This window comes from Bos javanicus, chromosome 19 (assembly GCF_032452875.1).
Source record: "Bos javanicus breed banteng chromosome 19, ARS-OSU_banteng_1.0, whole genome shotgun sequence".
Taxonomy (NCBI): domain Eukaryota; kingdom Metazoa; phylum Chordata; class Mammalia; order Artiodactyla; family Bovidae; genus Bos; species Bos javanicus.
The window spans coordinates 31032430-31093377 of NC_083886.1; the positions used below are offsets into that span (position 1 = coordinate 31032430).

Genomic DNA, 60948 nt, shown 5'->3' on the forward strand with positions numbered 1-60948 from the left:
GAACGACTTCTCTCTGGCCTGATGACAGTTTTGCATCAAAGCCAGAATGGACCAAAGGACTCCTTGCCTTCCTAAATGTGGGTCCGTGCTGAGCAAGTCCCTTCAGCTCTCTGTCTAGGTGGTTCAGCTCACCATGCATTCAGTGAAATAAGAACAGGGCACTTACTTCCTTTTTGGAGGGACATTGTCCACATGAGTGAGATCTCATCTACCAAATGTTTGGAACTTTTGGAAGCTGCTCAATAAATTCAGACAATTCCTACAGCATGGCTCAGCCAGCAGGCAGCCAGAAGTCATTGTATGTGAGGTTTCACCCCACCAGCGTGGGAATCCACTGTGATGGCCCCTGCGCTCACCGCTGTAGGATTCCAAAGCCTCGCACCTCTGTTAAGCTTTTGGAATGTGGACAAAGCATTCCATCATGTTAGCGGGGCACTCGCTTCCATGGTGCTCGGCTTATTGTTGTGGTCATTCCAGGGCTTCTGTCTGGCCTTTGTCTTGCATTCTCTCATGGAGAAGCCTCTGCTACAATCACTCAGAGTAATCCCTAGTGCAGTGGTGCTTTTAGTGAATTGAGGAGGCCGTCCATTCACAGAAGCAGCTCTGCAGTAAAGTCAGTTTTCAGGAGCATCAGGTCTAATAAAGAATTATAATCAAGAGCTTTGTTAAATAATGAGCCTCCCTACTAATACCTTCCCTCTCAAACAACAGTAACAAGCGCAATAGTTAAAACTCCCGGCCTGCGTCAGCATTCGGGATAAGCATCAGGCATACAAACTACTTTAGACATCTTTGAAATGGCTAAGTGTAATTTATCCTTTTGGTGCTCTACTTTTCAGTATTGTTTCAGGGTTATAAAATAGTAGAAATAGTGGAAGTGGTGGTCACTTGTTCAGGTAGGGGAGTGGGTGAAGCACTTAGATGCTCTTTCTCCAGTGATACCAAGACATGCCAGTTCACCCCACCAAGGGGTCAAATGTTCTCTAAACAGCAAAAGGAAGTGCTGGTGGAGTGATAGTTTTTAGAAAGAATTCTCAGCGCATTCCTATTTGCAAAGCCGCCCTATTGCTATTACCACTGCCGTGGCAATCCAGACTTGAGTGCAAGTACAGAGACCATATAGGCACTGTCCTGTGGTTCGCGAGCTGAGCTAAACTTGTGGTTCAGCTTCGTTTTTGCGCAGCAACAAATGACCTGGGCCGTTTTTCAGCACACAGCCTAGCTGTTTTCACTATTCGACTTGAAATGTCAGGTCCAGCACTGACCTGGTGCAGTAGTCAGGGTCACACATTGCATGTATGCGGCTGGTGATGGTTTATTCACTAAGTCACGTCCAACTCTTGCAGCCCTGTGGATTGTAGCCTGCCAGGCTCCTCTGTCCACAGGATTTCCTGTACTAATGTATAACTGGTAAGGGTGGGAAGAAGAGACAGGATGCAACAGCAGGGTCCATGCCTCCTGGCCTAGCCTGCTTTACCATCTCCCGATTACTGTCTCAGAGGGCATTGCCTGAGATGCAGTTTGGGCTTAGACACGTGGTAGCACTGGATCTAATCATATGACCCTTTTTGCAAATTGAATTGGGGCATCAGTTTGGCAGCTGAATTCCCCCAGTGTTCCCTGGTGCACATGTCACAGCTCCAAAGCATTGGCCAGCCTCTAACATTAGAGGGCCTCTACCTCCCAGGACTCACAGTCCAGATGCTGCCAGGCAAGACCACCAGTGTGCCCAGGGTAACCATGCTCTGGGTCTATCTAAGTAGAGCTCAGTTTGGAATGAACTGGAAAGACTCTCTTAGCAGCAGGAGGGCACATCATGAAAGACTATTATTTGTCCCACAGTTATAATAAAACTTGTTTCTAGCTGGTTTCTATTTATTTCCAGAAGAAGCAATTTTCCCTCTTTCTCAAGAGGTCCCAGGAAGGAATGTTTGACTCTTAATAGTCAACAGATAAGGAAAGTCTCCTTGAATCCTTCTGGATGAAAATCTTCCTATTAGACCCTTATGCATCATCAAACAAACTCAGTTTTAAGGGCATGTTTTCCACCTGTTAGGACTAGTTTTCTAGTCCTAAATAAAATTCATGACTAGGAGACTGAGGGTTTACTCGATGGACTATTTTAGCTTTTGCCTTTAGTTCTTTTGGGATTTGCATCATGTTAATATGACTCTAAACCAAAAACTGTGAGCCTTAGAGCCTGCAACTGCAAACCAAACCCTAGGCTAACAATTCTCTCCAAAGTCCTAATTATATTTCCAATTAAATCCACTTTATGCCTTCACTCATACAAAATACTCTGAGCGTCCAATGTAATTAGGTACTATAGTACTAGTATTTATTCACCATAAAGATGAGTGAGATAAAGCAAGAGAGAACAACCATCGCCTCTGCTGAGTCTGGTGGGAAAGACAGACGTGGACACAAATGATAACGAGCAATATGCCAGGGGCTAGATTCATGGGTCTGACACAGTGCGGTGGGGAGAGGAAGAGTCATTCTTGCGGGACTAGGGGAGGTTTTGCTGAGACAAGGACAGAATTGGAATTTGTTCTTGGCCGGGGGCTTCGCCAGACAGACTCAAGAAAGCGCATTCCCATTGGGGAAACCACATGGGTGGGATCTGCAATGCTGGAGCTTCAGGAGAACTTGATGTGTCTGTGAGGCAGGAAGAAAACGCAGAAGTATCTGGAGACATACTAGAGACAAGGGACAAAGGGCCTTCACTTAGAACAGTTCTGGACACTGTGACACATAAGCAACTAAAGTCCAAAGGGCTCTACCATGCAGCCTTTTATTATTGTTATTTATGTAATTTTTTTGCCGCGCTGGGTCTTCAGCGCTTCACGACGGCTTTCTCTAGTTGCAGTAAGCGGGGGCTGCTCATCGCAGTGACGTCTCTTGTCGCAGAGCACGGGCTGTAGGACGTGGGGTCAGTAGTTTCAGCACATGGGCTTAGTTGCCCCACAGCATGTGGAATCTTCCTGGACCAGGGACCGAACCCAGGTCCCCTGCATTGGCAGGCAGATTCTCAACCTCTGGACCACTAGGGAAGTCCCTCCCACACAGTCTACCAATAATATTATTACATTATTTGTAAAATAGGGGTAAGAGTAGCTACCTTCTTAACTGGAAACATAAGGAGCAAGTAAGAGAATATATGTGATGTGGTCAATCAATGCTGATTGCTAACTATTTACAAATGTTGAATTTGCGTTAAACCAAGACTAATGCTAACATTTTGTGGGAAACCTATGATTGATGATATAGGCCAGGTCTCCTTGGTCAGGTCAGTGCAGAAGTCCGGAGTTGGGTAGATCAGTTGAGGTCAGGTAACCCCACCACTTGATTTCTGAGAACAGCCCCGATGGGATTTACAGCTTCGGCCCCATCCCTTGGCCAAGTTTGCAGTGTGGGGAGGACACTGAGAAGCTCAGTCTGTCCTCAGATTTCTTTCCATGTGGGGATCAAGGAGGGGAGCCCAAGCCTTGGATCATGAAGATGTCCTAGCCTCTCCTTATGTAAGATGATAATGTCAAGGGTGCCTGGCACCAGCAAGGGAACGTTTCCTCCCTCCAAGGCTCCTCGTCCCCACATGATGACTAGGTGCCTGCTGATATTAGACCTTGCAGACTGCCTTGAAAGCCCTTGTTCCTCTCCCCCTTTTTCTTTAATAGCTGTATTGTAGAGTGGGTTGTGTTTATGCCTCCTGGCAGTGATTATTACCTTAAGCAAATTTTTAGTAGACTTTTTTTTTCTTTTGATCTATCTTATGATCACAGCAAATTGGGCAGAAAGCACAGAGAACGCCCATTCACTTCTTCTCCCTGAAACACACAAGAGCCCCCCCTCCCCCGCATCAACATCCCCCATTGGAAGGCACAGTTGTGACCGTCAGTGGATCAACAATGACAAGTCATTATCATCCACATTCCATACTTTACTTTAGTCTTCACTCTTGGTGTTATACCGTCTGTAGGAATTGCTGACTTTATATGAGAAATTGTCCCCAGGAAAGCCTGTTCAAATAATTTAGTGTGAGGCTTGTGATGCTAACTTATTTTCAAATAACCTGATTTGAAGGAAAGCATTGAAGGTGGAGTAGAAGGAGAAAGAGAGAAAGATAGACATAATGGGAGGAAGGAAAGAAAGAAGAGCGAGGACATCCACTCACCCAGGCGGGTCCCACCCCCAATCTCAGAAGCTCATCACCAAGAGAGGTTAATGATTACTCTTGCCCAAAACGCCCATGCTTTACTCCTGTTTCCTAAGTCTTTTTCTGCCCTCTCACAGTGTCTCCGGGCCTTCCTCTTCCTGGAGGGAGAATTCTGCCTTTGAATCTTTCCTTGAAGCTTTTCACACACATCCTCCAGGCCTCTGAGATGAGGCCCCCAAAATGTGAAAGAGGAAAGTTTTATTTTGAAATAAAAGGCTCAGAAACAGATTGAGGCAGTTCTAGAGATTTTTTTTTCAGCACCTAAGATAGCTTATTTTAATTGCTCTTGGAAAGTTCTTCTGAGGAAAGCTAAGTCAGCCTCTTGGGCTGACAGATGAAACCTTCTGAGAAGTTGGCTGCCCCCAGAGCCCTGGGCAATGCTGAGACGTCCTTCCAAACAGGGACCCAAACAGCTGAAGGGCTCCAGTTACCCAAGACGTGAGTGACATGGACACTTGGGCAGTTGGAGAAAAGGAAGGAGTGGGCAAGGGAGCTGGAGGAGGAAAGGTCAGAGGAGAAAGAAGGGCAGTGACAAGAGGGAGGGGGCAGTGAGGAGGAGGAAGGCAGGGCTGGCTGAGCCATGGCTGTCCCTTAGTCTGAGGAGATCGAACTGCCCCTGACCACACCCCTACTGGACTTTGGGGACAGGGTGGTGCCCTGCTGTGAGCCTCAGGGTGTGATTGGCTGTTTACCAACCCTGCTCAGGCCAGAAGTAGAAACCCCTCTGGCCTTCATTATTAAAGTCCCCTCACACCAAACAACCACGGTACATGAAGCTGGCCGTCCTGGACCCAGCAAGCAGAGTTTGTGCTGAACCTTTGATTCAGGATTTAAAGATGTTATTGAGTTTTTTCCGAACAGTGCATTAAAGTGCACACCCATTTAAATGTGTTGATTTTACCCCATTTCTGCTCTTTTGCACTTTCTGTATTTTTCTACAATGATTGTGGATAGCACTGATAGTGATAAAGATAAATGATTGCCATTATAAACACTGAATTGGCTTGAAAAAATTCACAAAGTAATTTGTAAAATTTTATAGAGAAATCAAAAATTTAACCTTGGTTAATGTGTGAGATGGAATTGAAACAAGGGCTGGGAGTTGCCAACTTTTTAAACCGTGTCTATATTGTTTGACCTGGTAAAACAAGTGTGTATTAGTTTTATCATTTATTTTAAGGTAAACTCAAACACTTTTTTATTTTTGTCATTTGAAAAAAAATTTGTTGAACGGTATTTTCTTGGCTCTTTAGCAAATCCTTTCTGCCAATTTTGCATGCTTTGGACCACCTGACAAAAATTGAATTTGGCGTTTGTCCCCTATATGAGTCATAGAGGCCTTTCTGTCACAAGCAGATGTTCACTGTATGAATTCATATGTGTGCATTAATTCAGAGCTTCAATAACTTTATTTCAACTATGAAGTTTCAAGCTGACAGAATAGTCTGGAAAATAATTTAACAAATATTCCTGACCCACCATTTAGATTTAACAAATGTTATTTTTCCATGCTTGCTTCACATCCTTAAAAAAAAATTAATAAAATACTACAGTTATTTATCCTCTGCTTTCATCTCAGCAGCATCTGTTTCCCTGAAGTTGGTGTGTATCTTCCTCTCCAGTGTTTTACACTTTTATTTTATGTGTGTATTCTCAAACACTATGCACTGTTATTTCATATTTTAAAAGTGAAATTGCTCAGTCATGTTCGACTCTTTGTGACCCCATGGACTGTAAGTGCATAGAATTCTCCAGGCCAGAATAATGGAGTGGGTAGCCTTTCCCTTCTCCAGGGGATCTTCTCGACCCAGGAATCGAACCCAGGTCTCCCATATTGCAGGCAGATTCTTTACCAGCTGAGCCACCAGGGAAGCCCAAGAATACTGGAGTAGGTAACCTATCCCTTCTCCAGCAGATCTTCCCAACCCAGGAATCTAACTGGGGTCTCCTGCATTGCAGGCAGATTCTTTACCAGCTGAACTACCAGGGAAACCCTATTTTAAAACTAAACCCAAATATTTTGGTGAAAGTGAAAGTGAAGTCACTCAGTCGTGTCCGACTCTTTGCGACCCCATGGACTGTAGCCTACCAGGCTCCTCCGTCCATGGAATTTTCCAGGCAAGAATATTGGAGTGGGCTGCCATTTCCTTCTCCAGAGGATCTTCCCAACCCAGGAATTGAACCCGGGTCTCCTGCATTGCAGGCAGACGCTTTACCATCTGAGCCACCAGGGAAGCCCTAATATTTTGGTGCTGCTTACATAATTACTTTTTGCTGTTTTTCATCAACTTTTTTTTTGAGATTTGTCCAAGTAAATATATGTAGCTCTGGTTCATTCATTTTCATTGCTGAATAGCTATTCTATTGTAACTTATTTATCCATTCTCTTATTGATTCAAGACATTTCTGATTTTTCCCATTGTAAAAAATGCTGCATTGGACATCTTGTCTGTGTCTTCTTGTACACTTGAGTCAGAGTACATTCCTGGGTTGTCTGAGCAGTGGAACTGATGGGTCACTGAAACACCTTTCAAAATTTAAGAGGAAGAGAGAAATGTGCATGGTTTTAGGTTTTCTTCTGGAAGTTTGGTTTTAATAATAATTCTGGGTCATTTCATTTCATCTAAGGATAAATTCTTCACTTCCATTCTCTACTTTTTTCCCAAAGTTTAAAACTGGGAAACCTCTTAATCAAAGCCCAGATTATGAACAATCTATCATTCAGAACTCAAAGAACTGGAAATTCCCTGGTGGCCCAGTGGCTTTAGGACTCTGTGTTTTCACTGCCCAGGCCCAAGTATAATCCCTGGTCGGGGAACTAAGATCCCACAAAGCCACATGGTCAAAAAAAAGAGAATTAACTCAGCCTGAAGCTAAAGTGGAAACTGGCCAATAAGTTACTTTTTCTTTCTTTTCTCTCCAAATATTGCACAGCAATTTGAAACATTAAACAAGATGCCAAGATCAATGAGCTTATTCAAAAAAGAAAATAGGTTTTGGTAACTAGGATGATGGATTTAGAATCCCGAATGGTTCTGAACCAGGCTGAAGGACGGCCCCATGCTGTTCCCTGATGGGGGTCCCATAATGGCATTTTCCCCTCCTTCTAGATCAATTTCAGCATGTGGGCATCAGCAGATTCTGGGTGATGGATAGGCAGCTTCATTTTAATAGCCTGTTGGTTCCAAGTGACCTATGGCCTTTCCAGAAGAGGGAAGATAAACCCTGCTGCCACTGCCCTGTTCCCGCCTCACGCCAACCCTGGGATCCATCACGCCTCTCAGTCTGAGTGCCCCCAAAGCTGACAGGCCTCTGACAGGCCAGCGGCTGCCTGGTACCTGCGCTCACCTGAGCTTTCAGCCCCTCCCCGCGTGAGCACCTGCCCTGAGGTGTGCAGCACCTGTTCCCAACCTTCCTGAGACTTCTTGGTGCTGCAGGCACCTCAGCCCATGCGCCCCAAAGAGTGCCGCAGGCACTGGCTGTGACACAACGTGGCCTCTGGTGGCCTAGGGCTAAATCTGTTGCATTTTAGTAGTTACTAATTTCCAGGCATATTTCACAAGTTTTATTGCTGAAGACAAGGCTAAAAGGCTAAAATAAGCATTTAAGTTAAAAAAAAAAAGTTTTAAAGAAAAATATTAAGTACATAAAAGTGGGAGTGTCTGTGACACATGCTTTGAAGAGCACGTGCAGGTAACTAGATTTAGGAAACATCGCCTGAGCCAAAGCAGTCTGGGGTAAGGACTCCAAGTCACTGGATTTCCATGCACTTCACTCACGTGTGGATTGGTTTGGGCCTGTCGTTTTGATTCTCTGTTTGCTGCTGCTGCTGCTAAGTCGCTTCAGTCGTGTCCAACTCTGTGCGACCCCATAGACAGCAGCCCACTAGGCTCCCCCGTCCCTGGGATTCTCCAGGCAAGAACACTGGAGTGGGTTGCTATTGCCTTCTCCAATGCATGAAAGTGAAAAGTGAAAGTGAAGTCGCTCAGTCATGCCCAACTCTTAGCGACCCCATGGACTGCAACCATTTTCCGGGCAAGAGTACTGGAGCGGGTTGCCATTGCCTTCTCCGGATTCTCTGTTTACCAACCTGGAAAATATGGGGGTTGGACTAATCAGTGATTCTTAGCCCCGTCTTTACCTTTGAATCTCCTGGGCAGTGTTTGAGTACTGATCCACCCATCCTCTCCAGACCCACTCAGTTAACATCTCTAGCTCAGTGTGGTTTAGAAGCTTCTCCAGGTAGTTATAGGCAGGCGAGACTGAGACTCACTAGACACAGCTGCCCAAGCCTGGGGCGACGCTGAAGGCAGGGGCCACGTCCTTTCTCTTGGTTTCACCAGTTCCTAGGACAGCAGTTGATGTGGAGTAGTTAATAGATATTGGATGAAAGAATGATAAATTGAAGTTCAGGAACATAGGTTTATCGGGGCATCTAGGATTAATCATGTGATCAGAGGTGAATAGACAGATACACAGGAGAGGGTTTTTTTGTACCATGATTCCAGTTTATCAGTTTTTCAAGGGATCTTTCCTGGGTCCAAGAAGTGGAGCCAGTCTTTGTCCCCGGTGGTCTCTTCCTGGTGAACGGGATCAGAAGGATACTTGGTGACCACACAGAAAAGGTGGACCTTCTGTATATGCTATTTCTATACAGTTCTGGTGATCCCATAACCTGGCCTCCATTTCTTTAAGGCTGTTTTTACGTAAAGGGTCAAAAATCGACCAGCCAGAATCAGAGTCCCTGTTGGACTTCCTAGTGACACGATGATAGATTTTCCTCCTCCAGTTTCCCTTTGTGAATATTCACACAGACCCTCACCCCGCAATTTACACTTGTTACCACAACACCGCCTCCTGAGTGTCGGGTTGTTTTGGGTTGAGTTGGGCTGCTTGCTCACAGCATACTTGGGACAGGCGCTTTAATCTCCGCAGTAAGTCGCTCAGATCACCCTGCAAGATGGGTTACTTCTGGAAAGCCATCCTGGAGACAGCTAATCCTGTCCTTCTTGCAGGCTTGACTTACGGAGATGGCATCTGCTGATCTCGCTTTCTGAGAGCAGTCTTATTTTGAGTACTGCAGTGCTTCGTCCACCTTCTACAATTACTGCGACTAAAAATACTTCAGAGGGTGAAGAATCTTCAAGGGGACTTTGCAACCTGGCCTGTCCTCCTTGTATCTTGATGCCATATTTCAAGGCAGTATCCTTGTTGCTGTGCTAAGCTGCGTATTACCCGCTAGACCAATATTTCAGGTGATAGTTGATTGTAGGCCAGCCTTTATGCTGACCTTTCTGATCTTTTTGCCTTTTCCCTACAAACGCATCCAAGACTCATGTTGCTGTTATTCTCCTGAACCCAGTACAACCACCGTTTTGACTCAATGTGCAGAATTAGCCGCCTTCCCTGTGCCTCATGCCAAGGCTTCATTTTCTCACATAGATGTGAGTGTCCATCCATGGGTATCAGCCATGATAACCCTTCAGGCCCCTGCCCTCTCCCACCACCAATAGTATAATTTGGGATATTCCAGAGAAACCTAAGACCAGAAGAACAGAGATGTATTTGTGTTGCACAAGTGCTATGATATTCTAGAGAAAATTATGAAACATACTGCTACAAGTCCAAACTGAACTCTGGGTGCTCCACATTCCTGTTTGCCATTGATTCTGTTACTGAAGGGAAGGTGAATCTGCTCTCCCGATGTGTAGCAAAGCCAATCTACTGATACCAGTTTGTGCTGAAGGAAAGTACAGGGAGCCAAGCAAGGAGAATGGGCAGCTCATGCTCAAGAGATCTGAACTCCCTGATGGCTTTCAGGGAAGAGTTTTTAAAGACAGGGTGAGGGAGAGGGTCATGGGTGTGTGATCAGCTTCTCCATAATTCCCTGATTGGTTGATGATGAGATAACAGAAAGATGTTTTGGGAATCTCAGTTTTCTGGTTCCAGCTGGTCTGGGGTCTATATGCTGGTGGTCAGCATACAGCCAACTTCTACCTGGTGGGGTTTTAGTATCTGCAGAACAACTCAAGGATATGGCTCAGGGTATTATCTACAGCCCTTGAGGAGCAACTAAAGGTCCTTGGCTTTGTTTAATGACTAAACTATTACTAATTTTGTCCTGTTTGACTGTTCTCCTTTGTTTCTGCATTTTCTCACTTCTCTGATTAAATTTCTTCTTTGGAACTTGAAGAAGGTCTGGGAGGCTAAAGCTTTTCTATAGACAAGAGGTCGAGGACACAGGGGAGTCTCTCTTAGGGAAGGCCCTACAGGTCTTGCTTGGTTTCAATTTGACGAGCTCTGTGTCACTCAGAGTCCCTCACATGCCGGTCAGTTGCCAGTCCTGGATTTCAGTTGTATATTTGTTAGACTCCACTACCTTGCTGCCCCTGGTTTTCAGCATGATAAATAAAAGCAAGTGCTTCCACCATATAAAAATGGAGGAGTGACTTTGAGGACTTGCTCTTGTGTTAAGGAAAATCTTTCTTAAACTTAATTTCTATGTTTCTTCCTGTACCTGTGGTCTAATTGCACCATAGGGAGTGGCTGTGTCTGTAGGTCCTTGCATATGATTAAAACATTTAAAGGACATACAAAAAAGTGGAGACAGTGATTACTTTAGGGAAGAGTACTGATGAACTGGGTGGGGTGGGAAGAGACATTACTTTTTAATTTACTTTTAACTTTTGGTACTGCTTTAGACTTCTTCATTCATTAAGTAAGACATTATGTCTGAGATTATATGATCTTCTGAGTCCCTTCTCTACACATGTGCTCAGTCGCGTCCAACTCTTTGCAATCCCTTAGGCCGTAACCCACCAGGCTCCTCTGTCCATGGGATTTCCCAGGCAAGAATACTGGAGTGGGTTGCTATTTCCTACTCCAAGGAATTTTCCCAAACCAGAGATTGAACTCGTGTCTCCTACATTAGCAGGTGGATTCTTTACCACTGAGCCACCTGAGGAGCAGTCCCTTCTCTAAGAGTTTGTAATTCTCTTGCGTGAGGGTTTATTTTGTACTTTCTTTCTACAGTCTCTTTACTGAATTCAGTTTGGTTGGTTATATAGAAACACCTCGTTTTTCCAAGCATTACCTGAGAATGAAATTTTCCACACTGTGAATTCTCCAGGTTAAGGATTCTAATTCCTTTACATTGTTGAAGTTTGGAGTAATTACTAATGGAATACTTATAAGTTGTGTTACATCCCTTCCTACCCTCTTTTTATACAGCTTTATTGAGAAACAGTTCACCTACCATAACATTCACCTGTTGAAATTTGGGTGGTATTCAGCATATTCACAGAGATGGACAACCATCACCGCAGTCTAATGTTAGGGCATTTCAACACCCCGCAGAGAAACTCCATACCCAGTAAGTGTCAGCCCTGCTAATTGTAGTTCTGTCTCTATGGATTGGCCTATTCTAGACATTCCACATAAATGGAATCATATAGTATGTGGTCCTTTGTTTCTATCCTCTTAAACAGATCAGAGTTAACAGGATTTTGCCTTTTTCTGATAAATCTGGCTTGCTGTTGTTGACAGTATGCTTATGATGACTTCAAGAAATACCAAGGCAGGGAGGCCGTTTGACTTACATTCCCTGGTCCATTAAGATGTACATGACCCTCTCTCTTGCCCAAGTCATCAAATGACTTCAATGCCTTGTCCCATGACTTTTAACCCCTGTTTTAACCATCATTTCTTTTCTGGTTCCCCCAATTTTGCAAAGTTGGACCAATGGCTCCTAAATTAGATCAGACCCAAAGTCTCATGCCTTCTCTTGACCCAGGCTCATAATATAACTCAAATGTAAACCTCTTTGGTATCTCTCTTTCTCCTGGAGTGATGAAATGAACCGGCATCTTCCTCCTTTAATTGCTATCTTGAGCATCTCGTATCATCCTGCCAGCTAAATTCCACTTTAGCAATAAATCCCCCACAAGTATTTTATGATCTCTCTGGTTTAAGCGGTGTTAAACCCTTTGATTCCTTGTATCCTTCCTCTCCCCTTTCTTAAAATAGTCTGTAGCCCTATGTCGAGGACTTTCTCCACTTCCCTCTCTCTAAAATTGCCTAATTGTAAAGGAACAGTTTCTCTGAAGAACATGCATGAGCATAACATTTCTGAATGCAAACCTCCAGGCAGGGTGGGGCAGGGCAACCCCTAAGTCAGTGTGGCACACGTCTGCCAAGGCCAAGGGCATCTCAGTGTTTACAGGGAGAGAGGATACTTGACTGTCCTGGGCAGTAGCATCTCTGTAAGTATCTTCTTTATCTTTTGGTGGGCATGGTATGAAGAGGGCAAGTTTACTCTGGGGCACTGTTTCCAGTTTGGGTCAGACTCTTCCAGGGTTGTTGGAGGTCTGAGTCAGAATGGTAGGAAGGGAGTTGTCACCACTCTGAATTTGGTCAGAGGAACATGAGACGGTCGGACCAGGAGTATGTCACAGGAATTTGGGGTTTCATGGCTTCGTACGCTCATTGTCAGGATAAGCCCAGAAGTTTGAAAGGGCACCCTTGCCGGGAGGAGTTCTAAGACGTGGTAAATCTGGAGACCCAAGAAAATTGAGTCTGTGTCAGGGAAACCAAGTCTTCATTGGGCCTGATGTGGGCAGGGAAAGGATGACAAGAGAGCCTGGCATAGAGCAGACCCAGGAAGTATCTGCCCAGTGACTGAACCACAGGTGTTGAGTCCGAGCAGCTGGTGGCAACTTTCTGACATGAGATGCTGAGGAAAATTTTCAGGCTTGGCTCTGTGGGAAAAGCTGTAATTTAGGACGGACCTGCGGGGGTGCAGATGAGCAAGTAGAAGTCAGTGTGCGTGTGGGAGTCCTGGTGTGGGAAGTGAGAAAAGAACCTGGACTTGAAGTCACTTAAGTGGCCCTGAATTGAGGCTGGGCACCAGAGAACAGTCTGGGTGCATCCAGCTCTGGACAATCTGATAGCAGGGGAGCCTGCTGACCTCAGGCCTGGGCAAGGGACACCCCGGCTCAACCTGGGATCAGCAGAATCCAGACAGCCCCACAGCACCGTGCTCGGTGGGTTCACACTTGGTGGGCCAGGAAGCAGGCCTCCATAAGTGGCCCAGCACTGCCCCCTGGTGGTACACCCCATCAAACGCACACTGACTTAAAAGGATCCCTTCAGGAGCCTTCTTTATTTACAACTTGGTGGATGCTCTCAGCCTTTGAGCTTTGGGACTAATTATGCTAACCTACATGGGCCCAATCCTGCTGTGATGTGAGAATAATAATCAGGAAAAAAATGTACTTCGTGCCTCTGTTTCCACCAACTGTCTAATCCAGTTAGCCCTAAGAAATTCCCACTTGGTAGACGTTTGAGTGTGCATGCTCAGTCGTATCCAACTGTTTGCGATCCCATGGAGTGACCCACCAGGCTCCTCTCTCCATGGGATTCTCCAGGCAAGAATACTGGAGTGGGTTGCCATCCACTTCTCCAGGGGATCTTCCCAATCCAGGGGTTCTTCCCAATCCAGGGGTTGAACTCGTGTCTCCTGCATCTCCTGCACTGGTAGGCAATTCTTTACCCCTGAGCCACCTGGGAAGAGTAAATGCTTAGTATGTGTTCACAGGCATTGTGCTAGACCCTTTACAGGCATCAAACTAACTTGTAATTGCTAGGAGAGGTGCTCTAATCATTCACATGTGACAGATGCGTGAGCTGGTACTAAAAGGGAGGTCTCACTCTTGCTGCAAAGGGGTGACCTTCAGTTCTGAGTGCCACCAACCTGTTAGCAACAGAACCCCCCGGCCCCACCCATAACAGTGGGAGTGAGAGTGGAGAATGGAATGGGTGAGGGCACTTCTGTCTTATGTTTAATTAACATATTTTTATGATGAATATGTGTTATTTTTCTATATATTTTAAAATTGGGCTAAATTCTGGGTGTCCCATGATGAAGGGATGTGGCCCGTCTCACATATCCAGATGAAGACAGCCAGGAAGGAGGGGCAGGAAAAGGAAGCAGGCTCTTTCACCCTGAGAGGCAGGGATCCAGACGAGTTTGGTAGCTGAAGAGTTGGGGGGGTAGTTTATTCTGTGTGCATTTCCGGAGTGCAGACCTGGGGCCAGGGGAGCAGCGCTCTCAAGGCAGGGTTCAGCCACATGTCCAAGCATGTTACTAGCCAGAAAGGGCTGCCGCATGGGTGAAAATGGTGGCCTGTGGAGATGAGACATCTCTGGAAGACGCTGACTGGAGGTCACCGGGGAGTTTATACAGGAGACTTGTTGGTTGGGCAGGGGGAGACTCTTTAGAAGGTGGGCCCTCAGTTCCAAAGCCTCTGCTGTCTGTCTGTCCCCCGACCTGCCTTCTCCCCACTGGGCAGGAGTGTGTGTTCTCACCTGTAGGTGGCAGCCTTGACTCAGTAGGGGCCCAGCCTGCTCCATGCAGGGGTTCTTACCTTTGGCCCTGTATCTTCCCAAGGAGAAGGGGATGCCAGAGGATGAGATGGTTGGATGGCATCACCAACTCAATGGACATGGGTTTGGGTGGACTCTGGGAGTTGGTGATGGACAGGGAGGCCTGGCGTGCTGCAGTCCATGGGGTTGCAAAGAGTCGAACATGACTGAGCGACTGAACTGAACTGAACTGAACTGAACTCACCTGAGAGTGTTTACGAACTCCTAATGCCTGGAGAGTGAGAGGTGAAAGAGGGGGAGGACTGCACCCCAGAGTGTGATGAAGTTGGTTTGGGTGTGGCCTGGGCAGTCGTAGAGCTCCCCGGTGGTTCTAGAGGGAGTGACTGAGCTGTGACTCTGTCATTTCTGTGGGGTCCGTGGCCCGCTTTTTTCACCTTCTATGCTCTCAGTCTTCTGCAGGGGGTGCCTGGACACACAGGAGGAAACTGGGAGCATCAGGAGAGGTGTCACAAAAAGCTGGAAAGAATACAAACTCATTAGAAGGGAGAAAAGACTCCCCTGAAACATGGGTAGAGAGGAGACAGGAGCCCACACAGCACCCAGGAGGGAACAGCAGGCATTGCTTTCCCTCAGGAAATAAGTTCAGTCAGGCCATGCAGAGGGCAAGCAGTCCTCTAGAATCCTCCGGAGGACAGGACTAGGGAGGTTAGACTGATCTTCTGTAGCAGGGGCTTTGGCTTCTGGCCAAGTGGTGGCATTCCTGGGATTCAGGCCTCTTTGGGGACCTGGCAGAAGTGGATCCACAGGGAGGTTGAGGGTCTCCTGAGACAGAGATTAGCCTGAGGGAAATTGGGCTCCTGCTGTGACGGTGAACTGACCCAAGCGCCTGCCCTCAGCTCTGCTCCAGCCCAGCGTTGGTATCCACAGAGAAGGGGCCCTCCATTCATCACAGCACATACAGCTTTTTCTATAGCGCCCAGGTCACTGGGGAAAACCACGCTGCTCTGGCCAGGGTGGGACGAGGGTGAGGCAAGTCCATGTCAAACTTGAGGAGGCAACAAAAGACTCAATCATTAGTAAGACTGGTGAGATTTGACCAATATTTTCAAAATCAGAGTTGATGCAAAAGAATGCGTGATGGACAAAATATCAAGATTTTGAATTAAGATGGGATGGGATTAGTGGGTTTTCCTTTTGCCCTAATTCCATTGCGGCATGGCTCTGCTCTGGACTCTCCACCAAAGCGCAGGCAAAGGGCAGAGGGGTATCTTCTCCCACTTTCCACCTGCACTTTGCCTGAGTCACCCATCAGCTCTGGCACCTAGAGAACTTCAGATCTTTGGTCCTGCTGGGAACTGTGGCGGTGGGCAGAGCAGTGGTGCCACCTAGCGGGAGACTCAGGCAGAGCACCAGAGGGCTTGTTACACATGTGGAAGACGTGGCTTGTGGACTTGTGGCAGTGGAAGTGGGCAGCCAGGGGCTTGGGAACAGACAGACTAGGGGGTGTTGAGCAGTGTTGCTGAGATGCTGTTAGTTCTTAGGGTATGCTTCCCTGGTGACTCAGCTGGTAGAGAACCCGCCTGCAATGCGGGAGACCTGGGTTTGATCCCTGGGTTGGAAAGATCCCTGGAGAAGGGAAAGGCTACCCATTCCAGTATTCAGGCCTGGAGAATTCCATGGCCTGTATAGTCCACGGGGTCACAAAGAGTCGGACACAACTGAGCGACTTTCACTTCACTTCGCCTCTAGGGCAGTGTGTTCCCATCACATAGTACCAGGAATCTAGATCATTACAATCAACAGGGGAGCCTGAGATGTATACCCCCAAGCTCCAGCTCGGTTAGGAAGCTTGTGATTGCTCCAATGGCTCGTTTTCCAGGTAAGGACTCAAAACCTCGAGAATGAGCAGCCCATGATGGTGAAAGAAACTGGAAGCCACCTTAAGACTGGAATTTGAATTTTCTTACTCCTAGTTCTCATCCTAGTTCTTCTATTGACTAAACTCTCTGTTTGAAATAAAAAGATATTGAGGCAGGAACTGTGATTCAAAGATAAGGAAGACAGTAAGTCCCAGCTCCGTAGGAGAGTAGAAGAAATAAAAACGGGTCCCTGGAAATGTATGGTAAGTCTTAGGTTGTGACTGCTGGTGAGTGCAGAGGACCAAGGGGGCCTGAGATATGTTTGGATTTCAACACTTGGAGGTGGCCTTGCGGGAGGTGGCCAGGCAGAAGGAGCATGTCTGTGGGCATTTGGCGCATAGGTGAGCTGTTGTCGCAGGGGTATGTGCTCAGCTGGAGGCAGAGGGGACTGTTGATGGTGTCTGAGCAGAGTGGTGACAGATCAGAGTCATGTTTTGAATAAGATGACTTGAGAGGATGAAGCCGTCTCAGGTAATTTGTGTGGACTTGGCTATGCTTTTGGTTGCCTTGAACCCGATCCTCTTTTGGCCAGATAGCCTGAGAGGACCTCAGAGCCCACGTCCTCACATTACCAGCCTTCAGAGCCCAGGAGGGGTTTCTTTACAACCATGAAAGGCAGGAGGAAACCTGTCAAAATTGCCTCATGCTTTCACTGTGATGATTAATATTCAAACTGTCTTTTTATCTCAGGAGCCCGGGATGATTTAAAGCATGGAACTGCTATTAATATTTCCTTATGGAGACGGCTCAAGTGCAAAAGAAAAAGCCTGTGTTCATCGTCAAGCCCATATTTCAGACAGTAAAACAAAGGCAGTAGCAGACTGCTCAGGATTCAAGGCAGCACAGGTTGAGCAGGTGTGAGTCGAGTGTCGGCGCCCAGCCACGCAGGCAGGGGCCACGGTCCTGCGACCAGAGTTGGGAATTTAAATCCCTGCCTGTGGAGCTGTCTGGGGCTCCTCGTGGCCGACAGGACTGATTCTAGGTGTGGGCACAGCCCATTGGTGCTGCCGCTCTGACCCTCTCCAGGGGGACACAGAGGAAGGGGGAGAAGTGGCGGAAGACGCTATTTTAAGGCTCCCTGCGATCGCATCAGGACCAGCTGACCCTCCAGGGGCTTGGCCCCTTTCCGGCTGGGTCCCCAGGACCATGGGCTGCTCGCTCTTGGCCATGGGAGGTTGACTGTGGCCACATCACACTGACTCAATGTGTGTCTATGGGCCTCTCATGACACTACACAGGACCTTCTGTGGTCTGGATTCACTGTGGGACTGAAGGCAAGTCACTTAAACTGAGAAAAACTCATGTCCTTTAGTCTACTTCCAAAAAGGACCACCCCATCTTTGCTGGCTTGTAGGCTGGTGTAGGAATGACCTGCGAGTGCCCTTGAGAAAGAGCCTAAATGGTGTCTGGCCACCGCAGGCACGCTCCCCTCATCACCATGTTGGGCTCCCCAGTATGAGCAGTGGGGTGGGTGGTGCGAAGGGGCCGACTTGTCTCTGCCTCCCAGACTTACTCGGTGGGCGTCTCAAGCAAGCCTGGGAGTGGAAGGGAGACAGAAGGAGATGTTAGGTTTCTGGCCTAGGACCCTTATGCGAAAGGCTGACTCCGGTCCCTGGGCCTGAGGCCAGGAAGCCCCCAAAATAAACGCCCCTGTAAATGCCTTGCTCCCAGTCTCTGCACCTGTTGCCCAGGGGACAGAGACCCCAGGCCCCAAATAGGCACAGCTGCCACGGCTGCTAATCCTGCCCCGAGCTGAGGCTGCGCCATATTTGGGAATGTTTGTCCCTCCACCAGCTGGCCCTCCCCACTCGGCCCCGGGAGCTCAGAGCAAGGGGTCTCTCTCTACATGGTCCTGATCTGGCTTTCTTGGAGACTTCTGTTGGCCCATTTCCCGTTCCTGGGCATGGAGTAGGCAGTGGGTGAACACAGGTGGATGAGTCAGTGTGAGACCTCAGGCCTGAGACGGCAGCAGCGTTGGAGCCTGGGGAGGTGCCGCCTCTGCCCCGGGCGGTCTTCACACCTCGCTCCCCACCCACCCCCCCACACCCCCTTCCAGGGCCTCCTCGCTGATGCTTGACTCTCTACCCAGGTTTCTGAGCCAGTGTGAACTGCAAACAGCCGTGCCCACACCTGCTGTTTTGGGAAGCCAAGAAATTCATGTGCATGGTTAGGATTGTTGACAGATTTGTAAAGAACATCTTCTGGGATATTATTATGTCTTTACTAGTGATAGGAGAGGCAGAAAGTCAGAAGAACCAGTTCTCCCCAAGGGTACACTGAGTCCCCCCGTTTCCCCCTCTTACCAGGAGTTGAGTTCAGTCGTGCGTGGAGTGCCTGCTGCGTGCACAGCACTGTGCTCACCGCTAAAGGGACTGCCTCTCTGTTGGTTTCTGACTGTGAAACATGTCACCCTGTCACCTTCCTCGGCTCCCTGCTACCTCTGTGGTTTGCTTTGTTTCCCATCACCTTTGAGTACTCCTATTTCCTTGACTGTTCTTGAGGCTCTGACTCATTTACTCTGTATCTCTGGGTCACTGGGTAACCCTCTGCTGACGACAATGGTCCATTTTCTTTACCTGAGCTGCCCCTTCTCTCTGCAGGCTGGCGTCAGGGGTCTTGATGAAGGCAGCCTGAGGGTGTCTAGCACCCGCTCCCCTGCTCCTCCTTGGGGCTCTGAGGACCACCTCTTGTTTGATAAAACATGGAGAAGGCCCCCAGATGCCCAGGCTTCTTGCTCCTCACTGCCATGGAAAGCATGACACATCTTAGCTAAAAATAATTGGTACCATCCTGGGTCCCGGCTGCTGCACTGTGGGCTTGAGGGCCTCCGGAACGTCTAGGCCTTGCTCAGGGTAACCGGACCATGGCTGGGCCCCAGCAAGCAGCCTTGGGAGGGCTCAGCCTCAGCTGTTTTTAGCAGTGGGATTATTGGGAGGGGTAGAAATAGACCTCCACCTTCTGGGAGGCTTCCTCAGCCCACATTCCCAGGCACACTTTGCTTTATTAAAGCTTTCAGCTGTCGCAGGGACCAGGCGTGGAGAAAGGGTTGGAGGGGGAGGCGGCCTTCTCCAGCAGGAGGAGGAGGAGGCTGCAGAGCACTGCCAATTGTCCGCCTTCCCCTCCCACCCCTGCCATGAGGACATGTGGCTCTTATTAGAAGCCGAGTCCCTTACACGTTGTGAGGAAGGGGGCCCCCTGACCATCATAAATCAGGATCTCCTCACTTCCAAATAAAGCAGTCTGCCATCCTAGCCCACAGTCCCTTTAGAGCTGACAGATGTATTTTTTAAATCCTGTGTTGATCATGTATTTCTTGTGTAATTAAAAAATTATAAAAGGTAATAAAAAATAGAAATCTACTGCCAAGAGATTTGGCTCAGTAAAGACTTCAGAAAGTTTTCTGGATAGTGTAAGAATTACAGGGGGAGAATTAATAAATTCTATGTTCAAGTACCAGGAAAAAAATAATAAAAGGTGAGGCTATCTATGAAAAGGAAAAGTAACTTGAAATGGCTCTTAATCTGAAGGTGGTGGGATTCCACCCAGAGAACTTAGCCTGAAGGGGGGACCCTCACCATTTTTTGCCACTCTGTTTTGGGGCTCACGTGCAAAAGGACCAAGCGATATTGCAGATGAGCTAAAGGTCACCGAGTTCCTAGGGACTTGGCCTGTCTGAGGGGAGACTCTCTTAAGAAAGAGTGGGCCGGGCTGATGGGACAAGAAGAGTCAGAGTGGAGGCCTGGAGGAACTTAACAGAAATGGTAACAGTCAAAAGGAAAAAAACGTGTGTGCCATGTGTTTATCTGTCCAGCTATGACGGACTCTCACCCTCAAGCCCGCCGCCTCGAGGTCCTTGTCACGTTTGTTTCCCAGCTGCTCAGGGAGGGGTGTTTTGTAGTGCAGGGGAGTTTGGGCGCTAGGGAGAATCCCAGTTCTAGAGGCCAGCGTGACCTTGAGCTCATTACCCTGTGGTTCCGTTTCTTCCTCTGTGAAGCAGGGCCAACAGCCTCGATTTGTCCTCACTGGGTCAACCGGGGATGGAGTTCAGGGGACAGGCTCGAGTCCACCGTCCCCCTCTCTGCTCCCAGACTCAACTCCCCCTGCTCCCACGTGGGGCACGGCTGGGGCTTATTTGGAATGAGGTTCATGCTTTCCTTTCTGTCTGCAGTAATAGGGCTTATATTTTCTATAGTCATGGGCATCCTTTGCTTTGTGGAATAAACGAACACTGGCACAGTTGATCACAATATTAACAGAAAATGAATGTTACCATTTTGTTGTTGTTCGTTGCTCAGTTGTGTCCAACTCTTTGTGACCCCACGGACTGCAGCACGCCAGGCTTCCCCATCCTTCATCATCTCCCGGAATTTCCTCAAACTCATGTCCATTGAGTCAGTGATGCCATCCAACCATCTCTTCTTCTGTCATCCCCTTCTCCCCCGCCTTCAATCTTTACCAACATCAGGGTCTTTTCTAATGAGTCGGCTCTTTGCATCAAGTGGCCAATGTATCGGGGCTTCAGCTTCAGCATCAGTCCTTCCAATGAATATTCAGGACTGATTTCCTTTAGGATTGACTGGTTGTATCTCCTTGCAGTCCAGGGGACTCTGAAGAGTCTTCTCCAACACCATGGTTAAAAAGCATCAATTCTTCGGGACTCAGCTTTCTTTCCAATTGATTATTTTATTTTATTTATCTTTAAAGATAAATTTATTTCTTTTAATTGGAGGTTAATTACTTTACAATATTGTATTGGTTTTGCCATAGATCAACATGAATCCGCCACAGGTATACACGGGCTCAGCTTTCTTTATGGTCCAACTCTCACATCCATACATGACTACTGGAAAAACCACAGCTTTGACTATATGGGCCTTTGTTGGCAAAGTAATGTCCCTCACCAAATCAGAGCCTAACTGGAAAGTTACGGATTCCTTCCAGAACCCACCTGCTCACCTTCTTCGTGTGAAATGTTGCGCTGTCAGTGTGTGGGCGTGGCAGGTCCTACAGCCTCAGGGGTTTTCAGCTTTATGGCCCCGGTCTACATAAAATGCATCAGGTATCTCTCTCATCAATTCTTTGCTTAAAATTCTATAAAATGGGGGTACTCTTTCTACCCCCTTCTGATGCCTATGTCAGAAGCTTTCTCTATCTCCTTTATACTTTAATAAAACTTTATTACACAAAAGCTCTGAAAAAAAAAAAAAATTCTATAAAATGAGTTCACTTCAGAGGTGGTCTTGCTTGCCTGCCTGCCTCTTTTTTCTTTCTTCCTTTCTTATCTGTATTTTATTACATATTTTTAAAAGATAAGGACTATTTTAGAAAACATTATCATAGTATCACCTTGAAAATGAACAATAATCCCATATCATCATCAAATATCTAGTCAGTATTCACATTTTACCTGATGGGATATACACGTGTATCCTTACAACGTCCAAGCCAAGCAGTTGGTGGATAGGGCGGAGTCTCTTTTAATCTAGAATTCCTCCTTCCATTTCTTTCACGGATTTTTCCCCTTGTGATTCATTTATTGAAAAAATTAGATGTTGTGTTCAGTTGCATTCCCTGTATCCTAGAGTTTATTGGTTCTATCTTGGGTCTGTTTCTGCTTTCCTGTAAGTTGGTGGATGCGATTAGGGTCTGGATCAGACCCCAGTGTGACTGCTGGATGGGAATTTTTCCTGGGCAGTGATGTATATACTTCTTTCTGCAGGCATGCCATGTCTTGTCTTATTTTTGTGATACTAGTAGCCATAATTCGTCAGGGGTTCATAATTTGTATAAAAATGGTGACGTGCCAGACCTTTCATTCCTTCTTCATCTACCAGTATGAACACCTCTGTAACAAGCTTTGTCTGCTTTTTCCATCCCCTGCTTTCCCTGGAAGGTGGCCTATAGCCATCGGTGTGCAGCAGAGAGGCTCTGGGCAAACGCAACCTTTGGCCCAGCCTTGGTCTCACTGCTGGGATTCCTTTCAACAACAGACCCCCCAGGAGGACACCGCGCGTTCTAGTCACAGCGTTGCCAGAAAGGAGGAAAGCACGAGAGACAGATGTGGTCTTTGAGGTAAGGTGATCTGAAATCAATGACAGGCCACAGTGGCCCCCTTTCTGTGGATGACAAATCCCAGAAGGCGCTGAGCTCTCCTGGTGCTTTAACTCCTCCTGAGTAAGTCTGGGTCATCTAATCCCCCAGAATCAGATAAAGGAGGGCATTTGACAATATTTCTGATAATGACGAACAAATAATTCCAAGTTTGACAATTCTGTTTCTGTAGCAGTTCGCCCAGGTAGTATTCTGACTTCCTACTGTATTTTCTCATAAAGACAGGCTTATCCTGGGTAGGGGTGGGATTTTCTGCTGTGCGGCTTTGAAACCATGTAGACTGAGCCAAGAACTCAGTGGTAGATGTCGCCTGGGCTCCGGGGGAACTGGCGCTATTTCACTGATTTGTGTTTCCAGTAGTTAGTGCAGCGCTCACATGGAGTGCTGCCTAACAAACTTTTCCCATACTCCAGGGCAGTTCCCTGAGAGGGTGTAGGGGGACTCTAGCCCCTGCCTTATAATCCAGTTCAACTTGAGACAGGGCTTTCCTGAACCAAGCCTTCGTGCTTCCCTTATGTTGTACTGGGAGATGTCTCTTTAGACAAACTCCCCCTTCTCCTGCCAGAGCAGTGGTTAACCTAATCTCAAATGTAAACCAAAAGCAATCTCTCCCTGTCCCCACATACACACCCCAGAAAATATGCAGAATCGCTTTATCAGGCCATCTGCTGAGATTTCCACATTGGGCATAAGTATGACCAGCGAACCATTTCCACACTGGGAAGAGAAGACAAATACAGTGAAACAGCCCCAAACTGAAAACAAAGTTTATTGCATGTGAAAAGCAGTCACATGGAAAGTATCAGAGTCAGGAACCATGAAAATACACATTTTGCATATTTTCTGTCCTGTTGCAGAGGAGGGGCTCACTCTTCACTCTCGTGGACCACCATCTGGGGAAAATGGGCATTTCTAGTTCTAGTTCTGTCAGCAGAGCCTCACTTCCTGCTGCTCCCCCTCCCCGCAAGCATCCGGGGTGCATGCTTGTCTGTCTCAGAGGACACGGGGTACTCTTTGGATCGCAGGCAAATGGATACACGACTATCTACGTGGTGGCAGTCACCCCAGGCCTGAGAGCCTGGTCCTTAGAACAGCCCAGGGGAGGTCTTCCCTAGTATCTCAGGCGGTAAAGAATCCACCTGCAATGCAGGAGACCTGGGTTCGATCCCTGAGTTGGGAAGAGCCCCTGGAGAAGGGAATGGCTACCCACTCCAGTATTCTTGCCTGGAGAATCCCATGGACAGAGGAACCTGGTGCGCTACAGTCCACGGGTCACAAAGAGTCAGACAAGACTGAGCGACTTCCACTTAGGGACCTACACGCCATGAGTGCGGTGACGGAGGCCGGCGGCAGAGGGCGCCCGAGAGCTCCCTTCCCACGGAGGGATCGCTCCCTGCTCTTCAGGACAGTGTTTTATTGGGACTCACAGACCCGGGTTTAGCCGGGCTCTTCTCAGCTGTGTGGTTCTAAGCAAATCCCAGATGGACCAGTTCTAAAGTCGATGGTGCTCCAGGGTCCCGTCCATCTCAAAAATGTCTCCATCTCGGGGGCTTCCTCCCCGGGAGCCACACCTCCCCTCCTCGCCCTCCCCACCCAGTGCCTCAGGACCACCTACCCGGCTGGAGGTGAAGTCTCGGGTCTTTGCTCGCAGCTTATTGACTTGAGATTCGGCAATATCAGCCCGTTCTTCAGCCTCCTCCAGCTCATGCTGAGCTTTTCGGAACTTGGTGAGATGAGCATTGGCTTGTTCATCCTAAAAGCGAGTCAAGTGGGTATGAGCAGTGAGCCCCTCTCTGGAGCTCCCAGGCAAGCAGGGCGGGTGTCGCCCTGGGATCTTGCTGACTTACAGCCTCCTCCGCCTGCCTCTTGTAGGACTTGACCTTCATTTGAAGTTTGTCCACCAGATCCTGTAATCTCAGCACATTCTTCCTGTCCTCTTCACTCTTCAAGAGAGAACATGGGATGGCAGGTCGCCAGGAGGGGACAGGGACACACAGGGTCCCAGTGCCTGGGCTAAAGAGTTTCTTCCTGTTTTCTGGAGAGGACCCAGGGTGAGGTTCCGCGTTACAGAGGAAATGCCCCTGGGGTTTCCTTCCACTTGCCTGGTAAGTTAACTCCTTGACCCGCCGCTCATATTTCCTCAGGCCCTTGACAGACTCAGTGTTCTTCTTCTGCTCCCCCTCAAGCTCGGACTCCAGCTCTCGGATCTGGGGGAGCACTTGGGAAGTTAGTCGGGCTGAAGCATGACCAGGGCAGGCTGGAAAGCTCCGCTTATTATGCTGGGGTCCCTTCCCCAAGTACCCGAGTCTCCAGCTTTTGGATCTGCTTCTTCCCACCCTTGAGGGCCAGCTGCTCAGCCTCGTCCAGGCGGTGCTGCAGGTCCTTCACCGTCTGCTCCAGGTTTTTCTTCATCCGCTCCAGGTGGGCGCTGGTGTCCTGCTCCTTCTTCAGCTCCTCGGCCATCATGGCCGCCTGAAAACACATCATCCCACTGAGATGTAAACAAAGGTCAGGTGCTTGGAACTGTCAAAATCTGGGGACTCGGAGGACTAGAGCCATGCTGCTGACAAAGGACACAGGTGACATGATGCCTGAGCCCACCACGCCACCATGGACTCTGGAAAGAGCTGCACCAGGCATATAAGCCAGTGAGACCTCCAAGGGCTGGATGGAAAGTGGTTTCTCCCCTTTCTTAAACTGGCCCCTTTAGGGCCTCCCCACCCCCAAGGAAATCCCGTCTTTCATTACCAACCCGTGAGTTATAGGATTCTGAGTCTATAACCCAGCATCACGGGTGTGGGGTCGGGAGGCTAAGGGAACTGGAGATGCGGACGGTGCAGGGCGGGGATAATCGCGGGGTAGTGCTCCCCACCAGCAGCAGGTGGCGCTGTGGGACTCGCGCGTCCAGGGACCGGCCTCTGGAGCAGCAAGGTGGGTGCTGGGGCGGGAAGCGGGCTTTCTGTGAGGTGACATTAGGTACGATCCAAACAAATTGCGGGGGGTAGTGTTGTCTCGTTTTCATATTTGGAATCAGTCATACATAGAACCGAAGAAGAGCATACCTCTCCCAGGGCACAAGACATGAACAGAATGCCGGTCTTTTTCATCCACACTCCTGTTATTTTTCATGCCCCCCCCCCCTTATTAATGTGTGGGAGGGCACACGCTGAGTTCTGGGGGTCGGGGGAGTGCTTCTAGAGCAGAGCTCACCCCACATGTGCCCTGGGGAGGCCCCACCCCTTCTGATGGGAACCAGCTCAGGGCTGGAGAGGGTGGGAGGGGTCTCACATCGGTGATGGCCTTCTTCGCTTTCTCTTCAGCGTTCCTCGCGTCCCTGCTGGCATCCTCAACCTCACTCTGGAGCTGCGCGAGGTCCGTCTCCAGCTTCTTCTTGGTGTGGATGAGGCTGGTGTTCTAGGGCGGGAGGAGCAGGGTTACCACGTGGCCGTCCAAGGCCAGGACCCTGCCCCGCCTCCACTCCGCTCACCTGGGTGTGCAGGAGCTGGACGCGCTCACTGGCATCCAGGAGCTCCTGCTCTGCGATCTTCCTGCTCCTCTCCGTCTGCTCCAGGGTGGCCCGCAGCTCCTCCACCTCGGCCTGCAGCAGGTTGGCTCTGCGCTCCACGATCGCCAGCTGCTCCTTCAGGTCCTCCTGGCCCCGGAGAGCATCATCCAGGTGGAGCTGGGTATCCTGGCCAGACAGTAATGGAAGCGTCTGCTTGAAGTTGAGGCCAGAGGATGCTGAGGCCAGCCCATAGCTGTGTGTGTCTGAGGATGGAGAGGTTCCCCACGAGGGAGCCCACACACCTTCAGCTGCCCCTGGACACTCCGGAGGTGTCTGACGGTCTCTGCGGCCTGGCGGTTGGCATGGCTCAGCTGGATCTCGATTTCATTCAGGTCCCCCTCCATCTTCTTCTTGATCCTGATGGCCTCATTCCGGCTCCGCACCTCGGCGTCCAGGGCACTCTGCATCGTCTCTACTGTTCTCTGGTAGTTCCTCTTCAGCTGTTCGATCTCTTCATCTTTTTCGGCCATCTTTCTATCGATTTCTGATTTCACTTGTGTCAGTTCCAGCTGGATTCGGAGGATCTTGGCCTCTTCGTGTTCAAGGGCGGCCTTTGAAGAACAAAAACAAAACAGAAATGGTACCAGTGATGGGACAGAGCCTGCTACATTCCTCTCTGAGGTAAGAAAACTCCAATGGAATATTTGTAACTAACTCAACAATATTCAAAACTCTTTTTTAAAAAAAATCCCTAACTTACCTTCAGTGCAGAAATAAAATATTTCACTGCAGTTTGTTTTTATTATACTATGAAACAATATTTCTTAGGCACTTAAGAGACTTTATAGATATTTTAAATTCATCTCAGCCTTTTGTAAAATCTCATTTTAGACCTATTTTAACATAGTGATTTTCTCCAGTAATTTCAAGATTATTCGCAGGTATTCATCCACGTAGTTTGCTAGGAAAAAAACCAACCTGAGGACTGTGACTCTGAGACCCCGAGTGGCGCCAGGCTGGAGCCCCACAGTCACGGCGTCTGCTCCCTTACTGCCTCCCTGGCATTCTGCTCACCTCTGCTTCCTCCAGAGCCAGCTGGATATCAGCCTTTTCCAGCTCAATCTGTTTCCTTGATTTCTCCAGTTCATGGATGGTTTTACCACTTTCAGCGATTTGCTCCGTGAGATCTGCTATCTCCTCTGCAAAGAGAGAAGTTTGATTGCTCTTGAACTTTCGCACAGGTTTCCACGCAGAGTAAGCACTAGCCGGATGCTCTTAACTAGTTTATCAAGCTCTAAGGATGCTGCTTGCTGGAGATAAGATACTGGACACAGAGAAGCTCGGAAACAAGCCCTTGGGTGTGGTAACAGACACGCAGATGAGGTTGGGTCCTGAAGTCACACTCCTGCAGCCTCACACTCTGGCGATAGTGTGAAGGGGGATTTTAGACAAACTGCTTACGCTCCAAATTCTTATTTTCTCGTTTCACAGTTTCAAGTTGATCTAAGGCTTCTTCATAGGCATTTTTCAGTTTGAAGAGCTCGGTGCTCAAGGAGCGGGACTCCTTCAGAGATGCCTCCAGCTCCGCCTGGCTCTCCTCACACTTGGTTTTCCATTCAGCGAGTACCTGCAGTGCCGGGGAGAAAGGCACCTCTGTCCATGACCCCTCACCTCCAGCTTCTATCTCAGGACCCCCATGAGTGTGAACACTCTGAGAATCGGGGCCCCCTTGGCTGTGTTGCTTTTTCCTGACTGTTGACTAACCAAGATTTCATTCCATAAATCAATTCAAGATCAGTCACTGGTCAGTAACAACTGCCATCTCCAAAAAGCAAGTGGACCCTTTGGGAAGGAATTAGCTGGGCCTACTTCCCTTTTCCCACTACAAAAATGGCCCTGCACTTCTAAATATTTCATTAAAACCTCCGTTCAAATCAACCATACTTGTCATACTTGCCAGAAACCCTCCCACTAGGACCCGAATTAGATTTCCACATCAGCCACCCAGACAGACCAGCCATGTTGGGGATCAAGAATGCTTGGGGCTGGATGACACTGGAGGAGGTAGCTTGTCTCCACTGAAGTGTTTGAAGGGGACCCCCACCTGCATCCCATGCTCCTTTGGTTTAGGGGGCTCGCCCCAGGTCTCACTGCTCCTGGGGCAGTCAGGACTGGGGCCCCACCTCCTGTGCCCACCCCGCACCTTGTCAAAATTCCTCTGCTTCTTGTCCAGGGCAGCAGCCAGGGAGTTGGCTCTGTCCACATCGACCATCAGGTCCTCCACCTCCGCTTGCAGCCTCTGCTTGGTCTTCTCCAGGGACGCGCACTTCGCGTTCACCGCCTCCACCTGCTCCTCGGAATCCTGGAGGCGCTGAGCCAGCTTTTTCCTTAAAACAAATGAGAAGCAGATGCTGTTTAAGCTTCAGTCCTTCTTGAACATCACTATTCATCTAACTGGAATCACTAACCTATGTGATTCAAACAGCTTTCCTTTCATAAGCCCAGGAGAACCTCCTGTCTGCTAAAAATCAGTGATCAGTAGCCTGCCTGCCTCTAACCAAGATCACAGTCGTTTGTCTCAATGAAATGTGCTCACACAAGTCCTCTGCTGGCACAGAACTGCCTTAACAGACGGTAACATTCACTCTCGAGCAGTGCTAATGTCAGTGCCCTCTGTCATTTGATCATTTAGAAGTGCTAGTTCTTCTGAAGACAGAGTTGCGTACTTGGCCTCCTCCAGCTCCTCCGTGCGCTGGATGGCGTCCGTCTCGTACTTGGTCCTCCACTGGGCCACCTCGCTGTTGGCCTTGGACAGTGCCCTCTGCAGCTCGGCCTTGGCTTCCTGTTCCTCCTCGTACTGTTCCCGCAGCAGGTCACAGTCGTGGCGGGCTGACTGCAGGGCGTGGGCCAGTGCGCTCTTGGCCTGCGGAAGTCAGGAGAGAGGAGAGGCCCAATGTATGAATGTTTCAGGCTGTGTGCGTGATGCAGCCCAGATGTGTTCCCGCTGTCATCACCTATGAATAAAGTTGTCTTGTTTCTGTAGGTTCGTAGAGGTTAGATCAGGGAGCATTCCCTCAGCTATGTACCTTGCTCTCTTCCTCTAACTGCCTCTTGAGCTCTTCTATTTGCTGGGTAAATGCTTGCTTGCTTCTGGAAAGCTGCGATACTGTGCTCTCCTTTTCCTCCAACTGACGACTCAGCTCACCTGTGTCCAGAAGGCAAACATTTTTATTTCATCCGTCTATTCATTCACTCACACATTCCTGCTGTGTGTAAGGCACTGTGCTGAGATCTGGGGGTGAAGGCACGTGTCCATGACAAGGAAGCTGAGCACACACCTGGTGAGATGCTGCTGTTAAGGGTCTCGAGGGTGTTCGGGGAGCAGGGGGTGTTCCGAGCCCCTCCTCACTCCTTACTGGACTCTCAGTGCTCACCTCCTCCAGGGCACTCTGAATGGCCTTTTGTAGATTATTCTGATTGCCTCTCTCCCAAAAATCTGCTTCCCTAGAAGTCCTCCCCAAACAAATCCTGCCTTTGGTTTTGACCTGCTGTCCCCGGTGGGTGTCCGGGAGGCGCCGACCCTCCCGTTTCCCGGCGCTCACCAGCCTCTGTTTGCAGCCGGGACTTCTGGGTACTCAGCTCGCTCAGGCTCCTCTGAATCTCCTCGTTCTTGCCCCGGGCCTCGCTTAACTGGTCCTCCAGGGTGCGGCAGATCTTCTCCAGATTTGCCTGCAGGGTAAGGAAGGGGAGAGAGCTCAGTCAGTGCTCAGGTGTGGAGGGCCAATGGTGGGAGCCCCCCCCCCCCCCCCCGCCTCCCACCCCCGAACCTTAGACTTGGACACGCTCTCCACGTTGCTGCCCAGGTCGTCGAGTTCCAGCTTGAATTCGCTCTTCTCCTTCTCCAGCTTCTGCTTGACCCTCTGCAGGTTGTCGATCTGCTCCCCCAGCTCGGCCACGCTGTCCGCATGCTTCTTGCGAAGAGCGGCCACCATGGCCTCGTGCTGCAGGGTAGCCTCCTCCAGGTCCCGGCGTAGCTTCAGGAACTCGGCCTCCCGCTTCTTGTTCAGCTCGATCTGGGTGGACGTGACGCCCCCTGCCTCCTCCAGTCGCTCGCTCAGCTCCTCCAGCTCCCGGGCGTAGTCGCTGCGCTGCTTCTCCGTCTTGGCGCGGGTCGCCCTCTCGGCCTCGATCTCTTCTTCCAGCTCCTCGATTCGGGCCTGTGCGGGCAGGCCATCCCCGGGAGAATCCTGACTCCCAGTGTCAAGAACAGGCTAGTTTCCCCTCCCATTAGACCAACCAAGTTTTGGGCTGCTCCCAGAGCAATACCAACACTGCGAGTTTCCCCTGACATGAGCCTTTCCTGCAGCGGCTGATAATGAGTATCCTCCACTCTGACTACGGATTGATATGAAATACTTCAATTACGTATTTTGTTTAAATTGTAGAAAAACTGTTCATTGCTACTGTCGGCCTGGACAGACGAGGCCCATGGTCCTGCCCCTTGCTCTGATAATGCACAGCAGACACTCCGGCTCACCGTGTGTGATAGTGTGAAAGCAAAGTCCCAAGCGCCCCCTACCTGTAGCTCTTTGATTTTCTTCTGAAACTGCAGGCCCAGAGTCTGCTCATCTTCCACTTTGCTTTGCAGTTGACAGTACTCAAAATCTTTCCTGTGAAGGGAAATGCAGAACATGTGAGGACCAGACACCCAGGCACTGGAAACCCCAGCACAGCGGTGTCAGGGCTCACTTCTTGAGCCGCTCATCCAGCTGCTGCTTGTCGTTCTCCAGATCCAGGATGGACTCCTGGGCGAGCTTCAGGTCTCCCTCCAACTTCCTTTTGTTCCTTTCCAGGTCTACACGGAGCTTCTTTTCTTGTTCCAGGGAGCTTTCCAGCTGCAAAAGGCACCATCTCCTTTTAAGAAAAAATGCTTTGCACCATGGGTGTCCCAGGGGCTCTTCCTGCCCCAACCCAGGCCTCCCAATTGGCATCCTTCACTCACATCATCCACCTGCTGTTCCAATTTGCTCTTGATTTTGCTCAAAGAATTGACTTTGTCCTCTTCTGCCTGAAGGTCATCCAGGGTCTGCTGGTGGGCCTCCTGGAGGGCCTTCTTCTCTCTGGTTAACTTTGCAATGGTTTCATCCAACCCGGCAAGTTCTTCAGTGAGGTTCTTAACCTAAGAAGATGCCACAAGCAATTATAAGAAAAGATCAAATTGGGTTTGTACTGACCATAGCAGTGGAAAGACCAGGGTGTACCTTATTCTCTGTGGCGTGTTTCTCCTTCTCAACCTTGGCCAGTGTCAGCTCAAGGTCATCTATGTCTTTCTTCAGTTCTGAACATTCGTCCTCCAGTTTCCTCTTCTTGGCTGTCAGCTCAGCATTCATCTCTTCCTCATCCTCAGCTCTCTCTGTCACTTCCTTGATCTTAGCCTCCAGCTGGAACTTGGCTTTGATCAGCTGATCACATCTTTCCTCTGCATCCAACAGGTTTTCACTTTCCTTTAAAAAAAAAAAAAAAAAAGAATCATGATTTCCTTTAATGGTTTAAAGATAAAGTCTGTGACATTCCAGTATTTTGTTGAATGAGTGAATTTGAACAAACTCCAGGAGATAGTAAAGGACAGAGGAGCCTGGCATGTTGCAATCCATGGGGTCGCAGAGAGTCTGACACAACTCAGCAACTGAACAATAACAAAGTATTTTGTTATAAATGGAATCCTTTATGAAACATACCCAGTAAAAAGCAAAAATCCCACCTAAAATCCAGTTTTCCTAGATAATCAAATCTAGGAGAAAAAACCTTAAATTCCTAGACACATACAGCTTGTACTTGCAGCTGCAGGTCGTTCTTCTCTTGTACTAGAGTCACCAGTTTTTCTTCCAGTTCCTTCCTTTTGGCCTCTGACTTGGCCAGTTCATCCTTGGTTTTCTGGAACTCTTCCTTCATGGTGGCCATCTCCTTCTCCGTCTCTGCACTCTTGAGAAGGGGCTTGATTTTGAAAAAGAGTTTCATCCAAGGCCAGTGCTTGACGTTCATGAAGGCTCGGATGTTGTACTGGATGCAGAAGATGGACTCCCTGAAAACAAAACATCAGTTATTTCTAAGAGAGACTCCCCACTTCTCCCAAAGAGCTCAGATCTGAGCACACACCCCGCTCGACCTTCTCTGCACCATCTTCTGGAATTCCACACGCATGAGGAACCCTCTGCACACGGCCTGCGTCCGGGTGATCAGCTTGGCCAGGCGGTCATCCCTCATTTCCTCCAGGGTTCCCAGCAAGCCAGCCTTGAAGAACACCTTGAGGGGAGACGGATGCCCTGGGTCAGTTTTCTGGAGGGGTCTGTCAGGGACCTCAGGCCAGTGTCTGTTGGAGCTGACACAGTACCTTGGTGTGTCCAAACTTGTACTGAGTGTGGTCGATGTCAATGGATGCCAGCAGCTTTTCACACGCCTTCTTACTGTCGATGAACTGCCCCTCGGGGATGGCACTGGCATTAAGCACTCGGTATCTGCCATGTGGACACAGAAATGTCGTAGGCTATCAGCAAAGATGTGAACTTTGGAAACCAGCTCAGGCCTCTCTTCAAGAGGCAAGAAGGCCGAGGTCCTGAGAGGGAAGGAAACTCGCCCTTGGTCACAGGCCAAACAGTGGCCTGAAATCTAGGCCTTCCGACTCTTCTTTGCCACATCTTTTTCTGCCACATGGTTTATCGGAGAAGGCCCTGAGAAAGTGTGGCAGAAAGAAGCATGTGTACCTTGACCAGATGGTGGTTAAATCATTTTACATGGAGTCCACAGCTGTTCAGTGTTTTTCCCTCTCAAATTCCAGCATTTACACACCTCCTCAAGAAACAAATGGAACATTTCTATTACATATGCATGTTCAGTTGCTAAGTCATGTCCAACTCTTTGCAGCACCACAGACTGCAGTCTGCCAGGCTCCTCTGTCCATGGAATTCTCCAGGCAAGAATACTGGAGTGGGTTGCCATGCCCTTCTCCAGGGGATCTTCCTGACCCAGGGATCAAACCCGGGTCTCCAGCACGGGCAGGCAGGTTCTTGACCGCTGAGCTGCTGGGGAAGCCCTCTTACCACGTACCTCTGTTTGAAGTCCCCGTAGAGGATCCTGTTGGGGAAGCCCTTCCTGCAGATGCGGATGCCCTCCAGCACCCCATTACAGCGCAGCTGGTGCAGGACCAGGCTGTGCTCCATGGCGCCTGAGAAGAGAAGCAACGTCAGCTTCGCACAGACTCTCCTAAAACCCGACCCGAGTGCCGCCTCCAGACCAGCGGGCATCTTACCTGGGGTTTTGGTCTCGTTGGGAATTATACAGCGCACAAAGTGAGGGTGTGTTGTTCTTAAATTTGACATCAACTTGTTCAGGTTTTCCTAAAAGAGATTCAATTTGACAGTGAGCGGACTGTAGGCTTTTACAAACACAGAGATACAGTGTAACAAAAAAAGATATTTTGCACTTCTTGTGAATTCTAATAAAGGTCTTATTTAATTCTTTTCAAAAGGTCTTTCAATAGTCCATTTGGCAAGAAGTATAGATATGATATGACAGTCTTTTGCTTCACAGTGAGCCAGAGACTAGCCAAGTACAGGACGCCTGCTGAGTTAACTCGGGGGAGCTATCCGGCTCCACTGGGCGCCTGAGACGCTGCTGCCTGTGTCCTTCAGGCAAGTCAGAAAGTTCACGCTGAGGACTGGCCTCCCAGGCAACCCGGCTGGTTGCGTGTAAGATGGGGGTTAAATTCTGGTCCTCCAATTGTTAGCACTTATCTGCATATACCACCACTGTCCTAAGTGACAGGAAGCAGATTAAGATCACATCACTCTTCTTGAATAAAGCAAGTTCAGCATCTCTACGTTGCTCATTTTGAGATGACTTAAGCCAATTACAAGCAAATAAATTCTATCTTTCTTACCCTGAAAAGGGCAGAGACGGTTTGGAAGGAAGAACCCTTTTTCTTGGCAACTTTCTTCTTTCCGCTGTCAGCTGAAAGAAAAGATGGTGTGTGGTGTTAGCAGGCCTCCAGAGCTGTTTCCTTTGTGGGCTGAGTTGGGGGAGAAGGGTGGATTCGAGGCAGCCTGGGAGTCTGTTACCGTCCGCGGTGGTGAAGGTGGCGTAGAGGTGTGCCAGGAGCCTGTTGGAGGACTTCTGGTACAGCCCAACCACCGTCTCGTTCAGGGGGTCCTTGTTCTTCTCCAGCCAGCCTGAGACACTGTAGTCCACGGTGCCCGCATAGTGAATCAGGGAGAAGTGGGCCTCGGCTCTGCCCTTGACCACCTTGGGCTTCTGGAAGTTGGCAGACTTGCCCAGGTGCTGGTCATACAGCTTGTTCTTGAAGGAGGTGTCCGTGGCCTTGGGGAACATGCACTCCTCTTCCAGGATGGAGAAGATGCCCATAGGCTGGACCAAGGCAGAGTGCACACGGGGTGAGTGGGTGTGAGCTGCCGTGACAAGCACCAGGCCTGTGAGGGCGGTTACCAAGCACACATGGCAGGTACCTTCTCGATGAGCTCGATGCAGGCGGCCAGGTCCATCCCGAAGTCGATGAACGTCCACTCGATGCCTTCCTTCTTGTACTCCTCCTGCTCCAGCACGAACATGTGGTGGTTGAAAAACTGTTGCAGTTTCTCGTTGGTGAAGTTGATGCACAGCTGCTCCAGGCTGTTATACTAACATTAAAAACATAATGTCCACACGGAAGGTTAGACTGCTTTCAAAGTCAAAGACGCACCAACCTTCTTCTTTCTCCTCCTTGTTTCTCCTTGTCTTGGGAGTAGCTCAGCTAGGCTTTCAGGTGTGGTCACATTCTTGGGCTCAGCTCACATCACGTTTTCTCCGAACTCAAGCTAGAAGATACCTCTCCGTCTCCTAAGTCCATGGCCTGGGCCTCTCCTGGACCCTGACCACGGTTTGTCTTATCTATAGTTGGTCTTCTGCGTACTTACATACTTCTCGTCATAATCTACAAACTACAAGCTCATCTTTTATTCACCTGCAAGTCTTATAGCTGGTAGACATTGACAACATGCTCTAATGGGTGTACATGCTTCTACCTGACCCACCCTCCATCTAGTGCTCCTCCCAGATGTGATATGGGGTGACAAGTGGCTGCCTGGACATCTTGCCTGTGATCCTGAGAACCAGCCCCCCACATAAAGACACCTGAATATTGAGAACGCAAACCTCGAAGATCTCAAAGCCTGCGATGTCCAGGACGCCAATGAAGTGCTGTCTCGGCAGCTTGGTGTCCAGCTGCTGGTTGATGCGGGTGACCATCCACAGGAACAACTTCTCGTAGACGGATTTGGAGAGGGCGTTCACAGCATGGTGCACCTGTGTCGGGGGGTCAGCACCTGTGTTGCGTCTGTGGGCAGTAGCCATCGGGTGCCTGCATCCCTTCCCAGCCTCCTGGCAGTCACTTACCTGATCAACGGTCTGGCCCTTGGTAACATACTCATTCCCAACTTTCACTCTGGGGAAGCATAAAGCTTTCAGGAGGTCCGAAGAATTCAGGCCCATCAGATAGGCTGTCTTGTCAGCCACTGGCAGGAAAGAAGGCCAGTTACAAGGGAAACCCCAGATAACTGGCAAAGCCAAAGAACCCCTCTGAAAATCCTCCAGATGTTTCAAGGCTCAGCTCAGCTTGTCTCCATGTGTTTGCATTACATGTCTCTAAACCGCTCACCTGTGGGCGCTAAGTCACTCAGAGAATATAATGGGCTTTGTGAAAAGGCAGCACTGGGTTCCACAAAACCCTGGTCACTCCTCACCGTGTCTGAAACAGGACCACTCGAGTGACTCAGTAGACAGGGCAGTAACCTGTCAGCATCTGACCCCCACAGAGGTTCATCTTTCCAGGGGGAGGAGGATTGATCACTTTCAAGGGAGGCCCCCAGCTCTAGCGCACGCCCCAGTGGGTGATGGGGTACCTTCTGTGCCGTCCGGCTCTGCCTGCTCCTCCCGCTGCTTCTGCTTGAACTTCATATTTCCGTAGTGCATCACGGCGCCTGTCAGCTTGTAGAGCCCAGACTTCTCCTCGGGGGTGAAGCCCAGGATGTCAATGGCGCTCTGGCATTGCAGGAGAACGTGTCAGCCGGCTGACGTCAGTGATGGAGCAGGAGCCCCCGCCACACACACATCCTTCTCCCTGATCTACTTACATCCGTGGCCAGCAGCTCCTCAGCATCGTCAATGCTGGCCACCAGGATCTCGCCCTGGCTGATGAAGGGGTAATCATAAGGGTTGGTTGTGATGAGCAGCAGCTCTGCAATGATGACCAGTTAGAGGGGGTCACATGGATGCAAAGGAAACACCCCCGCCTGGGGCTAAACAGCCTCTCATACTCACTCTGTGGCTGAATATAAAGTCCAGGGAAGACTCTGCACCCACCCCGGCCAAACAGGGTACAACCCCCAGAGAGAACATTTAAACCCTTTTGCTTTGTGTGCAGACAGCACAGTTCCATGTCGGTTGGGAAAGATTAATCAGGAAAACAGGCTGAGTGTGGGCCAGGACACAGAGAGCCACTGGAAGAAAGCCCAGATGGTTTGGTAGAATCGTCGTCTTTTCCAAAATCTGTTGAAAGCTGCAGCCTGTTTCCAGGATTGGGCCCAGAATGCTGAGCAGACATAGCCAGAGAGCAGAGAAGGGCACAGAGCCCCTGTTAGGTGCCAAATGAAAAGCGGGGTGGACATCCACCAGCTGGCGGTTCCTCTGACTTGGCGCCGGCCTCACAGCATTTGGTGGAAGATTGGTTTTGTGGCTGACCACAAGGGGGCATCAGAGGACCACTAAACGCTAAGTCGTTCAGCCAGTTTCCATGAACCAGAGCTGAAGGCAATTGTGCCTCATTCTTTTTCTGTCCATTGGATTGCATTTCTCATATTGGCACATCACTGTCAAAACAGCCACACCCTATTTCTAAAACAAATTTCTTCTGCGAGTAGGCACAACTCTCTTCAGTCCACTCACCTAAGAGCTGACAGGCCCCAGACCAGCCCCTCTGGGGGCATCCTCACCTATGAGCTCAGGCTTCTTATTGGAAAGAATCTGGTAGAAGATGTGGTAGCTTCTCTCAGCCTTCAGCTGGAAGGTCACTCTTGACTTTTCCAGCAGATCTAGGAACGCAAACACAGGAGTGTCTTCCAAACTGTTGCCCCAATGTCCCAAAACATCTGATTCTAGGAATCTACTTACATGTTTCAATATCTGCAGAGGCCAGCTTTCCCGTGGTACCAAAATGTATGCGGATGAACTTGCCCTGTCGGGGAAGGGAGACCAAGTAACCTGATTCCAGGTTGTTCCTACCCACCTGGGGAGTGCAACAGGGCCTTTTTCCCCAGGAACTTGCAGTTAAGTGTCCTTGTCGCCTCTCTCCCTGCTTTGCTGTGCCTTCCTCCATCCCCTTGTTCCACACTGCATCCACATGCCACCCCAGTCAGCAGAGTCATATTCTGTTCAAGATGCAAATCAAACCATATCACTTCCCTCTAACAGGATCCTGACTTCTGGAATGAAACCAGACCCTTCTCCTGGCCTGCATGCTCCCAGGCTCCAGGTCCCTTCCCATTGCCCCTCCTCACTTCCCCACCTCACCTCGCAGAGCCTGCCTTACTCCAGCCACTCAGACCCCCTGGAGATCCCTTGACTCCACCAGTCCCCTCCCTGCCTCTGAACTGTGTCCCGCCTCACCCTGTGGATCTCGGGTTCACAGGTCAGAGCCCCCCAGGAGGGCTCCCCTGCTGGCCCTGTCTAAAGGAGACCCGGCCCCCTTTACTGTCCCATTTACTAGGGAACTGTCAGACTGTTCTGTAGACTTGTTTCCTCCTCCTTTCATTATCCACCCCTGGGACTGCAGGTTCCTGGAAGCAGGGATCGTGCCTCCTCGCTGGCCTTGGAGGACACCCCAGCTTGACCCAGCACAGACTCACAAAGCGGGACGAGTTGTCGTTCCTCACGGTCTTGGCATTCCCAAAGGCCTCCAGCAGTGGGTTGGCGCTGATGATCTGGTCTTCCAGTGTCCCCTGGAGCAGGGAGTCAGTGCAGGAAGAGCCCCGTGTGAGGGTGAGCTCCGATGCCCCTCCTCCCAGTTGGTCCCTCCCCTGCTCCCTGCTTTCCAACCTAGGGCCCAACCACATCATCAGCACCTCACTCAGAGCCCTGTTGCCAAGTCGTGTTTGGCTCTGGTTGGGTATCTTGACATGAACCTCATTTAACCCTTCAGTTCCTTCATTCTCCAGGTGGTGAGGCCACCTGTGTTCACACCATATTGCTGTGATATATTCATTTTGAAAGGCAAGTGGATGCGACAGTTCTCCCTGGGTGGTGTGTGTGACTCGGGTGTATGTCAGATTGACTTTTCTCAGCGGAGCCTTAGAGCTTATTTTCTTGGCAATCGCCGGATCTGGTCCTGTGAGATCACCAATGCGCTGGATCGTCTAGGAGAGCCGGCTGTCCTGTGCGATTTCCAACCCTGCCAGCACTCCTTCCCTGAGGAGATGGGCACCTCCCACCCCACACATGCCCTATGCCTCCTTACTCTGAAGTTAAGACAAGGGTTGGCAGTAGAAGCAGAGCCAGCCTGCCTCCTCTTCTTACCCTCATCTTGGAGTCCTTCTTCTTGGCAAGGTCTCCAGTTGCTGCAATTGTTGCAAAGTACTGGATGACCCTTTTGGTGTTCACAGTCTTTCCTGCCCCGGATTCTCCACTAGATCGAAAGAGAGAGGAGGAGGAAAAGAGTCCTGTGACTGTAAACAGCCTCCTGAGCCACATCAGATATGAGATTCCCAACAAAGAGGAGCCCATTCGGAGAGACAAGGGCCCTGGGAGACCGGCACCACTGAATACCCTGGACGGGGAACCCCAGCTTCTTGAGGCCTCACACGCCTTCTGGCCTGTCCCCCATGCATCTTTGCATCACAGACTTTGTCCTCTGTACTTTCTCACTAATAGAACAAAGCAAGTGGCGTCTTCCCCTTCTGCACTGGGGACAGAGAGCCACAGCTGTGAGAACGCTCTACACCTTGGATACTTACGTGATCAGAATAGACTGGTTTTCACGATCTGCCAAAGGGAAAAATAAAATAGGGTTGATGGTATTATAAAAGGAACTTTCTCAACCTAAATATCCATCTACAGAGGAGTGGATTAAGAAGATGTGGTACATACACACAAGGGAATATTACTTGGCCATAAAAAGGAATGAAATAATGCCATTTGCAGCAACATGAGTGAGCTAAAAATTACCATACTAACTGAAGTAAGTCAGACAGAAAGGCAAATACCATATATCACTTACGTGTGGTTATATGATATGACTGAACTTAGTTAGAAACTAGAAACAGACTCACATAGAAAACAAACCTATGGTTACCGAAGGGGAAAGGGGTGAGGGAGGAGTAAACTGGGATTTGGGGATTACCAGATACAAACTACCATATATAAAATAAATAAGGTCCTACTGTACAACACAGGGAACTGTATTCAATATCCTATAATAAGCCATAGTGGGAAAAAATCTGAATATATATCTATATCTATATCTATCTGAATCACTCTGCTGTAAACAAGAAGTTAATACAACATTGCAAATCAATTATATTTCAATCAAAAATTTTTAATAAAAATAAAAAGAGCTTCCCAGTTCTCCATGTCTCCAACAGTCAGAGTTCACTGCACAATGACTCTGTTTTGTCGTACATGGGAGCTCAAAGAGACTCCTCCATGAGAATACAGATCAAAGAGGTTAAGCCCCTGCTTACAGCCAGCCACCGGCTGCCCATCATATTAGGTTGAACCATATGAAACTATCAGTCTTTGTTTTGGGCCCACAAAAACGTCAGTTTCACATGAGGTAACTCATGCTTGCATTAAATCCAAGCTTCTCACCCAGGCCTGCAAGGCCCTAAAATCTCTGGCTTCCTTTTTTTTAAGCACCTCCAGCCAGTTGTGTGGAGGCTGCACACTGGAGAGGCAGCTGATTCCAGACCTGCAGCCTCCCTGAGCCCTGCCCGTCTCTCAGGCTTCCTCCTTGGAGACCTACCTGTGAGCATGAACTGATAGGCGTTGTCAGAGATGGAGAAGATGTGGGGTGGGGCCTCCTGGCGCTTCTTGCCCCGGTAGCCCTCCACCACCTCGGGGTTGTACACCGGCAGCCACTTGTAGGGGTTGACGGTGACGCAGAAGAGGCCCGAGTAGGTCTGTGGGGGCGTAAAAAATATATATTTATGTACACATGGGTGTGTGCCTATAAAACCCTCCCCCTTTGTTATTTCACTTTTCTTTATGAGAAACTCGTAAAGGAGGCAAGATACGATTTCTCTCTGTGGATGAGGCAGCTGAGACCTGAGGGGTGCTGCGGCCATCCACAGCTGCTGAGTGGCAGCACCAGGACCCGGCCTCAGCCCCACCCCTCCTCCGGTCCCCTCCTGGCCCCACTCATCTCTCACTTTCTCATCCTCCATCACTCTCATCCCCCTTTCTTCATTTTCCCTCTTTTGTTCAATGGCCTCAGTTCAGTTCAGTCACTCAGTCGTGTCCGACTCTTTGCAACCCCATGGACTGCAGCTCGCCAGGCCTCCCTGTCCATCACCAACTCCCAGAGTTTACTCAAACTCACGTCCATTGAGTCAGTGATGCCATCCAACAGCCTCGTCAAACACTAATCCTTCTAAAGCCCATCTCCCCGTGAGCATCTCCACACCACCCCCACCCCACCCAAGGTCCCAGGAGCCCGCAGACGTGGGCACTGACATAGATCATCCAGGAGGTGTAGCGGTCCTTGAGGTTGTACAGGACGGCCGGCTCGTTCAGGTGCGTCAGCATGGCCATGTCCTCGATCCGGTCGAACTTGGGGGGGTTCATCGCGTACACATCCTCTGGCTTCACCACCAGCGTCTGCAAGGGAAGGGGTAGGGCGCACATCTGGGCTTCTCTGTGCACAGGTGTGTCTCCCACGCCCAGATCAGAAGGAGGGGGTGCTGGAGGAAAGGCCCATCTGACAGGGAGGGAGTCGGGGATGGGGCGGCTCATGGTGAAGGAGATGGAATGGGGTTCGGTTCTGATACTCGGGCTTTTGTTTTTTCCGTCTCCAGTGGTCTGAAGTGAGGGAAGGATGACAGAAAGGAGAGGAGGGTCTCGGGGGGATTTGGGGAGGAGGACGCAGGCCCAGGAGCCAGCGGGAACTCCTCAGCTGGGTCATGCTGGCTGGGCCAAAACCTGGCTCCAGCGGCTCATGGGTCTTGGCCGTCTACTTAGAGGGCACGGCAGGTGGATGGTGTCCCCGAGGCAGGGTGAGAGAGGAGGAAGCTGGTGGCATGGACTTCCAGGCTGGCAGCTCGAGTCATCCTGAGGTCCCTGAAAGCAGCTCCCAGCCCCCACCCTGCATCTCACCCATTCACCCCCACCTGCCTGAGCTGTGAAAGGGAACCCCCTACCCCACTCCCTTTTTGGGACAAGAGAACTCCAGGCTGGAAGCAACCACCATGCAGAGCGGTGGTGACAGGCATCTTCGTGCTCCCCTCGAAAGGAGCAGACCCCCGGCCCAGTGCCCGGGGCGTTGGAAGACCTGGCATCGTGGTGTGGAGCTCACCTTCCACTCTCATACCCTCCACTTACCCCCTTCCTGTCTGAGACCTCCATTGCAGATGATGGTTTTCCCGGCCCCGCGTCTGGGCCAAGTGGTAGGAAACCTGCCTTCTAGCCGGGGTTCACTAAAACCATCCAGGCCACAGCTCTCCAGTGAGGAGGTCTGGACCTCTTGGACTGTCCTCCACCAGGACAGTCTGTGCTCCCTGCAGCTTCGGAAGCTATTCCCCACTCCGTCATCTGAAATGTACCGAGAGCTGCCCTCGAGCTTCAGGGCTTGGAAGATGGTTTCAATGGGTGGTTTCCATGCTGTTTTCTTTCACATCCAACCCAATGATACTATTTCCTTTACTCCTCTCATTTGGATCCCCACCCCCATTTTATTTGAACCTTTCTTAGAACATTTCTGGATTCTTCTGGTCTAAATTCCAGAGAGTTGGGATGTCCAGAAATCCTCCCAGCACCCCCATGCTAGCCTGGGCAGAAAGGAATGCGCTACACTGCCCATTGCCTTCGTGATATGGGGACACTGCTACTTCAGTCAAGCTTGTGGTCCACTAGGGTCCCTGACCCGCTTTCCTTACTTCCTTACATACTATATCACCAGAAGAATCAGGGGGAAACCTAGGCTCCCAAAGGACAGTGCTCTGAAGGAGGTCATCCTCTTGTTGGCCTCTCAACTCCACACCCCTGGGACACACACGGCTGGTTCCCGCTGACCTAGAGTGACATGAACCTCAACAAAAGCGCTGGAACATGACTTGCTTTGGCCAGCCGCAGGCAGGCGGTTCTCCCACCGTGCAACCTGAGGCCAGTGTTCACTCTGCTTTCTCTGAGGTCACCTGGGAGGTATCACATGTGGAGAGGGCCAGGTGTGGGGCAGACACACAGACTGTGCAGCCAGGGGGGCAGACAGAGGGCCAGTGGCTCGCAGAGGGAGTGGACGGGGCTTACCCTGTTGTCTTCAGTTTCCACCGTGACCTTCCCGTCCTGGGTGCTCTTGATTCTCCCCTTGGCATACTCTTCCTTAGAGTCAACCACGAAGCAGTAGGTTTTGGCATCAAAGGGCTGGTTCTGGGCCTCGATCCTCTCCTTTTCTGACTTCCGGAGGAAGGGAGCGGCGATGCCGAACACTTCCATCTCGGTGTCACTACTCATGGTGTTGGCTGGAGGATGAACCCACCAGGTCAGCCCCCTACCCCCGACTCCAGCCCTGCCCCCGTGGGAGCCCACCAATGTGGGCCAGGAGCATCTGATTTTTCCCATCCATCCCCTGGGAAAAATCAAATGCACACGTTTTGTGCTGACTCTGTGCAAAGGGCACGGAGTGGATGCCACCCAAGCTCCCCCATCCGGCGGGGCTCAGAGGGGTGAAGGAACCCGAAGGAGGGGGCAGCTCTTGGGACTGAGTTTCCTTTCCTGAAAAGCCCAGGTGTTGCCAAGGGGAAATTTAAAAATAAACACCATCAGAAATAAACACCATTCTTCAAAGACAGTGTGCTAAATGGCAAACAGCTAAGGAATTTGGGGACTGTTTCGATTCAAGGTGGCTACCTCTTCACACAAGGAAACTGGCTTTTGCTTCCTTCGGTTCTGTTCTGAGAACAGAGGTGGCATCTGACTTCAGCATCTGCCGAGACCCTCTCCCCAGCCTGCCCTGTCCTGGTCTAAGGTCCTCTCCAATCCACCCTGTCCTGGTCTAAGCTCCACAGGCTCTTGCCCCCCAGGCCACTGGAAGCGGGAGGAACTGGACCCTGGAGACTTCTGAGCCAAGGGACCCAACCTGCTTCCTCACCTGAGAGTCACTCCCACAGGACAGAGGACAACAGCAGCCGGGAAATCAGACCTGCGGTAAATATGCAGGAAGCAAGCTCAGGACACCGGACAGTGTAGTTCAGTTCTGAATCGGGTCTTGAATTAACCAAATAAGGGGAAAGGACTAATAACTTAAAGAGAGTCTTACCCGGGAGACAGGCTGGAAGAGCAGATGGGATGTGACCTACAAGTGATTCATAAAGGTAGTCAAAGCCCCCAGCTGCCCCCAAACCTGGCTCCCACCAGCCCACTAATGCACCCTCCTCAGTCTGCATGCAGTGCTTCTCTTTCAGAATGAGGCAGGAAGGACAGCATCTCTGTCGAAAAGGCCTGTGGTTCCAGGCTAGGATCGGGCCCCCTCTGACTTCTGTGAACAAGGAGAAGTCTCAAATTGGCAAACTGAAACAAGCCATCGAGGCCTTGAGATCAAGGACACCCGCTCGCAAGGCACACAGCGCAGGCAGGGGAGGGTGAGGGTGGGGGCGGGGGCGGGGGCGGTGACCCCACAGCCTCTGTACAGATCAGAGTGGAAGAGGGGGGGTCATCGGGCCACACTGACAAACCAAGGTCCGTGGAGCATCCAGAGGGATCCTGCCCAAGGGGGCCCTCGAAGACAAAGTCAAGGGGAGCTTGGGGAGGAGGAAGTGGGGTGCAGGAGGTGGAGACCCAGCTCCACCTCTAACTAACCTCACCACAGCCAGGTGTGGTCCTCCGAGCCACACACGGAAGAGAGCTGTGCAGGGCGCTCAGACTCCTCCACCCACAGCAGCGCCAGGGGGCTGCCGCTGCGGCTTTTATAGCCTGTCCCCCCACCACTCATTCCTGCTCTATATTTGGAAAGGGAATGACTGATGCCATGAACAGAGGGCCAGCTCCCTTCCTCACGTTTTTTTTTGCTGTTGCCAAGGGTGAGGTATATATAGAAATGAGCAGGATCCATAACCATTCTCCAGCTGGAGAAAGCTGGAAGTTTGAGATGCCTTTCTCTGAACCTGGGGCCAGGGTGTCTTCACTCAGTGTGAGGGGTGGCCTCGCGGGGGTCCTGCCTAAACTCCACCCTGCAGGCGCCACGTGCTTGAAAATCAGGGTGCATTCTGGGGACAGAAATCTCGTCCTGTGGGGAAAAGGAGTGCAACTTGAGGACAGAAAGACGAAAATCCTCTTGGCACTTTGGGCAAGACGTTTGTCACAACACAGGGTTGTGACAGAATTGTGTGACTGTAAAACTTATGCCAGGAACGACAACAATTATAATCCTCCTCCTCCTTTCACTGCGTAACTTTCTGTCTCATTAGTGTCATTGTTAATTTAATCCTTTCTTAAGCGCCAGTAGGACCAACAAGTAAATTAATTACAGGGAGCCACCCCGCCAGACAGTATCCACAGCAACAGCTGCTTGAGGACCTGTTGTTATTAAGATACATGACCAATTAGGAAAGACCAGCTGCTGGCCAGGGTGGGGGTTAGGGGGTGGCATGCCTGCAGAGAAACGGGGGGATGGGAGGAGAGGGTCCAGCGAGCATGGCTCTTTCTAAATCAGGGTTGAAGGAACAAAGCCAGGAGACCAGAGGTATGGCTGAAGCTCGGCCCACTCCTGTCCGACTTTACATCTGCTTCTTTTCTCCCTACCTTTCCTGACAAGCCTTTGGGAGGGTGGCTGGTGGGCACCCCGTGGTCATTAACTGTCACCAGTTCCCCCTTGAGAGGAAGAGCTGCCCCCTCCCAACACACAGCGCTCACGCAAGCGGAAGAGGTGCGGGCGGGGACGGGGCAGCAGGGCTGTGGACCCCAAGACACAGGGACATACATTAATCGCCCATTGTATGCTGGACCCAGTGCAGAGCACCTCAAGAGGGCACAAAAGGAAGGGAGACGCGGCCTTTACTCGCAACGGTTCCAGGATAATGGTGAGCCGACCGTTTTTGAGATTCAGGTGATTTTAGGTCAAAGCACACTTGGTGAACTGCCTGCTCAGTGAGGGCCAGGCAGGCACGTGGCTGAAGGGCAAAAAAAAACAGGAAGCCTGCACCCCTCAGCCTGCCATGGGCTCACGGCGTGTGCACCCCCACCTCCCTGCTCCAGCTGGGCTGAGACCCCCATCCCTAGAGACCCTCCTCATCCAAGAAGACAGCCCAAGGCTGCTCAAGGGTCCATCTGTGTCTGAAACGGGGTGGTCCCCTTGAGGTCCCGTCCTGCCTGCCCAGTGACACATCAGAGTCCACATCTTTGTCCACTGGCCGGCCATCTCCTTGGGAGGCCTGGTCAGGACAGGTACAGGTCACCTGCGGAGCAGAGGTGTGAGCCAGCCCTGTGGGCTGAGGGACAGTGTGAGGGGCCCTGGCCACACCTCAGGCATTGGCAGAGCAGGGCGGCCTCAGGTAGGGGTGGTGCTGGTGGTCCCTCCCTGCCACCCGGAGCTGTGGTTGGGAGGGGTTCTGGGCAGCAGACTTTTGCTGAGCAAAATTTGCAGTTTGCTCTTTACAGCTTCTTGTCACCAGTTTGCCTGTCTCTCTGTATGACCACTTCCACACCCAACTCTGGGAAACTGCAAGGATGTTTTCCATAGTGTTTGAGTTCCTTGTAAAACAGTCCCAGGTCACATTAATTGAACCCAACTCTAGCTCTGAGATGCTCCTGGCCTCCTCTAGGTTTTGCAGGTCACATAGCCTGTCTTCCTCTCTGCATCACGCTCCTTCCTCATGCAGGCAGAGAGTGTTCAGCTCGGAGGTCTCACAGGTGGCTGGCTGGTCAAGCTGCTTTTGCTCAGGAGGAGCTGGGAGGCAGGAGGGGCAGAAGGACTGCCTGAGGGCACAGGAGGAGGCTCAGAGTCAGGCAGAGAGCCCTGCCCTCTGGAAACCCCAAGGATGGAGGTGACAACAAAACCGCGGCAGAGAGCACAGTTCTAAAATCAGGAGTCAGGGACTGAAAGGTACGGCCGTTTGGGGACTTCCCTGGTGATCCATGGGTTGGGGCTCTGTGCTTTCACTGCTGAGGGTGCAGGTACAATCCCTGGTCAGGGAACTAAGATCCCGCAAGCTGCACGGTGTGGCAAAAAGAAAAAAAGCACAGTCATTTGGAAACTTACCTGTTGGAGGAAAGAACTGCACAGATAGCAGCAGCCGCAGGCTGTGGAATTTTGGGTCGGGGTGTGAACCCCACAGCTCACCCTGATTCACTGTGTGATGGCGGGCATTGTGCCTAACTTCTCTGAGCCTCTGTTTTCTCATCTGTGATATGGGGGTGAGGGCTTTCCAGAGGCCTCAAGGTAAAGAATCTGCCTGCCTATGCAGGAGCCATTGGTTTGATCCCTGGGCTGGGAAGATCCCCTGGAGGAGGAAATGGCAACCCACTCTCTAATATTCTTGCCTGGAAAATTCCATGGACAGAGGAGCCTGATGTCCAGGGGGTCATAAAGAGTTGGACACGACTGAGCACAAAGATGGGGACAATACGGCTGCCTTGCAGACTGGTTATGTGCATCAATAGGTTAATAAAATGTCAGGCACACCCAATGCTGTGTTTAGCACATTGTAGATTTTACGTTTTCTTTTCTATCTGAAGGTTTCCACGCATTACACACGGTACTACTGGTTATCTTGGTGTTGTTGAGTAGATTCACATTAGATATGTTTTACTGAGGTGATTAGGGAGAAGGGACATGTGTGTGTGTTTTAAAAGATTTCCATCCAAAGAGGGATACATCTTAGAGAAGGAGCCTTGGGATGCTGAAACAGGCCACTTTCAGGGCTAACTGGCCCTGCGGCTGGTGTGAAACCCTTCTCTGATCAGCGGGGGACAGATGGCATAGCAGTGTATTATTAGCCAACTTTATGGGAACGGGAGGAGGCCTTGTTCCTCCGGCCATCACCCAGCGAGAACCAACCCGCACAGCCTGGACCGAGCGCTGCGTCTGCTCCTGGGCGTGCTGGAAGAGCGTGCTGTGTGTCTCCAGGACGCAGGCAGCTCAGGAGGCGCTAACTGGAGAGCAGGCAGCTGAGTCCCCTCCCCAGATGTTGGCTTCCTTCTGACTGGTTTTCCTCCACTCCTGTGTGATGTCTGCTCCACATGTGGACACGGGGCTCCTTGGGGTGGCCGTGGTCAGACTAGGAAGTCAGCCTCAGGAGTAGATGCCTCTGGAGTCAAGTGCCTTCTCCACATCCTGCTCGAGGTGGGTCAGGTGTCACTGGAAGCAGCGAAGTCGGTTATTCTGAGCTAAGACCCTTCCCCGCCCCTGAGGTGAAGGGCAGGGGTCCCGAACCGCTGTCCAGAGCCCCAGGTGGAAATTAAAGCTGAGAGGGCCCATAATACTCCTTTAATTCAATTCAGCAAACACCCGCTTTCCCCACCTTTCCATTATGCATGATGTCAAACACACGGAGAAGATGAAGCACGGTGCTGAACATCCAGGGTAACAGTGCGGCTGGATTGGATACGTGCTACAAACCACCTCACTCACTACACAAGAGGAGTTCGGGGGATGGGTGGTTCTAGAATTATGACATGAGACAGAAGTTTGTGAAGTCCATCAGAGCAAACTTCTTGAAAATGTCAAACCTCTATCTGTAGGTGAAAGGATGCACATGGGTGCTCCGACTCTTTGCGACCCCGTGGACTGGAGCCTATCCGGCTCCTCTGTGCATGGGATTCTCCAGGCAAGAACACTGGAGTGGAGTGCCACTTCCTCCTCCAGGGGGTCTTCCCAACTCAGGGGTCAAACCTGCGTCTCTTGCATTGGCAGATTCTTTACCACTTAGCCACCAACAGCTGCTGCTAAAAGGGGACCAGGTAAAGAGAGGATTCCATACACGCTGAAAGCCAGAGAAGACTAAAGATGAGAGTGAGAGAAGGTTTGAGAGACAGTCCCTGGCAAAGAAGAGATGAGCCCCGTACCCGAGGTGGGGCAGCCGCAGCCGCTGTCAAGAGTCTGCGTGTGATTCAGAAGATTGATGGGCCCTTGTGGTTGGCAGACTGGAGCAACATGATGGAAGCAGGGAAGAATGCTTTGAGAGGGACAGCAGAAGACAGGCATCCCAAGGGGAAGGAGGTTATAAAGAGAAGGCATGACCCAGGCTTTGCCAGGGGATTTGGGGACAGAAACGAAGAGTAGCACACGTGGGTTGAACAATGCTATAGAGAAGGAGGCATGAAAACTAGTCCACCTGGTGCACAGGAGTGTGGAAAGTAAAGGTCAAAGGTCACCCGGAGGTCACCTCCAGAAGGACATGGAGAACAAACAGCTCCATGATGATAGAGAACTTGGAAGAAAGGTGGTCAATCTGAGGCATGTTAGTTGATTAATTTAAGCCATAACCCTTAAATTGAAGGATAACACTGACTTTTCATTTAAAGTTATGTTGTGTTTTTCAAGAGAAAGGACCCAAATAAACAAAATAAGAAATGAAAGGGGAGAAATAACCAATCCTGCAGAAATACAAAGATGCCATAAGAGAATACAGTGAGTGAAGATATCCCCACAAACTTGACAACCTAGAAATGGATACAGTTCTAGAAATTTATAGCCTGCAAAGCTGAATCAAGAAGAAATTGAACAGACCCATCACTGGAGGGGAAACAGGATCTGTAATTTTAAAAACTCCCTGTGAAAACAACAAAACTCACTGCAAACAAAAGTCTAGGGCTGGGCAGCTTCACTGGGGAATTCCACCAAACATACAAAGAAGAATGTACCTCCATCCTTCTCAAACTCTTCCAGAAGACTGAAGAGGAGGGAATATTCCCAAAGACATCCTATGAAGCTATTGTCTCCCTGATACAAAACCAGACAAAGACACCACCAGAAAAGAAAATTACAGGCCACTGTTTGATGAAGAGAGATGGAAAAAATCCTCAACAAAATACTGACAAACCTCATTCCACAACACATAAGAAAAGTGATCATACACCAGGATTATCCTAGGGTCACAAGGATGGCTCAACATACACAAAAAAATGTGAACAAAAGAAAAGACAAAACCCACACGATCATCTCAATAGTTACAAAAAAAGCATTGGATGAAAATCAATGTCCATTCGTGATAAAAACCCTCACTAAAGTGGGTATAGAGGGAACATATCTCAATACAATAAAAACTTTTTATGACAAACCCACAGTCAACATAATACTCAGTGATGAAAAGCTGAAAGTATTCCTGCTAAAATCTGGAACAGGACAAGGATTCTGACCACGTCTATTTAATATCATACTATAAGTCCTAGCTACAGCAGTTAGATAGGAAATAAAATGGATCCAAGTTGGAAGAGAAGAGGTATTATAATGCATATAATATTTCCATTATATGCAGATGACATGATAACTCTATATAGAAAAGTCTGAAGATTCCACACAAAACTATTAGAACTGATAAATGAATTCAGCAAGGTAGCAAGATACAAGATTAACAGTCAGAGATCTGCTGCATTTCTTTATACCAGTAATGAAATACCAGAAAGAGAAAATGAGAAGACAGTCCCTTTTAAAATCACATAAAAAGACACCTAGGAATAAACCTGACCAAGGAGGTGAAAGACATTTACACTGAGAATAAAACATTGATAAAGGAAATGGAAGATGACTCAAAGAAATGGAAAGATATTTCATGCTCTTGCATTTGAAGAACTAATACTGTTAAAATGGCCATACTACCCAAAGCAATCTATGGATTTAATACCATCCCTCTCAAATTACCCATGACATTTTTCACAGAACTAGAACAAATAGTCCTAAAGTTTATATGGAACCACAAAAGACCCAGAATTGCCAAGGCGATCCTGAGAAAAAAAGAAGAAACCAGGAGGCATAGCTCTCCCAGACTTCAGATGATACTTCAAAGCTACAGTAATCAACACAGCATGATACTAGCAAAACCAGACACTTACATCAATGGAACAGAATAGAGAGCTCAGAAGTTAACCCACACACTTATGGGCAATCTTCAACAAAGGAGGCAAGAATACATAATGGAGAAAAGACAGTCTCTTTAGCAAGTGATGCTGGGAAAGCTGGACAGCCACATATAAATTGATGAAGGTAGAACACTCCCTCACACCATACACAAAAATAAACTCAAAATGGCTTAAAGACTTAAATATAAGACATGACACCATAAAACTCCTGGAAGAGAATATAGGCAAAACATTCTGACATAAATTGTAGCAGTGTTTTCTTAGGTCAATTTCCCAAGGCAAAATAAATAAAAGCAAAAATAAACACATGGGACCTAATCAGATTTATAAGCTTTTGCACAGCAAAGGAAATCATAAACAAAAAGACAACCTACCGAATGAGAGAAAACACTTGCAAACAAGACAATTGACAAGAGCTTAGTTTATAAAATATACAAACAGCTCATACAGCTCAATATCAAAAAGTCCCAAATTACCTAGTCAAAAAACAGACAGAACACCTAAACAGACATTTCTCCAAAGAAGACACACAGATGGCCAACAGGCACATAAAAAGATGTTCAACACCACTCATTACTAGAGAAATGCAAATCAGAATTCCAGTGAGGCGTCACCTCACACTGGTCAGAATGGCCATCATCAAAAAGTCTACAAATAACAAACGTTGGAGAGGGGGTGGCAAAAAGAGAACCCTACTACACTGTTAGTAGGAAAGTAAACTGGCGCAGCCAATGTGGAGAGCAATATGGAGGGCCCTCAAAAACCTGAAAACAGAGCTACCATAGGATCCACCAGTCCGGCTCCTAGACATGTACCTGGACAAAACTGGAATTCAGAAAGATATGCTCCCCAGTGTTCACAGCAGTGCTATTTACAGTAGCCAAGACATGGAAGCAACCTAAGTGTCCACTGACAGACAGATGGATAAGGAAGATGCAGTACATTATGCACAATGGATTAGTGGCCATACAAAAGAACGAAACAGTGACGCTTGCAGCAAAACGGATGGACCTAGAGATTAGTAAGTGAAGTAAGTTAGACAAAGACAAATATCATATAATATCACTTACATGTGGCATCTAAAAAAAAATGATACCAATGAATTTATTTACAAAACAGAAAAAGACTCGTATACATAGAAAACAAACCTATGGTTATCAATGGAGAGGGGTGGGAGAGGAATAATTTAGGAGTTTAGGATTAATAGATACACAGCACTCTAAATAAACAACAAGGACCTACCGTATAGCATGGGGAACAATATTCAGTATCACAGTATCCAGTATCTGGTACTAACCTCTAATGGAAAAGAATCTGGAAAATATGTGTGTATGTGTATATAGATCTGAATCACTTTGCTGTACATCTGAAACTAACGACATTCTAAGTCAGCTATACCTCAATAAATAATAAATAGAGTTGTGCTTCTCAAATTTGGCTGTACCTTAGAATCATACATGGAACTGTTGAAAAAAAAAATAAATTTTGCATAACCAATTGGAAGATATGACCTCCTATGGAAGAAAGGACTCCTTTAGCAGCAAATAAGATAAAATACTAAAGAACAAATTTATGAAGATATGGGCAAAACCTTAAAATAATACAAAAAGACAAACGTGTAGGTTTTCCTTGCTATTGGATAGGATGATTCAACATCATAAAGATTCCAGTTATATCCAAATTAATATATGAATTTAATGCAATCTCAATAAAAAATACCAACTTTTTTTCTGGAGCTATATAGCTAATTCTAAATTTCATGCATACAAAGTAAAGAAAACGAAAACCCGGAAAACGGAAAAGTAAAAGGCAGAACATCTTATCAGACATTAAAACATACATGATAAAGTCTACATAATGCAGAAGGTTGTACTGATGCTTGAAGAGACAGCCTGACCAAAGGAACATACTAGAAAGGCCTCTTACTGAAGAGGCCTAAATACATTTGGAAATTTGATTCAGGATGAAGGGGGCATCTCAAGTCATCAGAGCAAAGATAGATTCCTTAATAAGTGGCAGAGTGACAACTGGATGGCCATTTGGAAAAAGATAAATTTGGATCCATACCTCATACCACACACATACCACATATTAAACAACGAGTGTATCACACCCAAGTGTAAAGAAATGAAATGAGTACCGAAAGAAAGCATGGGTGAATTCCTTCCCAATTTTGGGGTGGGAGAGGCCAACTCTGACTCAAAATTCAGAGCTGTTAAAAAAAAAAAAGAAAAAGACAACATCATAGCAAGGAACAAGAACTCCATGGCAAAAAAAAAAGAAAAAGTAACAAAGGACAAATTGGGAGAAAATATTTGCAATTTGCATCACAAAGAGCCAATGTCTTTAATATATAAATAATTTTTAAAAGCTAAGAAAAGGATTTTTTTAAAAACCCTCATATGGAAATAAGTGGCAAGTAAACAAGTAGAAAATTCACACAAAAACATATACAGGTGGTCTTTAAACGTGTGAAAAAATGCTCATCATTATTTCAAGAGAAAAGCATATTAAAACCACAATTTCTCACTAATTAGAATGGAACGAATCCAAATGCTGCGCAAAACATTCTGTTGGCAAGCTGTGATAAAACACACACTCTCATAATTTTCTAGTGGGTAAAAAATTGCATAGCAACTGCTGTGGAGGGGAATTTAGGGAAAAAGAAAAAACACCTAAATATGCAGTTTCCCTTTGACTTATCAAACCACTTCTAGGAATCAGGTCCTAAGCTGTACATCCACAAATACTAAAACACTGCAAGTGCTGGGCTATCTACTGTGGCACGATTACAGCAAAAGGTGAAAAGTAGCCCCAATATCCATCAGCAGAAAGCTTATTGAACACATTATGCTCTATCCCCATGGTAGAATATGTGGCTTTATGGAGAGGCAGCCATGAAAAAGAAGCACTTGCCTGGTGGTCCAGGGGTTAAGAATCCACCTGCCAATGCAGGGGACACGGGTTCAATGTCTGGCTTGGGAAGACTCCACATTCTGCAGAGCAGCTAAGCCTGAGAGCAGAAACTTCTGAGCCCATGTGCTGCAACAAGAGAAGTCACTGGAATAAGGAGACAGTGCACCGCAACTAGAGAAAGCCCACACACAGCAGTGAAGACCCAGCGCAGCCAAAAATAATTTTTTAATGAGTTAAAAAAATTAGAATGAACTCTATAAGCTGAGATGGAGTCATTTCTAGGATATATTGTCTGTGAAAAAAGAAAGGTCCAGAACATTGTATACAGAATTCTAACTTTAGTGTAAGAAAGCAGATATAAGAATATCTCTGTGTATTTGCTCAGTTTTGCACAAAGAAACCTAAGAAAGATAAACCAGAAACTAAGAAAATAGTTCCCCACACTCCACAGAGAGCGAATGCAAACCATATACTTTCTTACATGGTTTTGACTTTTAAACCATGCCAATGACTTATTCAAAAATAATTTTTAAGAAAAAGGAAAAAGGCAATTCCTAAAATCAAATTTATAAAAGCACAAATAAACCCAATGCATATCAAATTAATAACACACTTAGAAAAGAATAATTCCTGTCAATTTTGAAAAGTACTCTGTACATTCTTCATGAGATGTATTCAAAGCATAGAAAGAAGTATAAATTTGGAACCTTTCCCAGTAGGTTAATTATCAGTTGCAATCTGGGTTAAAATTGGAAACAGTTGTATGTTTTTAGATAATGCAAATGACTAAATAAATATATTCACCTTACAAGAACCAAGATTTTCACCCTAATAGAAAAAAAAAAAAAGGAGTATAAAATAAAAGAAGGTAAGAAAACCCCCATGTTAATTTGAACTGGACCCGTTCATCTGAATCATTTAGAGCATCTGAAAGAATGACCTTATTGAAATACCAACACATTGAGTAAGAAATAATCTGTGAGTCCTAAGGTGAGACAGGGTTGGGCAGCATGCGGCAGCAAGGAAGAAAAGCTCTTCCTCCTTAAAGAAGGATGCTGGTCATATATGTAGACAGAATAAGAAAAAGAGGGACATTATCACCTTGCCACTGCTAATAAAATAAATGATCCAGGCAAGCATCACCGTTGATGCTAAAACCACTGGGGGAGAGAGTTTTAGGGAAGAAGACAGTCACTGCTTTCACCAGGCGAGGAAGCAGCGCCAGTGATACTGGACAGTCGGCCAGCCTGCGACGAGCAGACGCAGGATGCACTACGCAGCACCCCCGGGAATGGACCTGCCGGCTGCCTCACCACGTCTGTTCAAGCCTCTGTCCACAGCTGCAGAAAGCAGAGACAGAAACAAGGGAGTAAGACCATGAAGGAGCAGTCACTCAAACCCAGAAAGTAGGATTCTGCAAGGACTGGCTGGCCTAGATGGTTCAAAGTGAATCAAAAAAAATTTTTAATGTGTTTCAGGGGAAAAGAGACAGCAGAGATGGAACCAAATGTAACACATGGGCCTTGGTTAGATCCTAGAATGGAAAAGAGAACAGAAGGGAGGGGAGGGAGAAAGAACAAACCTAAAGAGGAGACAAACAGAACATCCGAACGTAAACTGGAAGCTAGATGGTACTTAAGCAATTACTGCTACTTTGCTTAGGTGTGAAAATGTGATTTTGGCTATGCAGAAAAAGTGATCTTATTTCTAGATATTTTGTGCTGAAGTATCTTAGGGAGATAGAATCTTACACAGGAACTTCAAATGGTTAGCCAAAGGGGAAAAAAAAGAAATGTATACTCTCAGGTAAAGCAAATACAGCAAAGATGTAACAATACTGGTCCAGTGGTCTGATATGGGATAAGAATCCAATGGTGGTCCAGTGGGTAAGAATCTGCCTGCCAATGCAGGGGACACGAGTTCCATCCCTGGTCCAGGAAAATTCCACGCGCCACAGAGCAACTAAAGCCCATGCTTAGCCACTAAAGTCCACACGCCCTAGAACCCGTGTTCCACAACAGCAGAAGCCCAAGGAGAAGCCCATGCACTGCAGTGAAGAGCAGACGCCCCCTTTGCCACAATTAGACAAAGCCTGTGCATAGCAAGAAAGATAAATGCAACCAGATATATAAACTAAATTTTAAAAGTAACAATAGGTTCACTCTAAGGAAAGGTAAGTCTGCATTCTGTGAGTTTGAAAATGTTCAAATAAAAAGTGAGGACAGCTGTTTCTGCCATCTTTCCATGCCACCAGATGGTGCGCATGAATGTCCTGGCTGATGCTCTCGAATATCAACAATGCCGAAAAGAGAGATAAACGCCAGGTCCTTTTAGGCTGTGCTCCAAAGTCATCGTCAGGTTTCTAACTGTGATGATGAAGCAAAGTTACATTGGCGAATTCGAAATCATTGATGATCACAGGGCTAGGAAAATTGTTGTGAACCTCACAGGCAGGCTAAATAAGCGTGGAGTGATCAGCCCCAGATTTGACGTGCAACTCAAAGATCTACAAAAATGGCAGAATAACCTGCTCCCATCCCGCCAGTTTGGTTTCATTGTATTGACAACCTCAGCTGGCATCGTAGACCATGAAGAAGCAAGACAAAAATGCACAGGAGGGAAAAATCCTTGGATTCTTTTTCTAGGGATGTAAGTCAAAGTGAAGTCACTCAGTCATGTCTGACTCTTTGCGACCCCATGGACTATAGCCTACCATGTTCTTCCATCCATGGGATTTTGCAGGCAAGAGTACTAGAGTGGGTTGCCATTTCCTTCCCCAGAGGATCTTCCCGACCCAGGGAATGGAACTCCGGTCTCCTGCATTGTAGGGAGACGCTTTATCGTCTGAGCCACCAGGGAAGTCTAGGGATGTAATACATACAAATAAAATGCCTCAGAGGTGGAAAAAAAAAAAGCGAGGGGAGAATGTAAAAACCAGCAAGAAAAGGTCCCAGCCTTGCCCCTGCCCCAGACCAACCAAATCTCTAGGCTTGAGTACCATCTGTGAGGTTCCCCCATCTAGTGCACCCCAGATTCTAAAGGAAACCTGCATGCGTACTAACCATTCAGAGTTCCAGGGGGTAGGGGAAAGAACCTAGGGTGATAGAATTTTGAAGTGAAGAGACGGATCCGAGAGCACACAGATATTCCCCGAACAGCGACTGCAAAGAGCAAGAAGAGGATGCAGAGCCAGCTGGTGTGGGTGTGTGACAGGGGAGGGGTGGTTCTGGAGGGAATGAGGAGCCTCTCAAAAGAGCAGTGACTGAAGCTGCAGCCAGGGGCCCAGAGATGCTCAAACACTTCTCCTGAAGTAGCTGATCTAGCCGAGGTTTCTTAACCCAGACCCCATTAAGTCAGAATCTCTGGGGGCTGGACTTGGGCATGTGGGCTTCCTAAGGCTCTCCAGGTCACGCTGAGGAAGGCCCCTGGGTAGGAGCTACTATCAGACCAAGTTCTTCAGCTGCTTCCAACCCTGACGGACCTGATTCCCAAATCTGGGAGGGCTGGGCGGCCCTACCACTAACTGACCAGCTCTTTCCTTAGGAGATGAGACCCTTTCCCCAGGGAATCCAGAAGCCTTGGGGAAAAGCAGGGCGCAGGGCTGTCCTCCTCCGCAGGTCCCAACATTGTGTCTGGACTCTAACACCTGCGGGGGATGGGGAGGGGAGGTGTGGGCGCAGGACAAAGAACACAAGGAGTTTCGGTCAAACATTTTAGCTTCCTGGGTGGGGGGGCAGGTAAGAGGGGCGAGTCAGACAGCCTCGACCTGAGACTTTGGCTCATCCTTTCTCCTCACCGGGTGTCAGTCCCCTCATTTGAGAAACGGGTCCCTCTGATTTCCTAGGTCCCCAAGCTTCCCTCTTTTCTCTGATTTTACCATTCTCATTAAAGGGAAGCATGAACATGCCCTAAAAAGGTTGAGGTGGGCTCTGATATGTCACAATATTCATTCTACCTTCATAGTAAAGCAGGCGGGAGGCATGTGGATGCCAGGCACACCCCACTGGGTAGCCACTCCACAGTGGTAGCCCCTGGCCAGCTCTGTCTCCCTGTGAGACTGCCCTTGTGAAGCAGGTACAGACTTCCAACTACAGGGGAAGGCAGAGAAGTAATTGCCACTATTTCTTCTTAACAGTTTCTGACTTCGTTTACAAATGTCCACTTCCACCAGAGGAGAAAACTAAATTCTGTCACTTCACAGTAACTGAGTGGATTCCAGAAATGTTCTATTGTTTGGGAAACAGTCCATTCAGGATGCTGCCCCCTTCTCCTTCCTGTATCCCCAAACCTGCCCTCAACATGGTGGGGGGCACCTTAAGTTTCATCCTGGGGGTGGGAGAGGAGCTCTGATCTACAATTGCCGTTGTCCGGCGGGGGTCACCACAGGGAAGGGGCCCTGTCCCCACTCCTCCAGTCCCTGAGGCCTCTAGACTTCAGGTCGGCTGACACACTCTCAGGCCCCCACCCAAAATAGAGGCCCCCACGGATGTGCCCGGGCCTGTGCCAGGCAGCCAGAGCCAAATGGTGAACCAGACGGACCCAAAACAGTGCAACTAACAGATGAATTCCATACCTTTGACCTTGTGGGTCAGCTTGTGCTGAAAGAGGAGAAGCAGGGAGCTCAGGAAGGAGCCCGGAGAAGCAGGAGGCCTCCCCACTCTGGCACTTCAGGGACACCTTAGTATACCCACTTGTCAGCTTCAGTGCAAAACTTCAGCACTCGCCTGTTTTGCACAAGAAACCCAGCTGCAGGGAGCATCCCATGGTTTGTGTCAATCTCAGGGACATGGGAGGGGAAGGGGGACATCACCTGCCTCCATGTTACCGTCTCTCCTTCCAGATTCCACTCACCATCCTCCAGCCTGGGAGCCTGAGCTCCTCCTCTCTTGGTCGTGCTGAGGAGCTCGCTCAGTGTCTCAGACCTGGACACAAGTCCACCTAGAGCCTTGGCCCCCACCTGCCCCACCCAGGAGGGTTAGTAAACGTCCTTCCAGGCAGTTTCAAGACACCTCACACATATCCCTCCCCATCCCTCACCAAATAACACTCCCTCCATCCCAGGGCCTTCTCACCCACACCCATCTGTCCCTTATACCCGCTCCAGGGGGGCTGTAAGGGCCACCACCCAGCCCTCTGGCAGCAAAAGTCGGCTTCCCCCTGCCTTGACCCTCCTGTCACCATGTCCCCTGTCGGTCACCTCATCCATTCCCTCAAGGGGCCTAAGGCCTCCTTCTTCCCTCTCTAGTTTTTCCTCCCAAAGTGTGAAAGCACCATGGCTTTCTCATCCCTGGGTGGGGCCTGGACTGTGGGCTCAGTGGAAACGTGAGTCAGGTTAGGGATCATCCCCCAAGCAGAACAGTCAACTCTAGAAAAGCAAGCTGTGGTCTCTGCAGGAAACTGGGAATGACAATGAGTGAAGAGTTAACTTAGAAATGATTTGGGGGACTTCCCTGGTGGTCCACTGGTTTAAGAATCCACCTACCAATGCAGGGGACACAGGTTTGAACCCTGGTCCAGGAAGATCCCACATGCTGCGGGGCCCATGTGCCACAACCACTGAGCCCACTCACCCAACTACTGAAGCCCCAGCACCCCAGAGCCCGTGCTCTGCAACAAGAGAAGCCACCAGGAGGAGAAGCCCGCAGACGGCAACTGGAGAGTAGCCCCTGCCCTCTGCAACCAGAGAAAGCCCACACGCAGTCATGAAGACCCAGCACAGCCAAAACAATTATTAAAAAGAAAATGATTTGCCCCAACCAGATCTTGTGGGAAAATGCTCCCTTCCCCAAGGTTTTCTTCTGATTGTAAAATTAATATTTATACAAAAATTTAAATTAAGGAAATAGAAGATGAAGAAGGCAAATCATAACCTCCCACTCAGAGCTTAGTCACTGATGTTATATACTGCTTCCAAACATTGCATTCATATTTGTCTTTTCAAAATAAAAAGGAACGACTTTTATGTATTTTTATTAAAGCAACACATGCTCACTGTAAAACCAAAATCCTGTCATACAGAAATGTAATTGTAACCACCTTTGCTTTTATTTGACAGACTGTGGACATCCTTCCTTGTCAAGGACTTCAGATTCACATCATCACTTTTTAAAATTATTTATTTGGCTGTGCTGGCTCTTGGGGGCTGTATGTGGGATCTAGTTCCCTGACCAGGGATGGAACCCAGGCCCCCTGCATTGGGAGCATGAGGTCTTAAGCCCCTGGACCACCAGGGATGTCCCCGCATCATTTTCAATGGGGCCACACAATTCCATTATGCAGAGGTACAATAATTTAACAAAGTTCACCTTTGAAAATATCATAGTGAGGAACACCCTTACCTCTTTGAACGTTTATCCGGTTATTTCTTCAGGATAAACTTCCAAAAATAGGATTACTGAATCTAATGCTTTTGGCACATATAGACATAGTGATCTGAAGGACTATATCCATTTACAGTCCCCCACTCCCACTGTGGAGGGCTTCACTTCCCGTCTTTGCCAACTCTGGGTATCACCACTCATTCGGGCCAGTTTTATAAGTGAACAAAGTGACTCACGGATGCTTTGCTTTCATTATGAGTGAGGCTGAACCTGCTGCTGCCGGTCATTTGCTGTTCTATGAATAGTCTTCATGTCCTTTGTCCTTTTTCTGTCTAAATGTTAATCATTTTCTATTTCAAGAACTTTCATATATCAGAGATTTTAGTAATCTCTCATGTATATTGCAAATGGTTTCCTCATTTGTTCCTCATCTCATGTGAGCCTCACAACAATCCTGGGGGGAGGGGACTGGCAGAGCAGGTGGAATTATCCCCACTTAATTGATGTGGAGACGGGGACTTGGTGAGGGATCCTGGCTGGTGGTGAGAGGCCCTGGGTGGACCATGGTTTCCTTGCTGAGTCTGGTGGCACCAAGCTGTCCTGCTGCTCCAGCAGGGCCCTGACAGCATCGTCTAGTGTTATGGGGGCAGGAGGAGGGCTGGGTTGTCTTTCTCCACGTATGAGGTGCAGGGTGAATGTCCACGATGGCATGTGACTGGGAGCCTTTCCTCCCTGGACTTCCCCAGGTGGGAATCCAGAGCTGGATCCTGGCCACGTCTCTCTCCAGTCAGGTTGAACCCAAGGAAACAGTGATAAACCCCAGCGTCTCCACGTCTGCCCGCTGGCTGCCACACTTTATATTCCACCAGTTCTATGTGAGGGTCCATTTCTCCTGAGCCGCCTCCTTATTGGGCAACATTCTTTTCAGTGTTTTGTCAACCTGAGAGAGAATACCTCCACTGATTTAATTTGCATTATTTGACCACTATTGTTTTTTGTTGGCTTTTTTTTTTGTAGGTATGGCTGTGAACTATTTGATATTCTGTTCTGAACTCTTTATGTCCTTTGTCCAGCTCTCATGGGGTGCTCATCTTCTACTTCCTTATGGATTTGTAAACACTCCTTTCATATTAGTGATAGTAACTCTGTTGTATGATTTTGATTAAGCCTAGCAATGGCTTACTCTATGCTTTTTGCCTTTATTTTCATGTTTACAAAAGCTTTCACTACTATTTTAGTCTGCCTTTTATGGTT

General features: G+C 48.8%; 1 protein-coding gene, 1 non-coding gene and 1 pseudogene across 6 annotated transcripts; 1 reads left to right on the forward strand and 2 right to left on the reverse strand.

Annotated features, from left to right (window-relative positions):
* Window positions 1-6378: 6378 nt before the first annotated feature.
* Window positions 6379-6450, reverse strand: TRNAC-GCA (transfer RNA cysteine (anticodon GCA)). The gene has a single exon. It is a non-coding gene; the product is annotated as a tRNA-Cys (tRNA).
* A 16930-nt stretch (window positions 6451-23380) lies between these two features.
* LOC133232096 (myosin-3) lies at window positions 23381-44323 on the reverse strand. 5 transcript variants are annotated; one of them, XM_061391085.1, is made up of 42 exons: window positions 44243-44322; window positions 43704-43739; window positions 43536-43586; window positions 42695-42906; window positions 40907-41050; window positions 40197-40353; window positions 39190-39217; window positions 38753-38861; window positions 38086-38178; window positions 37352-37415; window positions 37174-37272; window positions 36316-36419; window positions 36085-36223; window positions 35579-35697; window positions 35339-35488; window positions 34654-34824; window positions 34249-34555; window positions 34071-34141; window positions 33441-33528; window positions 33239-33356; window positions 32526-32649; window positions 32301-32437; window positions 31961-32216; window positions 31396-31638; window positions 31137-31313; window positions 30884-31029; window positions 30714-30804; window positions 29962-30351; window positions 29737-29863; window positions 29221-29339; window positions 28861-29057; window positions 28338-28521; window positions 27596-27761; window positions 27209-27333; window positions 26437-26745; window positions 26117-26320; window positions 25918-26043; window positions 24931-25101; window positions 24732-24836; window positions 24477-24572; window positions 24245-24382; window positions 23381-23522 (listed from the first exon to the last, which is right to left on the reverse strand). In XM_061391085.1, the coding sequence occupies exons 4-42, from the start codon at window positions 42896-42898 to the stop codon at window positions 23496-23498; spliced, it is 5823 nt and encodes a 1940-aa protein (XP_061247069.1). In that variant the 5' UTR covers window positions 42899-42906; window positions 43536-43586; window positions 43704-43739; window positions 44243-44322; the 3' UTR covers window positions 23381-23495. The 5 variants fall into 5 exon arrangements, with proteins under 5 accessions (XP_061247069.1, XP_061247068.1, XP_061247067.1 ...); XM_061391084.1 differs by having other exon boundaries at window positions 33239-33528; XM_061391083.1 differs by having other exon boundaries at window positions 35339-35697.
* Window positions 44324-54859: 10536 nt separating this feature from the next.
* LOC133232097 (small ribosomal subunit protein uS8-like) lies at window positions 54860-56415 on the forward strand (annotated as a pseudogene).
* Window positions 56416-60948: the final 4533 nt, after the last annotated feature.

Coding starts and splice junctions, on each gene's coding strand:
- LOC133232096 (XM_061391081.1), bottom strand. CDS start 42,898: ATGAGTAGTGACACCGAGATGGAAGTGTTCGGCATCGCCGCTCCCTTC. Junction 32,438..32,525: donor ACAAGTTTGGACACACCAAG/GTACTGTGTCAG, acceptor TCTCCCCTCAAG/GTGTTCTTCAAGGCTGGCTT. Junction 27,762..28,337: donor AGCAGAGGAATTTTGACAAG/GTGCGGGGTGGG, acceptor CCGGCACTGCAG/GTACTCGCTGAATGGAAAAC.